This window comes from Pygocentrus nattereri, chromosome 11 (assembly GCF_015220715.1).
Source record: "Pygocentrus nattereri isolate fPygNat1 chromosome 11, fPygNat1.pri, whole genome shotgun sequence".
Lineage (NCBI taxonomy): Eukaryota > Metazoa > Chordata > Actinopteri > Characiformes > Serrasalmidae > Pygocentrus > Pygocentrus nattereri.
This window is the reverse complement of record NC_051221.1, coordinates 33,906,538-33,978,626: the sequence shown is the minus strand read 5'-3', so window position 1 is coordinate 33,978,626 and position 72,089 is coordinate 33,906,538. Positions and strand designations below refer to the sequence as shown.

Sequence of the window (72,089 nt, the reverse complement as noted above, 5' to 3'; positions counted from 1 at the left end):
GAAGAAAATAATTCTATATAGAACCATGAACACCCAAAGAACCCTTTGCATGATTGAAGGGTTTACATGCATCATGAAGGGGTTCTTCAGACTGATGGAGAATGTGCTGTAGAGCACCAAAAAGGGTTCTGCTATTGTGATGACATCAATCTTGTAACAATAGCAGAACCCTTTGTGCACCATCTACAGTACATTCTCCATCAATTTGAAGAACCCTTTCAAGCTGCAAAGAATGCTTTTATCATGCCAAGGGTTCTTTGGGTGTTCATGGTTCTATATAGAACTATTTTCTTCATTAAAGAACCCTTGAAGAACTGTCTTTTTAAAGAATGTAGTTCGTGATACATGTTCTTGCTGTGCCACGGTGTATTAAATGTATTTGTATCCATATTTGGTGTTCTTCCATTTTCGTGGGCACTCTGTGAGCTGGCTTCAGTCACAGGTTGAATTCAGCATAGTCTTTAATTGTGTTAGTTGCATAAGTTCAAGTGAACCCAAAAATGCTTGGTTACACAAGAGAGAATGAAAGGAAGATGTCTGATTTTGGGATGCATAGCAGCCTATGGGCATTCTTTCCTACAGTGTGTGGAATCATTTTACATAAACACACATACTCACAGAGGAATGTTTCAATTTCTAACCCATTTAGCCTCTTTCTCTCTGTCCCCCCCTCCCTGTTTGCAGTCATGCCATTCTTGTTGCCCATTTTTAGCTCTTTGCTTGAAAACCTGAATTCCAGAGCTCATTGATTTTGGCAGATTCATCACGCGACTGTGCTGCTTTGAATTCCAACTCAGGCCTTAATCTAACTCTCTGTGTTTGTGTGTGCTTCACTGACACTAGCCATACAATTGCAAGCTAGTGGGATGACGGCAATAACACATAACTACCCCCACACATGTTCATCATAATGCTGAGGCTCAGTGCCCCAGCCATTGCACTGTTAATGCCAGGGTCTCCTGCCAAACCTTTGATTAGCTGAGGCCCAACATGTCAATCCCACCCGACAAGAACCCTTTGATTTATTGTTCCGTGACCAATATTCACAGGTTTAAAAAAAATTCCCAAACACAGCTGTGTAGATGAAATGTCAGACGAGATTCCAAATGAATTGCTGGTAATTGTGAGATCTATATTTCTGCCTAAGCCTTGACAATCTGGCTCTCATTACAGTCTCCTGCAGAGAGAGGAAGAAAGAAGAAAGGGAGAGCGCATGTGAGAGAGAGAGAGAGAGAGAGAGAGGGGAATGACTGTTTTTCATACCTACATGTTACCTCTCTGTAAAATGTGAAAAGTGAGTCTTTAATCTTACACACACATACATAAATCCAGACTTCCTCAGATGTTTTTTTTTTTCCATATTTATATACACTGACCAGCCACTTCATTAAGTACACCTCCTTGTATACAGGAATGGCGGAGTAGCTAAGTAGTGCATTACTTTTTGTACCTAACTACAATTTTTTGTAGCTAGTAGATGTGGCTGCTACAGTTTTCTGAAATAGCTGTAGCACCAACACATTTCTGTATAGCTGTAGTGATAATTTTTCACTACAATTTCACTACACACTTCAGTCAATCCAGGAAAAATCTGAACCACAGAAGGCGGTCGTTAACAGGAAAATTCAAATAAGCTGATGAATGAGAAGTGACTTCAGCCGCACAAGTTGTTGCAGATTAAATGGATCAGGAAACCAGCTGAGCGCTTTTAAATGCAAATAAGTCCTTTCATCTCCAAATTATCAAGGTTCGTCTTAAATCTCTCTCTTTGTCTGTGTCCAGCAGTCTGTGTGTCAGCCTTCAGCATTAAAGGTTACTGAATTAGCAGTTATACAGTAACTCTAGCATTTAAGACCGTTTATTGTGAAAACTGTGTTAGAACTGTGAGTTTTACAGCAAAGGAGGATTATTGTTATATTTTACCTAGAAATCTAGTTCAGTACAGAGCCCCTAAAAAAAAAAGTTAATGACATTGCGTTCCCTCGCAAATGTTTTGCATTCCTTTACAATATGTATGCTAGTCAGACAGCAAGCAAATGTAGGACCCGACATTGGCCTACATTAAAGCTTTGTTTTTAACATAGCTAATGTTGAGAACTGTTTTCCTAGTTTCACCAGTTTATGCTGAGTTTATTTAACAATTATTCTCTGCTCTGTCTGTAAATGTAGCTTTTACTGTATGAGGACACATCTCAGTTTCAGTTTGTGCTCACTGACAGCATAATCATTTTTGATTTTGAGAAGCGATACCGCCTTTATATTTCAATCCAAGATGAACGTAAATTCAAGCTGCTCCATCTTTGAGCCTAAGCAAAGCAATTGCAAGCAATTGCAAACCATTCACATCATAATGCAAAATACTTTTGCGAGGGAATGCATTTTATTTGCAGGGGAACTCAATGTTAATAACTTGTTTTTTCTTTTTTTTTTTTTTTAACCAAGCCCCTTAGGGGCTCTGTACAACAGCTCTGCAGCAGTGGAGAGATTATTCAGCAGCACAGGCCTGATTCTTACTCCAAACAGAACCAGTGTCACTCATGAGGATTTGAGGCTGAAGTGTTGCTGAAGTTTTAACAAAGGACAGATCTTGCAGAAATGCTTAAATTGGAGCAGCTTAATAATAATAATTAATAATTCTTTATTTTTATATAGCACTTTATCAAGGACCCAAAGATGCTTACAATTCAAAGTACATAGATAACACACTTAACACAGACAACAAGAGCACAATAATACAAACAAAAGACAAGGCAGTATATGGGAGGTCACATGAAGGAGCATAGCAGACTGAAGGCAGGTTATGAGTGTGGTGAGGCAGACCAGTTTACATGAGAAATACTGTATAATGGTAGGCTCAGACATTGAAGACGTGAGGGAGGTTATAGGCAAGTGCGAAAAGATAAGATTTCAGATTAGAATTGGATTGTCTGACCAGTAGTGGAAGAGAGTTCCCGAGTCTAGGGGCAGATCTGGAGAAGGCTCGGTCACCAAAGCCTTGGAGGTTAGATGGAGGGATGGTAAGTAGTCCAGCTGAAGACGGCCTGATAGAGCGAGAGGGTTTATAGAGAAGAAGATGATCAGACAGGTAAGAATGTGTAAAATTGTTAAGAGCTTTATAGATGAGCAGAAGAATTTTGAACTGTACACGATATTTCACAGCAAGCCAATGGAGACGTTGGAGAACAGGGGTAATGTGATGATGTGTGCGAGTGTGAGGGAGGAGATGGGCGGTAGAGTTCTGAACCATTTGAAGTTTGTGAATGGAGGAAGAGCTGATTCCCGCTAGAAGTGAGTTACAGTAAGTGTAAAGTGCTTGGAGCAGCTCAACAGTTGACATATCTTTGCACAAAGTTGTTTGGTTTGTATTTGGTTATTTTTGTCGATCTTTTTGTATATTTGCAGCTTTTCATTTTTATGTTTCTTTTTGGCACAGGATTAAATGCACTGCCTTGTTCACACTGTCAGTTGGGCTTGTTTGGTGTGTCATGTGGATATTCACAAACATTCTGACAGTCACGCTTTGAAAGTAGCAAAAAGTGCAGTAATTTTTGAAAAGTACCCAAAAAGTAGCTGATACTTTTTCTGAAAAAGTAGCTAAATTTTAACTAGCTACACATTTTGGGAAAGTAGCTACAAAATAACTAATTACAAATTTTTCTGTAACTATCCCAACCCTGCTTGTATGTACACTCATTGTCAATTTTACCAGCTCAGCTTACCACATAATGGCAATGATTTGTTTCAAAAAGCTAAATAAGAAATTAGCAATTGGTGTGATGCACACATTCAGCAATAAGTTTAGTCACTGTGGGTCACTTTTCTACTAAATGGACCTCACCAAAATTTTATTCCTAATCACCACAGCATTAAAAACCCTAGCAGTAAAATGAAGATAATGCATTTAAAGCTGCACCATATAAATTTTGGGGATTTGGAGACCTCTCTGGTGGAAATGTCTAATTGAATGCCACATGCAAAAGAACTTAACGCTGGTTGTGCTTCAGACCTCCAATGCAGATGAATCTGATGACTACGAGCACATTGAAAGAGAACTTAAAAGTCATTGTAGGATGTGTTTTCCAAGGAAGTGAATTATCCAGTTTTGTCATCATATCTTCATCATATAATGTTGATTTTGCATTCGCATGAACATTGATCCGGATGTTGTTTTTGAGCCTGTGCGTGTGACGTATAAAGGCGTGTGGTGTGGTCTGAAAAACTCCTGTGAAATTGACACCTCTGACTTTAAAATGATTATTTCAGATTTACAGAGTGACTCAGCAGTGAAAACATAAATATTGTAGTGTTTTTTTCTCCTGACTTTTTTCAGTTTAATAAAAACTTACATAGTGCAGCTTTAAGAAATCATCACATCCTATAATGTTATGTTTAAAAATAACCAAACATAATGCTACACAAAGTTTTCATCATTGTAAAAAACAGATTGATAGTGAGCTCTACACAGTGACTAAATTGATGAGTAATTTGCAGTTTGCATAGACATTAACAGTAATATTTTGTGGTCTTTGGAAAAACTCAATGTTTGGTTTTATCTGAAAGGGTGATTGCAATAATACATTATTATTAAATGAATGAAGTTAATGTTTAGTCCCTGCCTCAGAAAATGACTGTACACAGGTGCATCTTACTGTCAGATTTGTGAAGTTTTAGGCAGTAAGGCACGAGCACAGTTCAGATTGGCAAACGCTCATTGTCGATTTATTTAATCAGAGTAATGATCAAATGTGACTGATGCATGACTTATATTCCTATTCATTCATTTTGCTGATCAAAAAGATCTGTGTGGCATAGTAATCATTATTTGTCATTTTTGTCCTTATTGCAGTATCGTGTAGCACTGATCTAGAGTGAGTTCTGTGGAATGCTTAATGAACCTGAGATTAGAAGGTGTGCTCAGTGTGAGGGTTAGTGGGTCACATTCAGGGCAATATAAACTGAACCTGACCCATTACTTACACACTGAGTGATCCCAGCAGGAGAATCGGAGCCTTTAATTGAGTTTAACTGGCTTTAATTGGGTTTAATTGGTGCTGTGTTTGGGCCCAACGAGCCGTGCCTTTAGGCCACTCCCCAGTTGAATGATCTGGAACCGAGTCAAACTTCATTCATGTCCAATTGCATCTCTCTCTGCATTTAACACATGACGGCACAGGCTGCTATGTTTTCTTGGGATGGGAAACAGGGGAAATGGTCCATTTGTGTGACTGGTAATGGGTTAACTTGCTGTGATTATGGTGGAGAATGTTTTCGGGTCAGCGACGTTAAGAATGGGTCAATGAAATGGGGACAACTAATAGCACAGATTGTCATTCCCATTTGGAAAGTATATGGGAGATTATGGTTAAAAATGAATTTTAATTTTGTTATGTCAACATTTGGTGTTAATGATTTCTTTTCCAGATCCTTCATAGTATAAACATGGGTTATTAGTCCAAATGCCAACGCTACTTCTCAGGGCTGTGAACCAGTTTGAGGAACAAAAAAAAGTGTAAATCAGAAACAAACAGTATTTTGCTAGGAACAAAAAATGCAACAATTTAAGTGCATTTATCAAATACATTTAAAAATGGCCTTTTTTCCTTTTCTTTTCATGAACTTTAGTGTTTGTAACAAATTTTGTGTTCAGAAAATATTTCTTTCTTTTCCACATGCATAATTTCCACTGAAAAAAGACAAGTTATTTGTGTTTAGGAGACATTTCTGAGTTTATATATAAATAAGCCACTTGAATAATGAAGGGGAAAGTCAAAGAAAATGTAACAAAGTCACAGCCAAAGTCAGCTTTATTGTCCTTTCTTCTTACCACAGATGTGTTGAGAGAGGAACAAAATGTTTTTACAGGACACAGTGCTATATTCATCACAGAACAGCAGCATACAACAATGCAGGCAGGCAATAAATGCAAATACAATGCAACAAATACCAATACAGACAAGCTATACAATAAATAATACAATAAATAAGTTCTTCTCTAAATATATAATACAAACAACCAAAAAATAGACCAGTTGTTGGTCCACAGCAACTATAATAATTATGCTTGTATTGAACAGACATTTTCCAAAATTGGAGGTCAAAAAATGGGAGAAAGAAGATGCAACTCCTAACAACCCCACAAGACCTAATCAAGCACTAAAACGGTCACTCTCAGATTAACAGATTTACTTAAAGTTTTCATCTTTGAGAGAGGAGAAAATCAAGTTCCACTCTTTTTTCAAAAAAAAAAAATCCCAGGTGTTTCTGAGCTCAGTGCTATGAAGTGCTATGAAGCTGCTGGTATTCTCAGACCAATGGATTGACCACCCCAGAGTCAACATCACAGAATGTGTTTGGGATTATTTGGATTGTGAGAAGCAGAAAATACCACCAACTTCTAAGACTGAACTTTGGAGGTTTGGAAAAACATCTGCTTTCTTTGAAACAAATGAGAGCAGGTCTCCCAAAAATAATGAAAGCTGTAATAAAGGCAAATATTGGACACATTAAATACTGAAAAAAAAATATTTAATTTAAAAAAGGTTTCCATTTTTTCTATAACAGCAGCTGTGCAAAAAATGGGCCAAACTCACAGTATAATGGTTTTCACTGGTGCTTTTGGGCTGGTCAGGGTCCAGATTTAAACCCTACTGAGAATATTGGGTCTTACATTAAACACAAACTAGCTTGGCAGTGTTTTTAACTGTTTTAAGCCATCAGTGCTGAGTGGTACAATGTTGACTCTTCTTTCTGTAAAAGTCTGTCTACTGGTTTACACACTTCAGCGTTAAAAGAAAGATAAAAGCTATCCCATAATATGTTACTTTATCTATTTGTTTAATGACCATTAAAAACAATGTTCAGTCATTCTGAGCTTGGCCCATTTTTTGGCACAGGAATGTATTAGAGGTTTTGGCCTTCTCTTGTTAAACTGCCATTTTTGAGATACTTGGGTTCTTTTGGACAGCGACAGTATATTTAGGCTTCTTTGTAATTTTCTGTTAAACATTAGGTTTCTAATTTTTTTCCCTGATGCTGAAAAATACGCCTGTGTACAAAAGTAACTTAATAACCAGTTTGAGTGGAAATTAATTGAATAAGTGGAGGTCTCTGACTTCTGACAGTACTGTACATGGCATTTTTGTGTTTAGCCTATAGATTTATTTGATAATCATGAACATTTCACTATCAGTTTGTCTTTTGAATGAAAATCTTAAATGTTAAGGTTAATGAGGAATCACTAAAATAATGAAATTGTGGGTTCATGAAGGATAACTATGTGTCCAATAAGCAAAACACCTGTAACATACTGATCTAACATCTAGTGCTGAATTAACCTAAACCACACAGTCAGCAATTATTCTGCTGACAGCTGGACTCCTCCCTATCTCTTAACTGCTCAGCTATCAGTCAGCATAGGCAAGTTTTGGTAGCCACCATCCGTATGCATGCACACCACTTCACTGACTTTATTGAAGTGCTGGAATGATAGGTATGTCTGAGGGCCCACCCATTGGTTTATGAGAGAGGGGAGAAGGGGAGAAGCAGCATGCTACAGCTCGCAGGTCCTTTTATCTCTAGCAAGTGCCTGTGCATGTGTGTACGTGTGTCTCCGCTCATCTCCGCTCTACTGCTGGCATTCACACAGGCGGCCACGGTCAGATTGGATTTTACCAAAACCCTGATGGGCCACAAAGCTCACTGGCAGCTAATAGCAGCAGCTGGGACTGGCAGGTCGCAACAGGGAGATTATTTTTTTTCCCCACTGCTTTCACCCCAGATAAATGTTTCCCTATGTGGATAGTGGCAGATCAGAACCTGAGCTGTGCCTTCAAATATTCATTCCACCCCATCCAACCATGAGGCTGCGTGCCATTCCCAAACGTTCCCCTAAGGCCAGAAGAGGAGAGTAGGGAACAGAAAGAAGATGCTATGCTTCCTTGGGGATGATGAATCTTCCAGCGCCGCAAGGTCTTCTGGTCACTTGCATATTACTCCCCACGGGAACCATGAAGGCTTTGTTTGCTCTCATTTTGGCCGGCGCTTCAATGCACAAACATGTGGCTGGCATTCCAGCGTGTCTTGGAAGTTTACTATCCTAGTAAATGGATTTCTAAGCTAAACAACCTCCATGAAAAATGAAACAAACCGATGGTCCACTTAAAGCCAAACCTCTTCATCCTCTCAATGCCGCTGAAATGGGAGCACAGCTGCTGACCTAGTAAGGGTACACTCACAAAAGCTAAAAAGTCATAATTGCCTCTTAGCTTGAAGGCATGGTTCTACAATGGTTCTGTAAATATCCACTGAAAAGTTCTTCACGGAACTAAAAGTAGTTTTTTTACAGCATCACGTTAAAGAACCTTTTTTGGCACCTTTGTTTTTAACAGCACAGAACAAAATCAAGATTTCAAGATTTCTGTTCTTCCAGTGACATTCCTATCTCTAGTGTGTATGAGGTATTCTGGCATAGCTTGGTCTCTTTTTATGTTATATTTAGATAATCTCTTTGACTACTTACATATCCACAGAAGAGCGAAGAACAGTACAAACACAAGATTCAACCAACAAAGACTGTATTCATGAACATTTTGCCTGATGAAATAGTGGAGAAAATATGGTGTTTAGTAAATTTCTGTAATACAGATACACTGTTACACAAAATTATTGGGACACCTACACAAGCTTTCATGACATCTAATTCATAGGTATTATATGGAGTTGGTCGCCCTTTGCAGTTATAACAGCTTCTACTCTTCTGGGAAGCTTTCTACAAGATTTTGGAGTGTGTCTGTGTGAATTTTTGCCCTTTCATCCAGAAGAGCATTTGTGAGGTCAGATACTGATGTTGAACAAAACGGCCTGGTTTGTAATCTCCGTTTTAATTCATCCCGAACATGTTTGATGGGGTTGAGATCTGGACTGTGCGGGCCAGTCAAGTTCTTCCACACCAAACTTACCCAACCATGCCTTTATGGACCTTGCTTTGTGTGCTGGGGCTCAGTCATGCTGGAACAAAAAAGGTTCTTCCCCAAACTGTTCCCACAAAGTTAGAATCATACAATTGTCCAAAATGTCTTGGTCTTCTGAAGCATTAAGATTTCCCTTCACTGGAATTAAAAGTCCTAGGCCAACCCCTGAAACACAACCCTTTAGCATTATCCCTCCTCCACCAAACTTTACACTTGGCACAATGCAGTCAGGCAGGTAGTGTTCCCTTTACATTCACCAGACCCAGACTCATCCATCAGACTGCCAGATAGAGAAGTGTGATTCGTCACTCTACAGAATCTTTCCTCATGGCAGTGTGCTTTACAACACTCTCCCCGATACTATCGATCTATCGATCTATCTATCTATCTATCTATCTATCTATCTATCTATCTATCTATCTATCTATCTAGTGTATGGGTTGACTTATTTTCACTTAGAAAATCAAAAACCACTACATTTGATGAAGGGTACCAAAATTTTGACTGTAGCTGTTTTCTTAATAAAAATAAAAATAAAAATAATTGCATTATGCATTGATTTCTGGTCAGTTCTTTAACATTTACTGTATTATTCATAGTGAGTTAATTTGAACATTAACCATTTCAGAATTCCTTTAAATCTCTACAAAAGTGTAATATTCCTATTGTGCAAAACACGACCACAAAACATGTCAAATTTTTTGAAAAAAAGAAAGAATGAAAGTTTAAGCGTATCGACATAATGGAAAAATAAGATACTAACTATGAAGTACATCAATATGGCTCTGATGGTGTGTATGTACGAGGTGGAGAACTAAAGTTACAGTATGTATAGAGTGTTGCCTCCATGAATTGAGGTCAGTGTTGCATGGGCTCTCTAGACATCAGGCCCTGATGGAAGTTCACTGGTCACACTTTGGCAGCTCACTCCAGTGAGTAAACATCACCTGTAATTGTTGTGTACAGTAAACTACTGGCTACTAAATTGATCTTCTCAGCAATTCCTATAATTGTTGTGATTATATGTCTAGCACATTCTGTTTACTCTTTAGCTGTAAATCCAGTATTACTGTAGATATAGAGGAACATACTGTGTGACTAAGTGTGTTTTCACATCTACCTTGTTTGGTCCAAAAGTTTAGACCATTTAGTTTGGTTTGTACCAAAACAGCAGGTGTGAAACTTGCCTCGGACTATGGTCCAGAACAAAGGACCAAAATTCTTTGGGGAGTCTTGGGGAGAGGAGGTAATTTGGTCCACAGATCAAGTCAAATATCTAGTGAAAAAAGCATAAAAAATCAGAAACTTGTACTTTACTGAGAGGATGAGAAAGAGGAACATAATTATGTTTCTCCATTCAAATGGAGAAGGCTGCCTGCCAAATTGACAACACACTGATGTTAGATGCACGCTCCTCTACAAACCAATCAATGTAGGTGATGATGACAGGACTTCTTTAGTGCATTCACTAGTGCACTCACTAAATTGCAATGTAAGTCCAAAACTAACAGGATTAAATGCATGCAATGTAACAAAACATGAACCTTGGTTCAGAACTTGGTCCAAACTTTCAAGTATAAAAAAGGCCCTAAGCTGCCAGTAACAGTAAAAATTTACAATATCCAAAAAGTGTCCAAAATATGTGTTTGAACTTTGAGGTTGTGTACGTGAGCATGAGAGCGAAAGTAAGAGCGAGCGTCAGAGGCTGAGAGAGTGTACATGTTTGCATGCACATTAGTGTCTGAGTGCAGTCCATGTCCTTCTGGGGAATGCGTGTCTGCTCACCCTTATTCTGCACTGTGGGAACTGATTCGTTGGGATTTTTCTCCAACCTATCATTATTGAAACTGAAGCATAGCATGATCACACTCCCAGACTCAAAGCCTTGCTGCCAAATCTTCCACAAAGACACACTCCAATACACACACATGCAGAGAGAGAAAGAGAGAGAGCAGGCTCTGTTTATGATGAGCTGAGAATGTACAGGTTAAGGCAACCTGCTACAATTACACAAATACAAAGCCTTACAGTGATCGGTTTGCAGTGAAGACACAACAGTGGTACCTTGCAAGTGGCCTATATGTGGACCCACATTTCAGCTTCTCCCATAACTTGCATTTTAGCATCTTAGCAGTAGCTGAATAAATCATAGTGCTGTATGCTGCCAAATAGGTCTTGAGATTAATAACAGAGGAATAAACCTAAAATTGAAATTGTTCCAAACCTTAGAAAGTGGTCCTCCTGGATGAAGACCACAAGTGACTGGATGGACATGGGCTGTGACGTTAGAGGATGTGTGGCAGCAGAATTGCAGGTTTGCTAACGCTAGCAGAGACACTCGCACCCATTAGAGGCAGCGGCTGACTGCACCTCCCCGGCATTTCCCTCTCACACGTACATCGAAGCCACACTTACCACACTCATTTACTGTGTGGAGAAAGAAAGAGCACAGGCCATATTCTCACACACACACATGTTCATTTGCTGTGCAGACAGTGCTGTTCAAGCACAATGGCTATCAAACATTTTCTCATGAGCTATGGTTCATAAATGCACACACATACATTTGCAGAACAATAAACTCTATAGAACTTTGTCTTCTTAGGGAAAATGGATGTCTTGCCGTCTTCTGACAAGGGTGACTCCCGTAAGAAATCCAGAGAAGTAGTTGTTTTGTCTTGAGAAGTAAGCAAAGTTGACATAAGAATCTCATGCAAATAATTCTAGGCCAGTGGACATGTCTCAACAGAAGCAAATAAGCTCTAATGTTAATTTTCGTGGTATCTTTGCTTGCTGTGATTTGCTTCTTGCATTGAGCAACCCTATGATACATGAATCCAATGATGCTGCACAAGCAGAATTTCAGTGCATCCAGCAATGCAGATGTTTCCTACTTGGTGTACAAATGCATATATTAATATTGTAAGAATGTTTCTTTCTTTCCTACATCTACAGAATGGCTTTAGTCAAAGACTTTCCCAATTCAGGCAATGTTGACTCAGGCAATGTGTCTCTCTCATTGCTGGAGAGGGCTGTTTTTCTTTCCATACCAAGAGAGAGAGCAAGAGAGAGAGAGTCTTTGTATTTGAGTATGAGTGCATAGAGCAAACTCAGTGTGCATGTGAAACGGAATAAGTGAGTTTGTAATTGGAAGAAAACATGAGACCAGTTTTGACTCTGAGCCCTTCCAGAGTACTGTATCTGACCAGCAAGCACAGGCATATTTATCCTTTCATATTTCTCTTGGCAGATCAAGCAGATAGAGAGCAAGGCTCCTGAACAATCCTCAAAACCATCATACAACACTGTAAAATGCACGCTCTGAGAACAATGTACCGGATACTCACTTTGGGCTTGTTTCCCAGGCATAGATTAAGCCTAAGTCTGGACTACAAAAGCTTTTCAATAGTAAATCATCAGTGATGTTACAGTTTTGTCCTAGAGTAAGCTTAATCCATGTCTGTCAAACCCACCCTATATGTTCAAAAGCTTGTAGACACCAGCTTATCAACATTTTTTATGAAATCAAGGGAATTAATAGGGAGCTTGTCCTCCCTTTGCTGCAATTAAAGCTTCTACTCTTCTAGTAGGGCTTAACACTAGATGTTGGAACACTGATTTGCGGATTTAACCGTCTTCAGCCACAAGAGCATAAATAAGATCCGGTACTGATGTTGATTAGTTCTGGGTTATAAATGTCACTCTAACTCATCCCAAAGGTACTGGATGGAGCTCCATCACTCCAGAGAACACAGTTTCACTGCTCCATAGCCCAGGGCCTTTATACCCTTCTAGCTGGGTATGGTGACCTTAGGCTTATGTGCAGCTCCTCCCAAGCATCATATTGTAGCAATGCTTTACTGTGGAGGTCTATGGTGATCATCCAAGCTGTGTGTATGCAACTGAATGTGTGTATCAGCAGTGTATATCTGTGTGTGTGTGAGAGTATTGTTTGCATAGCCTGTACATTTTCATTTCTTTACATACATAATTTGCTAATAAGCAAGAACATAACTCACAATTCAAAACACAATAATTGAATCCAGTGGACCGAAGCTGAAAGGATGTCCCACTGGCTTCCATGGTCATATTTCAAATCAACAGGTTTTCTGTAGTACAAGGAAATGCATGAAAATGTTTAGTGGTAAATAACCATGTTGATACACTTACTGAAAATCTAAAGCCTTTGACCAGTAAGAGGCCAACTCAAGTCAAAGCAGATGTCCTGATGAATAAACTCTGTCTGATGTCAAATTATCCGATTTTTTTCATCTTAGAAGATTGCATTTGTACTTTTCATAGAAGTCATTCATACAAATTTTGTCCATTTAAAAAAACGTATTGTTTTGCCTTTGTTTTAGTGCAGTTACACTTGGTTTGACAGTTGGGGTATGTTTTGGTCCAAGTCGGTGAGGTGTTCTTTTCTTCAAATGCTGCTTTTGTCCCTAAACATACCTTTGGTGTTTGTGGCCAAAGAGTTGAATTTTTACATTATCATTCCACAACAGTTAAGGTTTTCCTCTGAGGACTCTTCCATGCAGATCATGGAATGCTGCATATGGCATGACACTTCTGTGCTATCTAATCCTTCCTAAAGGCCCTTTGCTGTCATATGGGGGTTTTACTTTGCCTTTCTAGCCTGAATACAAGCAGTTCTATCTGAGAGTCACTTCTACACTTACTGTCAACTGCCTTTTCTAAATGTTATTTCAGACAGTGGAAACAGAAAGCACTTATATCATTTTATTATAGTCTTCCATGCTTTGTTGGCATTGATCAGCTTCATTGTCTGTTCCAGAGCCAGCTGCCTAAAGGAGCTTATGGATGTTGAGTGTCAGCACAAAGTTTGAAGAGCCAGAAAATATATTGTGCTGTAGAAGTGTCATCAGCTGGATATTCCTAATGACAATTTTTGACATGCAGAATCAGACCTCAATTAAGGTCAATTAAGTTAATAAAATTCTGAAATTTTACAATTGGAAGGGTTTACAAAAGTTTGCACATGCCAAAGTTAATACTGTTTCTACTTTTAATGTTAATTCAATATAAAATAACTAAAGTTGAAAGAAAATGTTATGTTTTTAATGTTTTTAAAACAGTTTGTGCAGAGGTTGTTTTTACTCCATTTCACTTCACAAACCTAAATGTAATTTGGCCAGGGTGCTCAAACCTTGTCCAATACATATTATATCTATATGTAAGTACCTATATTCATTGTAATTCTATGTTATACAATCATAACAATTTAAGTCAAAAAGAAGAATTTTTAAATAAAAATATTTTGCAAAAGCCTAAACCAGCTATTAGGAGTGTACTTTGTGTACTTCTGGTGCCGGTCCCAAGCCCAGATAAATGGTGAGGGTTGCGTCAGGAAGGGCATCCAGCGTAAAACTTGTGCCAAAACTATCATGTGGATCACAAATATGTTTGCCATACCGGATCGGTCGAGGCCGCCTCCGGTGCTGTTGACCAGTAGGGTCCCGGTGGAAATACTACTGGACTACTGTAGGTCGAAGACCATCAAAGAGGAGAGGAGGAAGGCGGGTTAGAAGGCAGCGAGAGAGAAGGAAAGGCAGGAGTGTGGAGGTTAGAGTAGGGACTCTGAACATAGGGACAATGACTGGTAAAGAGGCAGAGAGCTTGCAGACATGATGGAGAGAAGGAAGGTAGATATTCTGTGTGTCCAGGAGACCAGACGGAAAGGAAGCAAGGCCAGGAACATTGGAGGTGGATTCAAACTGTTCTATCATGGTGTAGAGAGGAAGAGAAATGGAGTAGGGATAATCCTAAAGGAACAGCTTGTGAAAAGTGTTCTGGATGTAAAGACAGTGTGAGGCAGGATCATGAGCCTGAAGTTGGAGGTTGATGGTGTAATTTTGAATGTGGTCAGTTCATATGCACCACAGGTTGGTTGACAGTTAGAGGAGAAAGAGGAATTTTGGAGTAAGATGAATGAAGTGGTAGATGGTGTCCCTAGAGAGGAGAGATTAGTGATTGGTGCAGACTTCAATGGACATGTTAGTGAAGGGAACAGAGGGGATGAAGAGGTGCTGGGTATGTATGGTGTGAAAGACAGAAATGCGGAGGGTCAGATGGTTGTAGATTTTGCAAAGAGAATGGAAATGGCTGTGGTGAACATGTATTTTCAGAAGAGGGAAGAACAGAGGGGGGCGGCACGGTGGCGTGGTGGGTAGCGCTGTCGACTCACAGCAAGGAGGGCCTGGGTTCGGTTCCCCGGCCGGGTGACCAGGGTCTTCTCTGTGTGGAGTTTGCATGTTCTCTCCGTGTCTGCGTGGGTTTCCTCCGGGTTCTCTGGTTTCCTCCCACAGTCCAAACACGTGCAGTCAGGCCAATTGGACGTGCTAAATTACCCCTAGGTGTGAGTGTGTGAGTGACTGTCTGTGTCTGTCTCTGTGCCCTGCGATGGGCTGGCGACCTGTCCAGGGTGTATCCTGCCTTCCGCCCGAAGACTGCTGGGATAGTCTCCAGTGAGAGGATGCCTGATGAGTGGAGAAGCAGTGTACTGGTCCCCATTTTTAAGAACAAGGGTGATGTGCAGAGCTGCAGTAACTACAGAGGTATAAAGTTGATGAGCCACACCATGAAGGTATGGGAAAGAGTTGTTGAAGCAAGGCTAAGGCGAGAGGTTCAGATCAGTGAGCAGCAGTTTAGTTTCATGCCCAGAAAGAGTACCACAGTTGCAATTTTTGCATTGAGAGTGTTGGTAGAGAAGTACAGAGAAGGTCAGAAGGAGCTACATTGTGTCTTTGTGGATCTAGAGAAGGCATATGATAGGGTGCCAAGACAGGAACTGTGGTACTGTATGAGGAAGTCAGGTGTAGCTGAAAAGTATGGTAGGGTGGTGCAGGACATGTATGAGGATAGTGAGACAGTGGTGAGGTGTGCAGTTGGAGTGACAAATGGTTTCAAGGTGAAGGTAGGGTTACATCAGGGATCAGTTTGAGCCCCTTCTTGTTTGCAATGGTGATGGAAAGGTTGACAGATGAGGTCAGGCAGGAGGCTCCATGGACCATGATGTTTGCAGATTACATTGTAATCTGTGGTGAGAGTAAAGAGCCAGTGGAAGAGAATCTGGAGAGGTGGAGGTTTGCACTGGAGAGGAGAGGAATGAAGGTCAGTAGAGACAAGACAGAATACATGTGTGTGAATGAGAGGGAGGCAGATGGAAAGGTGAAGATGCAAGGAGTAGAGGTCGTAAAGGTGGATAACTTCAAATATCTTGAGTCAACCATCCAGAGCAATGGACAGAAGTGAAGAAGAAGTGGAAGAAGTAGAAAAGAAGTGAAGAAGAGGGTGCAGGCAGGATGGAGTGGGTGGAGACGGGTGTCAGGGGTGATGTGTGACAGAAGGATAGCAGCAAGAGTGAAAGGGAAGGTTTACAAGACAGTAGTGCGTCCTGCTATGATGTAGGATTTAGAGACTGTGGCTCTGTCTAAAAGACAGGAGGCTGAGCTGGAGGTGGCGGAGATGAAGATGCTGAGATTTTCGTTGGGAGTGACAAGGATGGACAAGATTAGAAATGAGCAGATCAGAGGGACAGTGAAGATGGAGCAGTTTGGAGATAAAGCCAGAGAGGCCAGGTTGAGATGGTTTGGACATGTGTTGAGGAGGAATAGTGGATATATTGGTCAAAGAATGTTGGAGATGGAGCTGCTGGGTAGAAGGAGAAGAGGTAGACCTCATAGAAGGTTTATGGATGTAGTGAAGGTGGACATGGAGATGATTGGTGTAGAAGTAGAGGAGGCAGTGGATAGGGCAAGATGGATGCAGATGATCCGTTGTGGCGACCCCTAAAGGGAGCAGCCAAAAGAAGAAGAAGAAGATTTTGCAAAAGCCTCTAATGAGTAGATCACATTCACCTGAGAGTTGTATGAACTGTGAAAACCTGACCCTTTTAGGCAAAGGCACTGACATAGTCAATTTTCTTATAATAACTTTTCTTTGTTCTAAACTTTTCAAAATTCTAAACCTTTCATTTTCAGATTTTCAATGTTTTAAATGTGTTCAATGTTTTCTGACTATACCATAAACTTTATCTCAGGTTTGTTTACACTTGTAAAAATATAATGATAACAATAAAAAACTTTTTACAAAGTTATGCCAATTTTGAAGCTCCTCACTTTTCTCTGGTTTCCCTACAATTTCTGCACAGTTTTGTCCCGAAAATCAACAAAAACAAGCACACACATATACACACTCACTGTCGTGAGAAGTTAAATGTCTGGACAAAACAGCTGATGAGTGTGTCTGGCCCAAGTGCTCCAGCACTGCCCCTCCAGCCCGGAGGAAACAGCCCATAAATCTGAGCGGCGGGCTGAGCAGGCAACTCCCGTTTACTCAGGTGGCCTCCTCCATCACCCGCCGCCACACACTCACGCTCAGCTATTGTCTCCAAAATGCTATACAACTCTGAAGACAAAGAGGGAGCGGAGGAGAATGCTGGACTTATAGAGCTCCCATTGTGTTCACACTCACTGACACACACTTGGGAAAAGTGACAGGCACTCCATAATGTTCAGCAACTCTGTGTAAACAGCAGTGATGTGTTTGTGCTTATCTGTGTGTCTTCAGCCGGCCTCAGACTGAGGGTTACATTACTGAGGTCAACTAGGACATGATACTGTCTGGATTTCAGTGATTTATGCCTGTCATGTGTAGACACTTCTATACTGGGTACAGGAAGAGAAGAAAAAGAGAAAGTGGGATTGAAATTAGGGTGTGATTGAGAGAAATTAAAAAATGACTTACAAAAAAGCTGGTAATAAAAACAGACAGTTTAAACAGAAACAATATGCATGAGAACACGCCATGGTGTATACTTATGAAATCCATACGCCATGTTTATCACTAAAGAGTGATAAACTCAGTTTACTTCTAATATGTACAACATTTCCACATAAAACTCATTAAACACTATTTTCAAAGTAAATATACACAATTATTACATTAACATAGTTTTGTATTTATTTACATATTTAAATCAATGCATCACTGTAAAAGAACATCTTTAAAACTCTGCACTTCTTTTTACTTGCAGCTTATATACTAAACTGTGATTATACTGATGGTAAACCTAAAGCTGCATGAACATGCAGAACCTTTATGACTAGTGTTGGAATGTTCATAAATCTACAGCCGGCACGTGATACAATCGTCTCAAGAATTTATCCACCTAGATCTCAAACTCAAACTTCTTCCAGATATTTGTGTACATACTGTAACTTGCCTATTGCATTTAATTTAGTCTGGCTGGATTTATGAGAAATTACTCAGTCTGTGCTGTTTCACCTAAGGGGTCATTGTATTGAATCAATAGAGTATTGTACTAAGGTGCTGCTGTGGTTGTTACTCATAGGATTTTATCTACAGAGGAGATTTATGACACACCTGTTTAATTAAATAATGTCAGTGTTGTTTTGCCATGAATAATGTCTTAAAGGAATAGGCAAAAAAAGTAAAAGTACAAAAACACTCACTTTCAAACACATCCAAACATTTTAAAGATAAGCAGACTTTCCTATTTATTAAAAATTGTATTGGTCAGTTAAGCAGATTAGAAGTTGTAAGAATAAAGAAAATATGTAAGAAAATGTAAGTAAAAAGAGAAACACACCCACACTACAGGCAGTGCAGTGTTATAGCCGTCCAGCACCAAATCTTGTAGTCATGTAGTGCTATAGATACCCTTCTAGAGTCTTTATGAGGCTGACAGGTCAAACCAACTAACCCTTCAATAAATCTCTCCGCTTTGGTTACTGTTGCTGTCTGACAAGTTACTAACTGCAACATATCATGCCAGTTTCAGAAAGAAGCATCTGAAGGCTATATAAAGCAGCCTAATAGTGCTAAGAAGAAAAAGAGGCTGAATTCTTCACATCATATTCACAACAGGGAGAGTAAATGTATGATTATAATGCATCTGGATTTGTGTTTTCAGGAGTAGGTGCACAGACACATTAACATTCACAGTGCTGCGGTTAGCAAACATAGCCATGTACCTTCATACAGATGTGCCTGTTCTGTGTGATTTTTGACAGTTTTAATTGGTAATGCAGTCGCCCACACTGTCCAGATCCCACACATCTCTTATGTTTTTAGTTTAGTAAATGGGTTCGTGTTCTTTGTCATTGCCCACCACTGCTTGGTTTTGTGATTTCTGACATGGTGTGACATTTTCTAAAAAGATAAAAGCAGGTCTGTACAAAGGAGTAGCAGCTTAAGGAAATGGCAGCCTGATTGAAAATGAAACTGAATTTCATTTACTACATGAAGCAGATAGATTAATTCAGAGACACAGAGCAAGGCAAACATATTATTAGCCATGTAACAGCCATGCTAAAATCACATTTCTGTCAGAGCAAGGGACTGAACTGCAAACTCAAAATCAGGTGAAGATGTCATCCATTATATTATATTACTGGCATAAATTAATTCATTATAATCCTCTTTGAGCTGGGGGCTCTTTGAGAGCTCCACAGTGTGTCACACATACACAATAAGAAAATCTTGGTTTAAACAAATTATCAGCACCTCTGGCATTATGTGTGATTATTGTTGTTCAAAATAGCACTTTCTTTTTTTCTCCTCAGTTTAGTCATATCCAATTTCAATCACTAGTTAGGACTTCCGCAATCACATAATATAGCACTAGGAGATCAAAGGCAAACACAAGCTTCTGCCTAGTCATGTGAATCCAGCGACTGCATCTTTCGAATATTATGCATGCTGATCAACTGGTGCAGTTGGAGGGCAGAAGAGCCTTTTTGGGCTTTATCTGTGCACATCTTGTAGCTAAATAAATAGCACCAATCCTGAAGCCTGAATTCTGTCCTTACTTTAAACAGATTTTGCTGAACTATTCCAAATATTTGTGAACTTAAAACTACATTGTACAGCTTTTCTGCGCAACAAAACCTAGCACTGTCTTTCTGACCTTACTTGAGAGGCCTGCTAAGGTCTTGTCAGGCTCACCCACAGAAACAGAATCCATTTGATCTCAGCTCTTTTAAGAAATGTGCCCATGCCCCTCCTGATTGCAGCCAGTCAGTCAGGGCCATGCTTGCAGCCTCGCCTCACGTTGGCCAAGAGTGCTCATTTTTCATTTTCCTTCACTCGTTTAACAGAGTGACTGGGGATTTGTTTTTGAAAAGCCTCAGGAGGGGGGTTGCCGGTTTGCCGAATTTGAACCATTTGAAGCACTGGGGCTGGTTCTGGTCTGGATTAAAGAAATGGCCCATTCATTTAGGTCTGTCAGAGTGGAATGGTTTGCAGACTCGCTCTGCTCAGCCTGCTCCTTCGCTCGAAAACTGGTCACTCACTAACGTTAGCCTTCTGATCTCATTATGTAATTTACCTCAACTAACAGGCAGAGTCGCAGAGAAAGCCGGTTGCCCTGTCCCACCATCACCAGCTCCATCACATCTCACTAATGCAGTCTCATTAATGTGAACTCTTTAAACATTCCCAGTAACCACCTGACTGCTATTTAAAAGCTTAAGCATCATTCTCTGTATTACAACCCAAATTCCAATGAAGTTGGGACGTTGTGTAAAACATAAATAAAAACAATATGATGATTTGCAAATCCTTTTCAACCTCTATTCAATTGAACGCACTACAAAGACAAGATATTTAATGTTCAAACGGATAAACTTTATTGTTTTTTGCAAATATTCATTCATTTTGAATTTGATGCTGATGGGTTGTACAGGAAATACTTCAAAAACATGCTATTTAGCAATCATCTGTAATCTCCAAGCTAAATACTCTGGAAAAAATGAATGACTAGACAGAGTAAGAAATTCTTGTTTAATGTATTACATCTAAACATCGTGATTAATCTTTACTGAGCTCATTTTGCAGATCTAGATGTGCTAAACTGTTTTAGTTGATCCAACTTTAAATTTTTTACTGATCATGGCTGAGTTTCCCAAAAGCATAACAGCAGAAAGATGAATCATAAATGATAGAACAAACATCACAGTGAACACCCAAAGATGATCTTAGCACTAAGATGCATTTGGGAAACTGGCCCAAACTCTTAACATTCAGCCATAGAGATGGTGAGGTAGAATCTTGGTTAATGTTAATGAGTTTGAAGTGGTACACTAACATGAGAAATATGTGGGGCAACATCATGTGTTTTCAGTATTTCTAGTAATGGCCCAAATAATTCAAACACTAGAGTATTTGTTTGTAACAGTGGCATTCAATTCTCTGTTTAGTATTCAGAACTTTTTTTTCAGACAAAAATTGCAGCCTAAACTACAAAACATTTCATTAAAAAACAATTTAATCCAGATGAATGTTACCTAAAACTTTAAAGTTTCAAACCTGTTTGGTAAGGTGAGCTCAGGTAGTAGACAAGAGTAACACTGGTGCTGCTGCTGCCGCCAATTCCAAGGTGGTTCCTCCTGTGTTCCGACAGGCCACTAGTTCCAAAAGGTCCTCAGTCCTCATGCCCACTCTCTGTAGCTCAGCTGTGACTGAGCTCAACATGGCTTGCATCTCGTCCACACTGATTCAAGATTCAAGACTTTATTGTTAGTTGTAAAGAGAAATAGTTGCACTGTACAATAAAATTCTTACTCAGCACTTCCCCCTGGCCTTGAATACTTTCACATACACTATATAAATACGAATTACTAAGTGAAAGAAAGCACAAAAAATAGAAGCAAAATAGAAGAAGTTTTCTGTATGTGCAAAATTACTATTTATATAGGGAGCCTCCCTTTACTCTCAAAACTGCTTAATTTCCTCATGGCATGGATTTCACAAGATATTGGAAACATTCCTTTGAGATTTTGGTCCATGTTAGCATGATTGCATCATATAGTTCCTGCAGATTTTTCATCTGCACTTTCATCTCCTGTTCTACCACATCCCATTGATGGTCTTTTGGATTCAGATCTGGTGACTGGGAAGGCCACTGAAGAACAATGAAGTCATTGTCACGTTTATGAAACCAGTTTGAGACAAATTTTGCTTTGTGATATGGTACATTATCATGCTGGAAGTAGGCATTAGAAAATGGGTAACTTGCAGGGATGGGGGAGTAGCTAAGTAGTGCGCTACTTTTTGTAGCCAACTAAAAAAAATTAGCTAATAGCTGTAGTGCCTACAATTTTGTGTAGCTATAGTGATAATTATTGCTACAATTTTGCTACAGGCTTCAGTCAATCTGTGCAAAATGTGAACCACAGAATGTGGTCGTTGACTGGGCTAGTGGTCACTGTGCAATCCTGAATGAGCTGCAGACAATTTAAGCAAACGGGCACACACTGGTCACACATGCTGATCACCCTTTACTAGCAGGCTTAGCCCAGTGGTCACCACCAAAATGTTAAGAAGAGCCATTTTGTCCTTTTAACAAAAGTCAATCCACTTTGGGAGCCACAACATTTAATGTCCATTTTACCATCACGGCTGTAATTATGTTTCAGTGTGTGCTGATGTGCTAATACAGACTAAAAATATAATACAAACCCAAACTCGGACTCACTTTGCTCTGCTTTAACCTTTAGCTAAGCTGTAGATGTCTTTCTCGCAAACCCGGCAGGAAACTTTTCTGCAAAAGCAGAATTTCTTGTAAAATGTCTCTCAGCGTTTGAGGCTGAAGTCACTTCTCCTTCACCAGCTTCTTGTTCGAATTCTCCCATTCCACCTTAAAAGGCGCAGCAGCAATGTACATTCTGACGCCTCGTGCACCATTGAACATTGATGGAACAGGAGAATATGAATGAGCAGCTGACTTCATGACTTAGTGTTTGACGGTTTCACATTGAAGACGTATCAGGAACCCAGATGGATTGATTATAAATGTAAATTTATCATTTATAAATAAAGTCCATTCATCTCCAAATTATCAAAGTTCAGATGAAATCTTTCTTTGAAATGTTTAAATTGGAGCAATTTTGTTTGATTTATATTTGGTTATTTTTTTTTATTTTTCTTAGGAAAAACCTGGAATGATTGACGTTGCTTTTACTTACAACTTTTTGTTGGATATCATGTCTTTGGTTTTGTAAGTTTGATTGTTGGCTACACTTTTTGGTGGTCTTTTTGTATATTTACAGCTTTTTATTTGTGTGTTTCTTTCTGACACATCATTAAATGCAGTGTCTTGTTCACACTATCAGTTGGGCTTGTTTGGTGTGTCCAGTGGTGATTCACAAACATTCTGACAATCACGCTTTGAAAGTAGCTGCACATGGTCAGCAACAATATTCGAATAGGCTGTGGCATTCAAGCAATAATTTGTCAGTACTAACAGTCTTACAATTTGTCAGGAAATATTCCTCACACCAATACACCACCTCCATCAGCCTGGACTGTAGACATGAAGCAGGCTGTGTCCATGGATTTACATTGTTTGAGATGCTTTTCTGCTCACTGCAATTGTACAGAGTGGTTACCATTCATTCATAAGACTTAGTCTGACCATTCTCCATTGACCTCTCTCATCAACAAGGCATGTCCATTTACAGAACTGTCACTCACTAGATGTGTTTTCTTTAGTGCACAGTTCTGAGTGAACTCTAGAGACTAGTCAAATAGTGACACAAAATAGATATGTACCTTGTGCTATGGCAACTTTCAGCACTATGGCAATTTCTCTTCGGAATGTTTACTGGAAGGATCGGATTCATGGATGTGTTTCTCCTCTTCCATTTTGAGGTGGAACAACACACCAGTGTGACGTGTTGAAAATAGAAACAAGGCCTGTCAAAAATTTCTCACTGCATCACACTCTGCCATTCACAGCTGATGTAGGTATTTTGTTGATTGTAATGGAAGCGTTCTGGTCACTGACTGTTTTGAGTACTTGTTCAGAAAAAAACATGTTTTTTGAAGATTGTAAAATGCTGTTAGGCCTAGCTCTCAATCCATTAGTGTGGATTCTGTCATGTTTCACATAAAGTCAAGTGCACAATGATTTCAGCATTTCATGTGCAGTGTTTTTTACTGAAAGTGACGAGGAAAAACCATTACCTCAGCACCATATTAGCTGCACAGTTAATAATTGCAGTCGCATTTATGTAGTTAACGCTAATTGTCGCAATCAGGCCTAACTAAGCCAACGCGTATGGCGCTGATGGAAGTGTTGGGCTAAGGTCACATTAGCTTTTAGTGCTTTTGAGTTAGTGTGCAACTAAGAACAGACTACATTAAGTAGTCTGGCTACTCTTTCTGTCTGCTCCAATTGGGATAATTGAATGTGACTCCAGCTCCATTTTCTACTGCCTTTCTTCTCTGAGAGCATTAACACAGGGAAACTAACACACGTGTATACCTCTGCGTGCACGCACACACACACACACACACACACACACACACACACACACACACACACACACACACACACAAACATCCACTTAAACAGTCAAGACAAAAACATTATCACTTTTTAAATCACTTCTAGGTTTATGAAACAATCGCTGGAAAAAAATCAAAAAGACTTTCTACAGTTTGTCCTAGACAACAATAACATCAGATGGAAAGACAATGGAGATTCTTGCTTAATGGGCTGATATCCTACATTTTTCTTGCATTTAATTTTTTCCATCTGTGATCCACATATGATGTTTGTGTGATTCCATGCTTCAAAAATGTCTTAATTCATTTTTCCAAACCAAATTCATCTTTGTGCATCATTGTAAAAGCAGTCCAGGCTGAAACATTCATTATAACTCCAGTCTGAATGGTGGGGCTAAACTGTTGTAGGCTGAATTGATGGATGACTTCACAAAAATGTTGATTTCAAAACAGGCTGTTTTTGCAGATTAGATTCCATAAATGGACTGTAATGACTGTAATGAGCGGGGAATGAATAGTACATTTTGAAACTTTGAAGGAAAATTTGGATTTGTATGAGATGGGTCTACTACCGAGTCTCCTCCAAGGAGACAACATTCATGTTTATCTGCAACTCTTCTTTCCTTTATCCCACTGGTATCTTGTATATCCTTTTTGTCTAAGCTATTTCTGTTAAAGAATTTCAGGAGAATTGCCATGACATCTCCTTACCTACACTTGATGTTTTCATGATGGCAATATAATGGTAAATTTGAAAAAAAAAATGTCTACATTGTCTAAAAAACTTTTTTTAATTCAATCATGGCAGATAGGTATATGCAGGGCAAAACAGACAAAACAGCCTTCAAAAAACTTAAAAACTTTCTCTCAACACCAACATGTCTCTGGCATTGATTAATGTATTAGTTACCTTTTTGTGCTGTAGTTATTAGAGGCAGCACTGTAAAGAGATCAACACGTTTCTCTAGAAGGAAGCATATCACACTACTCTGAATGATTTCATTTGCATTTTAAAATTCGAATTATAGAGAAATCTAGAAATATTGGTGGAATTCTTCTTTGAAGGACTGTGTGAGACTGACATGTTTTGAGCCCATTCAGTAATCACCCTGATCCACTGCAGCAGTGTTTTTCCAGGTGGCCATTTCACACCTGGCGCATTTAACACTCATTACCACCATGTGAAACCCTCCTTTGACGGATGACACGCCTGTTTTCATGTGCCCCATATAAACACAAGTATGAGAGGAAAGCTGTTTTAAAGTGAGCCATGTTCTCAGTGGAGCCCTGCCCAGTCGTCCACCCTGCTCCATTTAACACCTCACCTCAGATTGAGCATAAAGCTACACTGAGCATGAGCCATTTAATTTTGAACAGCTTTGGCTGGGGCCTTTCTGATGTGGGCACAGCGACAAAAGACACATGTTATGGGAATGTGGGCTTGATTAGTTGTGAAAGCAAGCTTACAGGCTGTTGAAAAGCCCCAGTACGGTGATCTGCCTTAAAGGGAGTGGTTCCGTCCCAAAGACAGGTGTGCAGGTTAAAGGGGAAGCCGTCTGGCTCAGGCTGCCAGAAAGTAAGCACGAGATGAGCGGGAACAGTAAATCACAAACACACTCAGACCCTCTCCATCAGCACTGATCAAGGGATGCCGACCAGTCGGCCAAAAGGCCCACATCAAAGTGGGGTGGTTCCGCTTGTGCGAGCACTGGGGGCCATACAGTGGCTGCACTGGACTGGCCTGCATTAGGTGTAGATGAGGGAACAAAGCTCTGAGAGCCGAACAGGAAGCTATTTAGGATAATTTGGAATGATTGAGATCTTGCAGTGATTTTTAGCATCTACAAACCAGGCTTCCTCCTATTAATGTACTGTTTTTAACCAACAGGAATTAAAAGAGTAGTTTTCAAAACTAGAGACTTATGATGTTTTTGTAGATAACAGGCATTTTTAATGATTACTTCTAAATAAAATGAAATATATTATATATATATATATATATATATATATATATATATATATATATATATATATATATATTCCAAAATATAAATAAACTATTCAGAAATAGATTTTCAACGTATTGCATTTTTGAATGGCCAATCAACCGTTAGTAAAAGATATTGTAAAAACATTTAACAAAACCTTCTGCAAATTTTTTTTTATTTGAACTATAAAGGATAAAGCAAACTTTGTGTTGGTTTTGTAGAGACAGGACAATAAATGGCAAAAAAAGTAAATCACCAAAGTGTGCCAGAATTCAGCCCTCCAGAACTGAAGCTCTTCACCTCTCATTTAAAGAGAGTTGGGTGACTGGGTCTAAAACCAGAGAATGAGAATATGCATTTCTGCCACAAAGTCTACTCCACTTCTTCAATATACACTATATGGCCGAAAGTATGTGGACATCTCACCATCACATCTATATGAGCTTGTTGGATATCCCATTCCAAAACCAAGGCCATTGGGAAAAGACAAGGAGTATGTCTGTGGGAATTTGTGCCCATTTAGTCAAAAGAGCTTTTGTGAGGTCAGGCACTGATGTTGGATGAGAAGGCCTGACTCACAATGAAATGTTCCAATTCATCTCAAAGGTGTTACTAGGCTTGAGGTCAGGGTTCTGTGTAAGCCACTTGTCAGAACATGTAGTTATGGACCTAGTTCTGTGCATAGGAGCACAGTCATATCGGAACAGTAGGTGGCTTTCTATAGGCATCTGCCAAACTCAGATTTGTCCACCAGACTGCCAGATCCATTAGAGTCCAGGAAACACATTTACACTGCTCTAAAGTCTTGGGCAGCTTAGGCTTGTGTGCAGCTGCTCAGCCATGGAAACCCATTTCTTGTGTTGATGTTGCTTGCAGAGGCAGATTAAAAGCTCTGCAGTGACTGATACAACAGATGAGGGCTTCAGCAGTCAGTGGGGAAATTTCTGGAACTAACTGAAACTGGCAAAGGTGGCAGTCTATGACAGTGCTGCATTTAAAGTCACTGAGCTCTTCGGTACGATCCATTCTACTGCCAGTATTCTCTATGGAGAACACATGGCTATGTGGTTGATGTCGTACGCCCGTTAGCAATTAATGTGTCTGAAACACCTAAACTCAATTATTAGGTGGGGTGTCCACATACTGTACTTTTGGTAAACAACACTAGACACTGTGGCTGATTAAATTACTTAGGAAGTGAATTTTACAGTATTAGAAAGTTAACATTTCAGTTACTCTGTCTCTGTCTTACTCTTCGCTACTTGTGAATTTTGGTCAGTGATGTTTGCCTGAGGCCTAAATTAACAAGCCTATTTTCCTATCACACAATAAGGCCTTTGGTTGGGCTGCAGTTCAACATAATCACCTTATTGTGATTAATCTTATTGGCTCTCAGAAATGTCTGCACCTCTTAAATGTTGTTTTCAGCATGTTTCACATGCCTTACTGTTCTCAGTCCCTTTTATTTCTTTCAATTTGTGGTTTGATTGTTAGGAAGTGATGACTGCAATATATGGGGAACAGTGGTCCGGCTTCCAAGCTTAGCCTTATTTGATTGAATGGCTGATATGTTTGGACTATTACACCCAAATTAACGCTTGTGCATTCAGCCAATGTCAGTGAGATGCCAGCGGAAAGCAGACAAAGAGCTTTTTGCAGTGAGAGACTAGTGAACTTCTGTGTTTTTAGCAAAGCAGAGTGACGGAAGCGTAATGTGTTCCAGGGGCTCCTCAGTGCTGCTCTGCCACCAACCAGCTTTAGCCTTCTCCATTTCTAACAACAATAAACAGCTGCCACTTGGTGCTAAGTCTTCTCAGCCTGTTTCCCAACCCCAAACAAAAGCTCCTCCACTGCAGGTCTTTTCTCAGCCCACCCAAACGTTTAGAGACAGTGGGCTTGACCCTGATGGAGGATGAGGTCTCTACAGCAGGCCCACACTGACTTAGAGGTGCTATTGTTTGACTAAGTTGCATAACTGAGATATTACACCTCTTTTTGACCAATGAAGTCCAGATGAAGGTGAAGTGTGTGTCTATGAATGTGATGAGGAACGTGCCAGAAGGATTCAGCCCTTGCTTGTGACATGCCATCTGTCTGGTTCATGTTCATGGGATGCTTTAAAGACACAACTAGTATTCAAGAAAACATGGGAAGATAAAGTCTGTGATAAATAAAACAACATTGGAAATCTAAGCTATTCAACTATAATTAAGTAATACTTGGAACATATATGTTAAACACTCATTATCCATTTGATCACTTACCACATAGGTGACCAATGTAGCTCTAAAATGATAAACTATAGTCCATCTGTTTCTCTGTAAACCTTTTTAGCCTTTCTTTGCCTTGCCAGCTCAACAATAGTCAGAACCCCCACAGGACCACCTCTGAGCAATTAAAGTGAACCTCAGTGGATTCTCAACAGTGACACTAAAAAAATATTGCCATTTTAGTGGGTGTTGTGCTGGTATGAGAAACACTTACGTTTTTGGTCCAGCCAAGTCTGAATTAAGTCATATGCACACACACATACACATTATTAACATCCACTGCAGCTGGCACATTATAATAAATCAGGTATTTTAGGAAAATGAGGAATTGAAGTAAAAAAAAGACTAAACATTCAGGTCAAGTCTATCACAATTAACATAATCTAACTGATGAATGCAGTATCACATTTACAAGAAATTAAATATGACAAATATGACAAACTAACATGACAGATGGAACTTTGCTTGATTTAACTGCCAAATACATATTTAGTCATCTTATCTATGTCAGTGTAAGGCAATGACATAATTGAGCATTCTTGTGTCACATACAGTATGTATAACATAAAAACTAGAGGTGATTCTGAGAAGCAAAACAATAGCAAGACCAGTCTCCCTCAAAGCCAACCAGCACGTTCTCCTCTAAAGCATGTAACTATTTATGACAGCTTTTATATGGGAGGCAAATCCAGCCAAAAAGGAAATGAAAATGAAAACAATAAAATGTAAATGCAAACCTCTTTTTGCCATTTGCGCAAACATCTGCGCAAATATATTGCCAAAATTGAAAATGAAATGAAATGCCTTGATTTGCAATTTAATTTTTCACATGAGCACAAGCCGTTTGTGACAAAAATAAAAATAAATTGAAAACGCCTATTTGTCATTTAATTTTAGTCGTTATTATTTAGTCGCCTAGTGCTAATTAACATATATTTGCATGTTGGTCAGTTAGAAAAAGAAATAGAAAACTGGAAAATGAAAAGTGAATCTCCAGCAGGCGGCGCTGATGTTCCTTTTCATTTTCCTTTTCATTCTGACAGTTAAAGTTTCGTCCACGACGAAATTTAAATTTTTGTCACGAACAGCTCGTGCTCATGTGAAAAATGAAATTGCAAATGAAGGCATTTCATTTCATTTTCAATTTTGGCAGGATATTTGCGCAGATGTTTGGAAAAAGAAATGGCAAAAAGATGTTTGCATTTACATTTTATTGTTTTCATTTTCATTTCCTTCTTGGCAGGATTTGCCTCCGATACTTTTACCCCGCCTGCTCAATGAAAATGACATAGGCAAGTCCAAATGTGACAACTGTACACAAAGTAGAGAAAAAAACAATACCAACAATCATAGAAGGTAACCAGGTGTTTATGAACTTTTATCTTACCTTTGATGGCTTTATCTGCAGAACAAAGTTAGGCATTTGCTTAGTGATTGTAGTAAAAGAGCATCGTTAAATTCCAAATCCACAAACTGCTGAAGACAATGGTGCAGCAATGTCTTTGACATTTTGAAAACTTGATTTTGGTTTTGGAAATGGGTAGAAAGCAACATTCTACTCTGTCAGTGTCTGAAGTGATAGTGTGCTGCTAAAGTTTAAACATTTTATGTGACCTATCACTATGTGACCTATGTGGTGGAGTTGCTGTCATTCCCAATCAACTTGTTATAATACCACTGACTGTGGAATATTTAATAGCGAGGTAATTTCATTACTGGGCTCCTGAGAGTGATCCATTCTTTCACAAATGTCTGTAGAAGCAGTCCACATGCCTAGGTGCTTGGTCTTATACACCTGTGGCCATGGAATTGATTGGAACACCTGAATTCAATTATTTTCATGGTTGAGTGAATACTTTTGGAAATATAGTGTACAAAAGAATGTTGTTGTGAATCCTTGTCAGTAAAATGGTCCCGCAGCATGCAACGCTCCTGGGTGCTCACGCAAGTCATCCTGACGGGAGTTCTGGCCATGGATCCACCTTGTAGATGTTTGTAGTTTGTTTTGGCTACCATCTAGTCCTTCATCAGACCAGTTTCTGGTTACAGGTCACTGTTGGCTGGATATTTTTAGTTGGTTGATTAATCTCAGTCCAGCAGTGACAATGAAGTATTTAAAAACTCCAGAAACACTGCTGTGAGTGATGCACTGCAGCACATACTAACATGCCATTTCCCTGTTAGTGTCACTGCAGTGCTGAGAATGATCCATGACAATACTTGTCCTGTTGGGGTGATGACCTTGAAGATGAATGGGGTAAAAGACGGCCAACAGAGAAACAGATGGACTGCAGTCTGTAATTGTAGAACTGTGAAGATACAAGATACAAGGTAGTTGAACCTAATAAAGTAGCCATGTAACTCTTCTGCCAAAAAAAGATGAGAAAAATATGATTAAAAAAAAGAAAAGTCTCTGTTGGTCCATTCATCAATTAATAAGATTATGAAATGGAGTCACTTAGGATATTGATGATATACAGATATAATATAGTGCTTTTAAATTTATCAGGGTATTACCTGTTCTTACTACAAACAGATCTTAAAGAATGGAATGTGGAGACATAGTTCTCTCCTCCCTCATGAAAATCTTTCTTTCCAAGATAGATTTTCATGCTAAAATTAGGTTTATTTTAGGGCTCCAGAACTTGGCCCAGTGTCTTCTGATGTTCTGACAGTAATTCACAACAGTCATTAATCCTTTCTTTCTTTCCCTGGTGCAGAGGGAAAGAAAAGGAGGCGAGGGGGGTAGTTCCATAAATAAGAGCCGCTCCGTCTTTATCATGTTCAAGGTGCTTTTGGAAGCTTTCAGATTGACATCCCTCCCTGCTCAGATCTGCTGCTCCTGCTTGACTTCATTAAAGAGGAATGCTATGTTCTCTATCGCCCTCCCTCTCATTCGGTTCTACCCCCCTTTCATTCCCTCCATTTTTTGTTTTAATTCCTCACTGTTCCGAGGCATCTGATCCTACCGTGTGAGAGGCGAGTGCATTCCTGACTCGCTGACAGCCTCTGAGCGCCCCAACCTCAGGTCCACTCTCTGAGGAGAGGAGCATGAAGCCCCCTCCCCACTCCACACACACACACACACACACACACCCACACACACACTCAGGAAACATGGGCTGTTTTTGGCTCCTCGCGAGCGGCAGACTCTGTAGCAGTAAGGGTTTTCATACTTGTTTTATTGACCTACTTTCCGCCATGGCGCACATATGGTATATTACAGGGGCCCGGAGAAAGCAACTTGGGGGCTGCATATTTCACAGCGTATGCACGGCCAGCTTTTCACCTCTCGCACTCAGGGCCACCTTTGTCTCAGCAGAGCAGGACATAAAGCACTCAGCGACTCAGGAAGTTCAGTGATAGTGATTTTTTTAAGGGGGTCCAATGCTAGAGTGTACTGTCCTCCCTGTGCTGCTAAACTGAGAGATTTTACTGTGTTCTCTTTATAGGCTGGAATACTGTTTTCCTCCTCACAGCAAAGTGATCTTTTATTTGTGACAGGCAAAAGGAAAAAGCTGTCACTAGTAGTTAGAGATTTGGTTATGTTTTTAATGCTCTGCGATATATAATACAGGTCTATACATGCAGTGGGTCTGTTATCTTGCATGGTCTGGGTTGCTGCTGGAAACACATTTATCTCAGGTTTGAGCTTCTTTGGAAAGTGGAAATCCTAAGAGCTGAAAATGAACAGATACAAAAGACAAAGTGTCCATTTCATGGAAAACCAAATTTTCCTAGATTTTATAAAATAAAAGAATTTGATTTAGTTAGTAAACATAAAGTTTCAAAACATTGCTGTTCACTCCACAGTCCATATATGAAAACTAAACTTCAAAAACAATGTTTTGAATTAATCGGGCCTAATTCATTTACCATTCTTAAGAAGAAATTTCTTCTTAAAAACCACTTGCACAATTTTCACAAAGATTCTGACGTTCGCCGATGTTTTCTTATTTGGGAATTCTACACACATTCAAGAGCACAACGTGTGAACAATTTTGTGGTTTAAGAACACGTCATGAATCTGACAGACTTTTTCTTAATATTTTTCTCAAGAACATACTTTTTTTTTCTCAAGAAAAAATTAGGAAGATATTTGTGAATGAGGCCGATTGTTTTTGTGATGTCACAAAAACCAACCCGTACATATTTCCACCTATACAGCTTGGTTTAGCCCTTTTTATTATGGTTGAAATGATAATGAGTGTTTCCACCTGGACTGCATGTAGAATAAGACACAATACAGGACAATCAATCATAAAAGAGATTATTAACATATAATATTCTTAAAGGCATTGTAAAAGGCACTGTAACAACAACAGCCCTTTTGGTTCTAAAGGCTAATAAGAACGTGTAAAATGGTGATGTAAAAATGAAGAGGTTAGGTGCATATAACCACACAATCAGAGAGAGCTGTGTTGGAGTTCTGTGGTTGGTCTCTTTCTTGGTATCAGATAGTGTGCTTTCAAAGAAGTTCTCCAAGGAGCCATGACGGAATGCATGTACTACAACAAACTCTTGTTGAATCTTGAAGTTTTCATAAATCATTCCTAAAAGAGCTCAAGCTTCCAGGACAGGTTGTGAACTACTGCTGTCATGTTAGTGCCCATTAGTTGGTGCCCATCAAACCAAGACACATACACATATATGTCCAAAAGTATCCAGACATCCCTCTAATTAGTAAATTAATTAAGCTAATGTAAGATGCACTAATTGCTGATACATGTTAAATTGTGCACATAAAACTTGTATTATCTCCATATAAAGCCCTGCTAAAAGAATGGAACTCTCTGGAGCAGCTGCTCATGAGCTAAGGTCACCATGACCAGTGCAGCCATCAGCTACAGGGGTATAAAGCCCCCCAACCCCCACAACCCAGTAATGGGATGTAGAGAAGAACTGTTTTCTTTGGAGTGATAGAGCTCCATCCAGTACAATTTGTATGAGGACAAACTCCCTATTAAAAATCCTGATTTCAGTTGTTGTTAATACACTAAATCAGCAGGTGCCAACAAACTTCTAGACATACAGTCATGCAAAAGTTTGAATATCTAAACACAGCCTGAATATGTAAACCTGTATTAATCATAGCCTGAGCATCTAAACCTGGATTAATCATAGCCTGAGTATCTAAACCTGGATTAATTACAGTCTGCATATCTAAACCTGGATTAATCACAGCCTGATTATCTAAATCTAGATGAATTACAGTCTGTGTATCTAAACCTGGATTAATCACAGCCTGAGTGTCTAAACCTAGATTAATTACAGTCGGTGTATCTAAACCTGGATTAATCACAGCCTGAGTATCTAAATCTAGATGAATTACAGTCTGTGTATCTAAACCTGGATTAATCACAGCCTGAGTATCTAAATCTAGATGAATTACAGTCTGTGTATATAAACCTGGATTAATCACAGCCTAAGTATCTAAATCTAGATTAATTACAGTTGGTGTATATAAACCTGGATTAATCACAGCCTGAGTATGTAAATCTAGATGAATTATAGTCTGTGTATCTAAACCTGGATTAATCACAGCCTCAGTGTCTAAGCCTAGATTAATTATAGTCTGTGTATCTAAACCTGGATTAATCACAGCCTGCTTATCTAAACCTGGATTAATTACAGTCTGCATATCTAAACCTGGATTAATCACAGCCTGAGTATCTAAACCTGGATTAATTACAGTCTGCATATCTAAACGTGGATTAATCACAGCCTGAGTTTCTAAACCTGGATTGATTACAACAAAAAAACAAAACATATCTTTATCTTGAAGCATTTTCTTTTCATATTTTCTTTTTTTTCCCCATTTATGGCTTCAGATGCATCCCTTCTAGTCTGAGACATGATTACCCAGTTGCTCTGCCCCCTCACTCAAGCATCTTACAACAAGGCAAGTTTATTTATATAGCATATTTCGCACACAGTGGTCTTTCAAAGTGCTTTACAAATGATGAAAGGCAACGATCATTTAAATTATAATTTTAAAAGTAACAAAGGAGAATAGAATTGAAAATGTGATTAAAGCATGGTTAAAACAATAGATTTTAAAAGAAAAGATTAAAATCAAAATTAGATGAAATTAGAAAAATAAAGTGCAGTTACAGGAGAGAAGTGCAGTTCAACTAACAGTGTTTAGAGCTAAAAGTGTTTAACAGTGTCTTAGATAGCATAAAAGTACAGTATATAACCCAGAAGATGTTAGAGGGGGCCCTGGTTCTTGTGGGGCCCTAAGCAGCTGCTTATGTTGCCTTTTAGGTAGAGCCAGCACTGCTTAGGTTGCTAAAACTCACAGTCTCCACTGAGGCTGTGCTAACTCTGTTTTTACACTCATGTTTACTTTTCTCATCTCGACAGCCCCCAACAACTAAGTATTTTACACCATGTTGTCTCAGAAGGGAAGACTGCCTGTTAAACGAATTTGTCATAACGTGTGCATATGTGTGCTGTGAAGTAAAGGGGGTTGCATAACTCTGCACACAGACTGCACTCACGCTAAAGTGTTTTATCCTGACACGTCTGTCAGAGCAGGGTCAGGGATTAAGAGTGACGATAGCTATCAGTTTGCATTGAGGAGACAGAGACAAAGATGTGATGCAGGCCCAGACTAGCACGCAAGCCTCCTGTACTGTCTCTGATATGTTTCCATGGGTTAACTATGTTGCATAAGTGTTCACAGAGCCATTACAAAGCATTCTTACATTCTGATTCACCTGTGAATGTTGTAAAACATGAAGATTAACAACCGTTTCAAATGGAGCGTGTGGTCAGTGAGAGGGCAGAGAATAGCTGAAGCCGAAACAGGTGTGAGTGAGAATAGACTGCGTTAGTGTGGAACAGGTGTGAATACCCAGGTGTAGTGCTGGAGGCTGCATTGCCATAGTGATCGGTGATGAGTTGTAGCAGAAGACATAATAACAGGATAGGAGATGATAAGGGATACTCAGTCAAAGGTACACGCAGCATTTTGTAAAGACGCTCATCCGAACACATATGCACTCAATTCTTGTCACTGTTGTATTGAAACTTCGTAACTTTGCATGAAGACGTCATGATGAATTGACAATAGAAATGGTGCAAATTAGTCAGAAACTCAATAAATCAGTGTGTACATTAGTGTTGTCTGGTCTTGGTCTTGCCTATACAATTGATATAATTTGTGCTGGGTCTCAGGCTAAAGTGGACTCGGAAACTGTTTTCGAGATGCACTGATGCCTCTGCCTGAGGAAACTGGAATCTGAACTTTTTTGGTCATTATTAATATCAACAAAACTGTCCAACAGAATAAAACAGCTATTTCTCTACATGTTTAAGTATAATCTGTTTACTGCTGGTTGAGGTCCTAATTGATCCTTTGCATGATGGCTGTGTTATTTGTTTTTTGATGGCAGATCAGAAAAACATCGGTGGGCTGATCAGAAGGTTATGTTTTCATTTATTAATAAAAATGTGTGTTGTTTGGCTCAGATCTTTAATTTTATGATGTTCTCTTTTAAGTCTATTACTGTAATCAGGTTTTAATAACGTTTTAATTTCTGTTCTGGTTTACTTACATTTTTTTAAACAACTCTGTATTTTCTACACTTTAAATGACAGCAGTGTATGAAAGGTGCTATTTAAATAAACTTGCCTTGCCTATATTCACTTGACTTTAAATGATGATTCTGAGTAAAGTTTAGAGAAGAAAGGACAAAGAATAACCTCACTATCATTTCCCTCCTACATTTACAATGCTAATTTATATTAAGCCGATAGTATAATTATAATTTTTAGGCGACATTATTTATTGTTACCCTTTCCCAAAATATATTCTAAAATATAATATTGTCAAATAATATATGCCACATGTAATGAATGATAATTAATTAATGTATAATTAACAACAAAAGTTTTTTTCAGTGTGTTCTTTTTATTTTAACAATATAAAAAAAATCTTAATCTGTTTACAGTCTTGACTCTGACTTTACTACGACAAAGTCTTGATCTTGACTCGATGTGTCCAAGTTTCAGTGTCGACTCTGACTCACCTCTAATGGTCTTGACTACAGCACTTGTTATGGCAGATGTCATAGTAACAGTGTCATGTTAGAACTGTCTCAGCAAATGTCAATATTTTTGAAAGTTAGCTGCTGTAAGCTATCATGACATCAAATATTATGGCATCTGTCATGATGATAACCAGTAACAGTAGCATGACACTGATTGAAATCTGTCATGACAGTATATGACATAAGCCCTGACATGTTTATGGCACAGTAATGTCAATGTCGTGTACTAAGGTTCAAGTGTTACCATTCCTCTCCATAAACTTACCATTTTGAAGATGCGGTGTTTACTTACAACAGGAATGTTATGCATAACCATACTTGTAAAGATATATAAAGACTTCAGTGTTACTGTGACAAAATATTCTTAACCCTGACTGAATAGTTGAATCGTTTTAAGAATTTAGGTGAAAAAGTATCAAGTATAGCAATACAAGTACATACATGCACAGACCTAGTCATGCATACAGACTAAGAGCAGCATGACCATAGGCGAGGGTGGAGACAGCATCATTACACTTCCTGTATGTCTCAGATTCTCATAAACTCTTCAGAATTTATCACCTGTGCACAACCCGAGGGCACATTTTATAGCATATATTTTCCACCTACTGCACGTTCCACCTTTTTAACCTTAATGATAAAACAACTAAAAACATGCAGGTCGTGACTGCAACATCTCCAGGTCTTAGCTTTAGGGTTTGTCTAGCAGCACTCAGTCTGACCAGAAATAGCTGATGCGGATGCTATGAAACTCCCACTAAACATGATAGAAGTTGTAGGTCATAACTTTTACAATTAGAGGGCAATATTCATTTCATGCCATTTTTATTTTGTATGCTTGCGAAAGTAGTGTTGTAGTCAAGACCATTAGTGACAAGACCAAGACAAGACAAGACAAGACATTTTTAAAGTCTAATCTTAAAATAAAAATAAGAAAATGTAAAACTTTACTTGTAGTTTATTGCATATCATTATCATGATATATCTCAACAAATAATATTCAACAATTCAATATAATTGCAAAAATGTTATAATAATGTCATCATCTTAGTCTAACTTTATAATGTAATGTACCTTCTTCTCTAAAAACTATTCAGAATCACCACATAAAGTCAAGCGAATAAGAACCAACAACATATATGCATTTTTAATATTAATGTAAAAACATAGTAATAATAACATTGTAACGCTGTCACAGAATTCAGACGCTGGCAGACTTCGTAAAAATCAGAAGTTTTAATGTGAACATCCACAACCACAATCGTAATCCAGAAACATGCAGAATGGTCAAAACACAGAAAGGGAACAGCAGAGGCAAACACACCAAATGGGCAATCCAGCGTCGTATCACACGCGTGAGGGTCAGAATACCAAGGCAGGGTCACAAGAATAAACAAGTCCAAGGTGTAAATCCAAAAAGTCGAAGAACTTTCGAAGGGAGGGCAGTCGGGAGGACAGGCCGGAGGACAGGCCGGAGGACAGTCGGGAGGGCAGTCGGGGGCACGCTCAAGTAATCGCCATAGAACAAACAATACCTCGCAATGAAGCTAACTAGAGGCCGGGCTTTTAAACTAACTAAGAAGACCACATGATCAATACACAGACGGCACCAGTCAATAATCAGGAGATCGCGAACGTTGATAGGATCGTGGGGGAGAATCAGGGGTCAGCTGATCTCCGAATGGATCATGGGAAATCGAGTCCATTTCCTCAGCAGACATGACAAACATTCCGATCTGCCCTCGCACTTTATTTGGATGGTACCCTGTAGATGATCTACAGATACTTACGTTATTAACACATTTCTGGTGATGTACGGTTGATTATCAGCAACATTAAGATTAGGATTAGGTCTAGGAGTAGGTGTAGGTTTTGCTTTGAGGTTAGGGTTTGTATAAGGTTTAGGATGAGGGACAGATTTAATAGAATCTTTCACATACAACGTCAAGTTGCATTTAATAGATATTTTGTTGAATGTTAGTTAGAAATAAACCGAATATCTACCAAGCATCTACAAAGGACCATCCAAATAAATGTTACCAGGACTGTTTTATTCTGTTTGAAGGTTTTGTTCATATTTAATAACAATAGAAAAAGTTTAGTTTAGTTATGTTTACTTGTTGACTTTTCTAATATGCATTTTTAATGCAGGACAGAACTGTAACCTACATGTGTTTTGCGCCATTAAGAATAATTTCCAACAGGAGCTGCATTGGAGCAAATGCTACCCATTTTCATGACTGCTGTGCTACTGCTACTGCCGGAGCCAAACTCTTGTCTCTTGAGGGCAGATGGGTTAGTCTTTCCCATTTCCACCACGGCCATGTCAGATGTGCGTAGACAGTGGCTAGATCCTGTTTCAGGCCTGTCCCGGTCACAGTTATGAAATACCAACCCCACCGCAGACTATTTTAAGGCCAGCCACAGCCATGCCCGGCCCATGCCCAGATCCTGCTCTCATCTGGAGACGCTGTCTGAGGCATGTTCCCCCCACAACCCCACAATTGCAGAGCACAGAGCCAAAGCCATCAGTAGCATCAGTCAAGAAGCGGAGATAAAGTTCAGTCTCTGGGGAGGCAGCAGGGTGATGAGGGGGTTTGGAGCGGAGTCAGACACCTCTGACGTCCGCTCTGACAGCGCAACCCAAGCGAACCTTTCCGCTTCGCTCTGGAGGTTGACCATACCCATTCCATCAGTTTCATAGTAAATCAAGCAGCAGATTGTTTTTGAATTAAGATATTTAGGGCATTTTTGTGATATTCATGGGCAAGCATGGAGAATCACTTTGACTTGGTTGGATTCAAAATAGTATGTTGTGGTACACATTTTATTTTTTTTAGATGCAAACCTTATGGACCTGGTTTGTAACTCACTTAGTTACTCACTCATTCATTCAAGTATTCTCTTGTGTTTAGGAGCAATAGTAGACTAGAGATTCTCCACAAGGGGGCGCTTTTAGAACTACAGTAGCTTTGTGTGCATCACTGAAAGGAGGGAAACTGGCATGAAGCCACAACATTTCATAAATGCAGGTGTGGGAAAAATAAACTATAATCATTTAAATTAGTGAAAGTCTAAATATAAGTACTCAAGTACAAAGTTTGTGTACTAAAATATATAAATATTTTAGTACACAAAATTGAGAGTCAGAATATACTTTTTTCTTTTGTTTTTTACATTCAAGTGACTTTAAAACAGCACTATGTATTTTTTCTGTCAAATCTGAAAGAAGTAGCATGAGTCAGGAGAAAAAAAGAATATTCTAAAATATGGTGTGCGCACGCTGCGGCAAGTCACTGTGAAAGCGTAAAGTAATCATTTAAAAATGAGCGGCGTCGGGTCTGACTTTATGAGGGTTTTTGGTCCAGATCAAATGTCTTTATGTATTATCGTCACACGCAGGCTCAAAAAATGTTTAGGATTTTTATTTTCAGACTGCACCAGGGGGTTAATTGCACCAGGGGTTTAAACTACACCACAAGGCTTAAGATTGTACCAGGGTTTTTACAAAGCACCAGGGGTTTAAGACTGAACTAGAGGTTTTAGAGTTTACCAGGGGTTTTAGACTAAACTAGGAGTTTTAGACTGTACCAGGGGTTTAAGACTGAACTAGGGGTTTTAGACTGTACCAGGGTTTAGGACTGGACTAGGTATTTTAGACTGTACCAGAGATTTAAGACTGAACTATCAGTTTTAGACTGTACCAGGGGATTAAGCCTGAACAAGGGGTTTTAGACTGTACCAGGGGTTTAAGACTCAACTAGGAGTTTTAGACTGTGCCAGGGGTTTATGACTGAGCTAGGGGTTTTAGACTGTACCAGGGGTTAAGACTGCACCATGAGTTTAAGACTACATTAGAGGTTTTAGATCACATGATTACACAAGCGGTTTTTAGATTGCACCATAATTATAACTAAATACTGAATAAATATGGTTTAAAATAGGCTCCTCTATACAACTGGAGCATGACATAAAGCTAAAACCTGTCAGAGGAACTAACTTTAATGGTCAAATAAGTGATCCCTGTATAATTTACTGTTTGCTCTGGGTTGGTAAGCATATTGTTCCACATGCTCTTCAGGGAAAGCAATGAAATCCTGCCCCTCATTGCCCGTACTGCCTCAGGCAGGGGGCATTATAGGTGGGCGCCAGGCTGGCATCCCTGCTCTTGCATAAGCCTTTAATCTCATCACCCATCACTTCTCTTGCTAAGTTTTGGGAAGGGGGGGGTCTTTTGTCCCAAAACAAAGGCAGGTCCTCACACTGTCCGCTATGGCTTTTTGTTTTGGATTTTTGCCCTCATCCATTCACTACCAGTAAGCAGAACACAAGGAGGAGTTACAGGAATAAGCAGAAAGGAATGAGGGTGTTTATAGGGGTTGATAACGGTGGATCTAGGCTAGGTGGGGTACCTGAGGTTTATCTAAGATATTTGAGGTGTTTTTCAATGTAAAATCTTATTTACTGAAGCTCTGAACAGAGGTGTTAAATTAACTTAGCTACAGAGCAACAACATCTAGGTTTATTTTTGGCTTTTTGGCCCTCTTATTTTTTTGTTTACTTGTTTACCTCTTCATGAAAAGCAAACAAGTAAAAACACAGGTAGAGTACTTAATCACTTCCATTAAGTAACATTATTTTTTTTCTCCCTAGGCTATAAGAAGGAATAATGTGCTTAGGGTTGAAAGGGAAAACCACACCATGCATTTCCAAGATTAAGCTTGTTTTTGAATCTGCTGTGCATTATATTAACATATTGTGCATGATGAAAGGACCACTTTGACTGGAATTAGAAACACAGGAAGAAACTGGCAGTTATTTTGCTCATTTTGTTGACATTTCAATATGAGACCAAAGGGTCTGTGTTCACCAATCACTCATGACTACAAGAGTTCTGGTTCTTTTGTAAATCATACTTAGTCCTGTTCATGGTGCCTTCCACAGATCTAAGTAGGAAATTAAATACAGAGTATGTGAGGACAAGAAGACATTTCAGCCCATGAGTTGCATTCACTAACATAAAGTTAATCACTGAGCTCAAAAGGTTTTTTCAAGCCTCGTTTCCACCAAGACCACAAGAAAGGAATGCAGTCTCTTTATTCTCCAAAAGGCTTCCTCTCCTTCTCGGTGCAGTTTACATGAAAATGGGTGCGACAAATTGATTGATTAGGTTATTCCATGTCAAATGTAAGCACTAAACGGAAGAAAATAATTAAAGTTCAACTTCTTAAGAAAAAAAAAAGAAAAGTCAAAGCAGTCAACAAGCTTCATATTCCAAAGGAATATTCCAATATATTTTTTCTTCCAAATACCTTTTTAATCCAATTTTCAGAGTTATTTTATTACTTCTTTAAAAGGAAAATAAAAGTACACAAAGAATCTGAAGTGTTCATAACATAGAAGACTACAATCTTATCAGAACCTTTTCAAGAGCCTGTAAGCCATAAACTGACATAACCAACAATGGCTTTACAAGTCGCATGTGGTTTGCACGAGCCATCTCATTAAGTGCACATGTATTACATGTTAATGATACTGGAGGCCTGCGGAGTGTCAGGCATTAATCAACACCTACCACAAGTGGTGAATTCAAAGGGTTAAAGTAGAAGCGCAAACAGCATGATAAATGGTCGTGGTTAACTCTTTACATCTAGGGACCACAAACATTGTTTCTAAATGCAGATACCTGCAATCTCTCCTGAACGATGCAGTTCATTAGTTCCTTAATTGGGTTTACCCAGTGAAAGCATGTCCTGCCAAACCACAGCAGACCTGGCAATGTCCCAAGCCTCCCTGCTAGTTAGGGTACAAGGAGAGGCAGATTTAGGGTAAATGGACTGCAGGCTTAGCTCTCTGACTACTCTACAAACTTTGGTGAATAGACTTAACCCCTTAAAATCCCAGGCTTTTTTCATACTTAGGCTCATTGTTCAGTAACTATAGGGATTTCAGTGCAACCTGGCTGAGCTGTATGTAATGTAATGTAATGTAATGTAATGGAACTTTGGGTCTGCTGGTGGGCCCTGGCCATTTACATGGTTAACTAATTCAGAACAACAGGAGATTGTAAGCTAGCACAAGCTGATTATTTCCTGTTAGTGCCTGTGATGAAATCATTGATGAAATCATTGTCAAACTTGAGTGGCTTATTACCTTTATAAAATACCCATAACAATATGATGATTAGAATTCAGAACCACTAACCAATTGTGCTTGCACACAGAGGAATTTGTCCTCAACATTTAACCCATCCATGTAGTGAAACACACACTCCCACACACACTAGGGGGCGGTGAGCACACTTGCCCAGAGCAGTGAGCAGCCCCATCCACAGTACCCGCAGAGCTGTTGGAGGTTGGGTACCTTGCTCAAGGGCACTTCAGTCATGGACTGTCAGCCAAGGGGATCGAACCAGCAACCTTCCAATCACAGTGCAGGTTCCCTAACCTCCAGCCCACGACTGCCCCTACAACTATAGAGGTATCACTCCATTTAAATCAACATTAAGAAACACATGAAGCCTCCTTTACTCTTGAATATTGGGCTAATCTGTGTATTGCATTAGACATTTAGAGATTCCACTAAGTAGGTGGCAATGCTTCAACCATGTATGTATAAGGACATCGTCCATCCTTGTCAAGAGGAGTACTAGCCTTTTCTCCTTTCACACAACACAAACACATAAATAAAATACTCTGTAATGATTTTACTGTAAAATTACAGTAAATGACTGGCTACTACTAGTATTATCATGTGCTCAAAATCTCAGCACATAGAAGCATTGGAACCTTCTGTGTGTTACCTTGTTTCCTATCACAGGATAAAAGATGCACAAGATTTATGTTATTGTTGGATTACTCATACAGAGCAATTTAGATGAGTAAATGCTTATAACAAATCAAATTTAAGACTTCTACTTCTATCACATATTTTCCTATTCAAGTATTTACTTGTCCAAAAATCTACATATTTTTGATGTTGTTAGATCATATACTGCAAAAAATGATATTTTGTCAAGTAACATGATTTTAAACTGGTCAATAAAAGTAAATTCAAAGTAATTTGCTTTACCATTTTAAATAAAATAGCAACGATATACTGTTATTGTCACTTGGATTACAAGATTACAGTGAGGTAGCTGTCTTCTTCTGTACGCTTAGTGTCATAATTAAAATATAGTAATCTCCTGTATTGTCACATAACAACTGGAAAAATAGTGCTTCTCAGCCAGTAATTTACTGGAAATTTACATTGGAAAAAAGGCTCTTCATTTGACTATACCTATTCTTCTTCTTCTTCTTCTTCTTCTTCTTCTTTCGGCTGCTCCCTTTAGGGGTCGCCACAGCGGATCATCTGCCTCCTCTACTTTTACACCAACCATCTCCAGAGTTTCTCCACCCTTGCCGAATACAGCTTGGGTGCAGCTACCCTGACCGTTTTAGACCTTTTAGTTCTAAGGAAAATGAGCATGAACAAAGATCAGAGGTTCCACCCTGTTACCGGAGACCTATGGTATAGCAGACTTTAGCCACCCTGCAAGTTACAGAAGACATCAAGGTTTATTTCACTGAAGCTGTAACTAAACTCTGCAGGACACTATATTTCAAGGAGTCAGGTTGGGCACCTCTGGTGTAGATGATGATATAGCCAGCCGCATATTTTATTTGACTTGCCTGCTATGCAGTGAAGCATGGCACTGAGGCAAAAAAGATGGCATTGAGACAGAGAGAGAGAGAGAAAGAGAGAGAGAGAGAGAGAGAGATGGATGACTGTATAATAGTGTGGCGTGCTCATATGGGTAATCAGTCGTGGAACACAAGCCTAATGGCCTGTAATGTTCTGTTTCCTGATATTAAGTCCAATCAGCAATCAAAGTGCCCAGCTATTCATGATCTTATAAAAACACATTTTGGAACACTACATCCAACACACTCCTTATTCTTTACCCTTCGTCTCTCACTAATGAAATGAAAAAGTAAAAGAAAGCAGCCAGTTTAAGAGAGCCAGTAAGAATGGACCTTGGATTTTTTTGGAGGGAAACAGGGCACATTCCTTGTGTTCATTAGCTTAAAGAGAAAATAGACTGCAGAACAAATTAACGTTAACTTTAATTTCTGGTTTTACATGAGTATAAAAACCTGGAGTGGACCACGGAATGTGAGGGGAGGGGGAGCACGCCTTGAGAGGCCACTGAAAATGGAGTGGCTGCATTTTTAACAGGGAGACTCGGGTTGGTTTTGGCAGCATGGCTTGCTATATGACTCTGGAGTACCTTTGTGTTTCTCATTATGCTATTTGGAGCATATGAAAAAGGTTAGTTGCTATAACTGTGGCTAGCAATGTGCTAATCACCCCTGCAGCCAAGTCTGTTTAGACTCCTGGACAAGGTAGCAGGCCTTCAGGTAGCGTAATCAGGTAATGGATACACATACCAATAGGAACAGCTAGCAAATAATCATCAATGATTAAGCCAAAAACAGGGTGTATTTTATTGTTATGCCTGCATGTTTTAGACTGTTCTAGGGCTGTTTTCAACCTGTGGGCTGCAGCTCCCCAGTGGGTGTGTTGCTAAACCTGTTCTCACAGCAAAAAATGCTTTACTACAATATACACATATTTAACCTAATGAACAGTTCTTCAAATGACAAATATTGCAATCTAAATACCTAAATATTGAAGTTGAGCTCAGTGGTTGTTCTGACAAAATGCATGACCAATATAGCTTCCATAGCTAGCTAGATATGTTTATATTTTCAGTGCTAGTCAATGTAAACCTGTTCTGATTTTGATCATATGGCATTCATCCACTGTGGATAAATGGCTAAAAACAAAAAATGTAAAAGAAAGTTTTAATGTGTGTTTATTGTGTTGTATGACCATACATTCAAGTGAAATTTGATATCACTAGCTATAACAGCTATAGCTATAAATGTTTAGTTACTGTGTTTATCACCAGCCTTCATTCTTTTTCAGTCTTAAGACTTATTAGCTGTAAAATAAAGACATCAAATATGTACCAAAGATGCCCTGTCTCTGAGATGGAAATCTTAATAGTTTTGCGTCATTCTTCAAAACACTATAATGAATTCAAAATCAGTAAACATGAAACATGGATGATATAATAAATATTCAGGAGATGGCAGAAAAATGAAAGCACCTGCAAGCAACTTGAGTCTCACAGCACCAACTTCTTATTAGATCAAACTCAGTAGTTTAGTAAATATTAAAAATTAAAAATTTGGCTATTTAACCTGTTCAGTCTGCTCTTTCATTTAATAAAGCGAATTCTGAATGCTGTTGCTGCTTTTATTTGACTGTGTAAAGAACACACTGCAAAAAATAGCATCTTGCCAAGTGATCTTAATTCTAGTCAATAAACCAAATTTTTACATGTCTTTATCATGTTACTTGACAAAATATCATTTTTTGCAGTATATGATCTAACAACATCAAAAATATGTAGATTTTTGGACAAGTAAACACTTGAATAGGAAAATATGTGATTGAAGTAGAAGTCTTAAATTTGATTTGTTATAAGCATTTACTCATCTAAATTGCTCTGTATGAGTAATCCAACAATAACATAAATCTTGTGCATCTTTTATCCTGTGATAGGAAACAAGGTAACACACAGAAGGTTCCAATGCTTCTATGTGCTGAGATTTTGAGCGCATTATATTTTAAATCAATTGTGAATAATATCTCAGCTCTCAGGTATTTTGACATGACACAATCTGGCCCATTTTTGATAAAAAAGTTTGGACACCCCTGGTTTTAGTGAAGACCTAGATGCTATTAAGACTCAGTACTGTGGGAAACATTGAAGCTACAGGCTGAGGTTTAAAAAAAAAGCAACTTTCCCTCCTACCCCAAATCAAATTAGATACTTCCTAAGATGTTTTGAAGAGAAACACCTGGGCGGTCCGGCCCAGGGGGTCAGGATCGGAATGAGCTGTAGGTTCCCAGGCTTCAAGCATAACAGAAATTCCATCAGCATCGTGTCGCACAATAAATAAATAAGTAAATTCTATGATGATGATGATAACAAAATCATGGATCATGAGGCTCAAAGTGCCATCAGGCTCCTGCAGAGCTCTGAAGTGCTATACCCACTGAAGTCAACATGGTCTCCTGTTGGCCCTCCTCTCCTCTTTCCCAACCTTTCTAGGATTAGTCTGCTATGATTTAATGCTGCTCTCTCCTGACCTCTGGAATGCAACGAATGACGGATCTATTTTCCTACATTGTTTCACCTGCTCTAAATGGAACCACATGTTGCGAGGGACCGCCTCGCTACTTTTGTCCGTAATTGGAAGCATACTGATTGTGGTGTAGGGCTATAGGCCACTGAAGGGCTCTGCATGGGTCTGGGCCATGACATGTTGGATGGAAAGAACACAGGGACAGTGTAATGACACTGGAATGAGGCAAAGCTGGAGAGGTATTTCACTGGTTGTGAATAAAGCTTTAGCATAAGGGTGACCCATCAAATGTGCTCTTGAATTTGAATGTGTGCCTACAGTGAATGGCTGTTTGAGGCAATTGTAACCTGGAAAATACTGAACACTCAGGAAACTTAATTGCAATGAAGTGATAAGGAGAATTTTGATAGCCTGTGGATAAACTGTCCTGTGCTGAGGAACTCTCGGGTGTCTTCACACACATCTTCAATGTCTCGCTGGCCCAGGCAGCTGTCCCATCCATCTTCAAGTCTGCCACCATTGTGCCAGTGCCAAAGCACTCAACTGCTTCAGCCCTGAATGACTTCCGACCTGTTGCACTCACCCCAATCATCTCCAAGTGCTTTGAAAGACTAGTTCTTTCCCACCTGAAGTTCTGCCTACCTGCTACGCTGGACCCACACCAGTTCGCATATCGGAGCAATAGATCCACTGAGGACGCCATCTCCACAGCACTACACACTGCACTGACCCACCTGGACTGTCAGAACTCATATGTGAGAATGCTCTTCATTGATTTCAGTTCAGCATTTAACACAGTGATCCCGTCCATGCTGATATCCAAGCTCAACCATCTGGGCATCAGCACATCACTTTGCAACTGGATTTTGGACGTCCTGACTAACAGACCCCAGTCTGTTAAATTAGGCAATCTCCATTCATCACACATCACCCTGAACACTGGCGTTCCAAAAGGCTGTGTTTTGAGTCCGATACTGTACTCCCTCTTCACCCATGACTGTGTACCTGTTTATGGCTCAAACACCATAGTCAAGTTCGCAGACGACACCACGGTGATAGGCCTGATCACAGATAATGATGAGACGGCCTACAGGGACGAAGTACAGCATCTCTCCTCATGGTGCCATAACAACAACCTGGCACTCAACACGCACAAAACAAAGGAGATCATCATGGACTTCAGACGGACTAGGAACCAGGCTCACACCCCCATCTCCATCAGTGGAGTTGCAGTGGACCAGGTGTCCAGCTTCAAGTTCCTTGGTCTCCACATCTCCAAGGATCTCACCTGGTCCTTGAACTCCTCCGTCCTCATCAAAAAGACGCAGCAGCGCCTTTATTTTCTACGGAGCCTCAAGAAAGCTCACCTGTCTCCCAGGATCCTGGTGAACTTTTACCGCTGTACCATTGAGAGCATACTCACCAACTGCATCTCTGTATGGTACGGCAGTTGCTGCGCTGCTGACCGCAAAGCACTCCAGCGGGTAGTAAAAACGGCGCAGCGCATCACAGGCACCGATTTACCCACCATCGAGGACATATACCACAAACGCTGCATGGGCAGGGCAAGAAACATCATCAAAGATGTTACCCACCCAAATCATAGACTTTTCAGCCTCTTACCATCTGGCAGGCGTTACAGGAGCCTCCGCTCCCGCACCAGCAGGCTTAGGAAAAGCTTTTTTCCTGAGGCGGTTATCCTGACGAACGCTACACAGTCACTTTAAAAAACTGCACTTCCAACACCTTCTGCACTGATGATATACTTCATTCATACAACTTTCATTTGTATTGCTGCTCCCTGATCTGTACAGTATCTATTACATCTACATGTCTATATTTGTATACGCATGTGTATATAATAACCTACATTCATATTACTGCATATCTCACTTTATGTATGTGTTATGTATATATGTATATTATATACTATATATTCAATATGTACATTCCTGTATATAAACATAATACACAGATAGATAGATACATATAACACTGCATATATAACACTATATTTTATATTGTATGTCTCATATTTTATATTACATATTTCACATTTCACTTATACACACATGTATATAACAGTTATATTTATGCACTGGTCACTGTTACCACCGCACTTTATGTAAATAATGTTATATATTGCACTTCTGGTTAGATGCTAACTACATTTCATTGGCCCTGTACTTGTACTCTGCACAATGACAATAAAGTTGAATCTAATCTAATCTAAATCTAATCTAAACAAATCCACAAATTAGCCATGACAAAACACGAAAACGTGTCTGATAGCTTTATAATTTGTGTAGCAAACAATCTTACAAACATAACAATTATTTTGCAAGTCATGTTGCATATTAGAAAAGTTCCCAATGTATCAAATCCCAGCTAGGAAAAACCAACATAGACTAGAATGCCTGGCCACCAGCAAAACCAGCATATGTTGTGTTTTGGATGATGGTATGCTGGTTAACCAGTAGGATCGTGCTTGTTGAGCACTAGTACCAGCATAAACCAGCATAGACCATTTTAGACCGGCATGGAAATCTTAATCCTAATCTGATTTTTATTCTCAAGTCACACCAAGGTAGGTAACATACAATTGATGCAATGCACAAAGACAAACAAATGGGTGGCTAAAACAAGCAAACAATGATAGCATACATACAACATAGCATACACTTACTTTTAGCTGACACTTTTGCTCAAAGTGACTTACATCCACCATCTGCAGGGACAAGTCCTCTGGGGTTAAGTGCTTTGCTAAAGCGTACAATGACAGTAAACATCAGCTGGGGCTGAATCCATGACCTTTTGAATTATAGCCAAGTTCAACTGCTGCAATCATGCAAACATAGGCCAGGTTCACCAGAGGTTACGCCACAGAGGATCTAATCAGAATGTATGTAGAATGCTAATCCAGCATCAGATTTTGCACATTTTATAAACTATATTATACTTTATAAACTACAGTAACTAAATGGAAAAGGATTGTATACTTGCTTGGAAGCACAGTCATACAAGGAGCTCTGGAGCAGCAGCAGAAAGTATAATCATTGTTTTTTTAATTGTGGCACATTGTGGTAAGAATCTGGTGCTATGGACTGGCTTCCACAATGGCCATGTATAGTCTGCAAAGACCACCGCAGAAGATTTCACACCATTTTATAAACTCTAACAGATTATTGGATGACAGTCAATGTTTGATAACCCATTTTAAGGCCTCACCACTTATACTTGTAGTAGTCATATATAAAACATGCAATATATTTAAAATTTCCCTCAGCATCGCAGCTCAGCCAAATCCAAGAAGGAAGTGCAGTCAAGCAAATTTAACTCTAATTTCCCCCACTGCTGTTTCTCTTCTTTCAGTCAGACTGGCATCCGTATGGAGCTCTGTGGTCTAATCTTACAAACACAGTGCTAATAAGGAGCTTGATTAGTGTATAATGCTGCCTGGCTGGGTTTGTGTTGTGATTAACGCTGCTGCAAAGGCCTGTTTAGCTAGATTAGTGAAAGCCAGCCATTACTGCCAATCAGAATGCATTTAACTACACGCCACTCTGCTGCATCTGTCTGTTTCAATGGGGTTTGGCTCAAAGAACCATTTCCAATTTGTAATTGAACTCAACAAGAATATCTGGTGCCATTGCTTCTTCTGAGAGAAAGTAAAGATGGGCAGATCGATACTAAAGTATCTTTGCATAAAAGGTAAACTGAATGCTATTTAAATGAAAATGTGTCTATAGAAAACAGGAAAAAAGTAAATAAATGTATAGATATTTTGTTATATTTATAATATAGATTGATATTTCTCATACGTGTAAAGCTTTTGATGATAGGTGTACTATCAAAACAAAAAAATTCTTGGATGTGTTCAACAATGCACAACAACTGTTTCGCATTGTTAAAATTTCTTAATGTACTTATAGCAAACAAAATTACTTTAACTCCTATTAGTTAGGGGTGTTTTTTTCTTCTCCTGTGAATTTGCATTAGGGAAAAAAGTATTTGGAGACCCCTATTAATTAGTGAGTTCAGGTGTATAAAATCAAACACACTTCCATGCAATCTTATGATAAACGTTGGCAGTAGAATGGGTCATAGGATGCCACCTTTGCCACAAATCAGTCTGGGAAATATTTGCCCTGATAGATATGCAAGTGCTATATTGTGAAATGGAAGCATCTTAGAGCAACAACATCTTAGCAGCAAAGTTCTAGTACTACCACTAGCAGTAGTGTTACTGTGTGCAAAAATCACCTGTTTCCTTGCTCACTACCAGCTCCTGCTTCTGGAAGCAACATCAGCACATAAACTGTGCATCAGGAGCTTCATGAAATTGGTTTCAATGACCAAGCAGCTGCACACAAGCCTAAGAGCACTATGTGTAATTCCAAGTGTCTGGAGTGATATGTGCTATAAAGCAAGTGGCCACTGGACAGTGGAAATGTGTTCTCAGATGAATCACACTTCACCATCTGGCAATCTCATGGATGAATCTGGGCTGAACGCTACCTTCCAGAATGCATAGTGCCAACAGTAAAGTTTGGTGGAGGAGGGATAATAGTCTGGAGGTGTTTTTCAAAGTTTGAGACCCTTAGTTCCAGTGAAGGGTAATGTTCCTGTTCCAGCATGTCAGTGCCTCTGTGCTCAAAGTGAGATCCATAAAGACATAGCTTGACAAGTGTGATGTAGTGTAACACTTGCAAAGAGCCCTGATCACAACATTACTGAACACCTTCGGAAGAATTGTAGCATTAAGACATTAAGACCTTCTTGTCCATGATCGATAGTCATATATAGTATATGGATATATTTACACATATATAGATACATACATATATATTCAGACAAATATATATATATATATATATATACACAAACACACACACACACACACACACACACATACATATATACACACACACACATACATATATATATATATATATATATATATATATATATATACATACACTGCTCAAAAAAATAAAGGGAACACTTAAACAACACAATATAACCAAGTAAATCAAACTACTGTGAAACAAATCAAATTGTCCACATAGGAGACAGCACTGATTGACAATCAATTGCACATGCAAATGGAATAGACACCAGGTGGAAATTATTGACAATTAGCAAGACACACTCAATAAAGGAGTGGTTCTGCAGGTGGGGACCACAGACCACTTCTCAGTACCTTTCTGCTTTCTGGCTGATGTTTTGGTCACTTTTGAATGTTGGTGGTGCTTTCACACTCGTGGTAGCATGAGACGGACTCTACAACCCACACAAGTGGCTCAGGTAGTGCAGCTCATCCAGGATGGCACATCAATGCGAGCTGTGGCAAGAAGGTTTGCTGTGTCTGTCAGTGTAGTGTCCAGAGGCTGGAGGCACTACCAGGAGACAGGCCAGTACACCAGGAGATGTGGAGGAGGCCGTAGGAGGGCAACAACCCAGCAGCAGGACCGCTACCTCTGCCTTTGTGCAAGGAGGAACAGGAGGAGCACTGCCCTGCAAAATGACCTCCAGCAGGCCACAAATGTGCATGTGTCTGCACAAACGGTTAGAAAACGACTCCATGAGGATGGTATGAGGGCCCGACGTCCACAGATAGGGGTTGTGCTCACAGCCCAACACCGTGCAGGACGCTTGGCATTTGCCAGACAACACCAGGCTTGGCAAATTCACCACTGGCGCCCTGTGCTCTTCACAGATGAAAGCAGGTTCACACTGAGCACATGTGACTGACGTGACAGAGTCTGGAGACGCCGTGGAGAGCGATCTGCTGCCTGCAACATCCTTCAGCATGGAAGCCGGTTCAGCACCCAAACCCTTTTACTATGGAACCATGCTATTGTAATACATGCAGACAGTGATTTGTCATCATCTTGCTGAAATACACAAGGCCTTCCCTGAAAGAGACATTGCCTCGATGGCAGCATATGTTGCCAAAATATGTATCTAACGTTCAGCATTAATGGCACCTTCACAGATGTCCACGTCACCCATGCCATGTGCACTAATGCACCTCTATAGCATCATGAATACTGGCTTTTAAACTGTGCGCTGATAACAAACTGAGTGTTTTTTTTGCCCAGAGGACACAGGGTCCATGAGTTCCAAAAACAATTTCAAATTTTCTTGGACCACAGGACACTGTACCACTTCACCTCAGTCCATCAGGTGGTGTTTCTAGATCTTGTTTACAAATGGTTTTGTCTTTGCATGGCAGAGTTTTATTATTAAATTGTTGCACTATTTTCCCACAGTCTTTCACTGAGTGGTGAATCCATCCCCATCTTTGCTTCTAAAAGACTCTTTTTTTTTTTTGGTTGACAAAGCACTTCTTGTAAGTCGCTCTGGATAAGAGCGTCTGCTAAATGCTGTAAATGTAAATGTAAATTTTTATGCCCAGTCATGTTAACCTAATTAGATGTGAGATGTTCCACCAGGTGTGTTTTTTTTTAAGCATTACAAAACTTTACCAGTCTATTTTCGCCCCATTTCATGCCGTTTGGATCAACATGTGCTGGATTTTGCTGAATTCAGAAAGAATGATATCCTTCTTACATGCACAAAAACAGTTTTGGTGTTGATATGTTAGTCTGGGTAATCAATTATTTAATATGAGATCTAAAAGGAAATTTGTGCTTTGACCTGCACCTAAGAGAAAGTCCTACAAGAAGGAAGCGTTTTTCACAGACTTTTTCTTGGGCAATGCTGACACCTGCTGCACAACATTGAAAAAGCTACAAGTTTAAACGACTAAACATACGTAAAGTGGAAAACATATTATATATGTTCTTTCAGCTATGTACTACTCAGCGCTTACATATGGAAAGGCTTACATTGTATTACTATTACCTTTCTGCACAATGCAGTCTTTATCCCTCAGCTCGCTTATCAGCACCACTGATCTCTCTCAGTAGCAGCAGAAGCAGAGCATGGGAAGGGATAAATGCCACTCTTGATTGATGACTGCAGTGAAAAGCAGAGCAGGCAAAACGGCTGCAGGAGATGATTGTGTTATGAGAGGGTGTGTTTGGTCATGTACACCACACACCATAAACACACTCACAGACACCACAAACCTCACCCACCTGTCTTCATCTCAGTGTGTTTTCCACTGGTCATGTATACATGCCTGTGTGTGTGTGTTTGTAATCTCCTCATATCAGCCTCAGTTCTCAGCGATCCAGTTTCACCATGGTGCAGATATTTTCCCAGCTGCTCCCATACTGCGTGGGTATATTCATCCCTGTCCCTGGACATCTCGTTACTGAGCTTTGATCAGAGCCCTGAAGTCCCTCTATTACCCAGAGGAACACCCTGATGAGCCCACTGGAGACTGCAAAAGGTGTTCTGACCTTTGCAAGGAAAAGACGTTTATCTCTTACTCTTTAGAAAAACAGCCTAGTTATTGATCACTTGGTCAAATATATCAGCCTTCAGAGGAAATTGGTTTACTGGGGGAAAAGCTTCTGGGAGAATGATTGTCTTAGTGTTCATAATTAAATGTGCTGCTAGAGGATGCTCTTAACTACAGTGAAAAAAAATGGTGCATTGAATTTACTTCAGAAGGGTATTTCAGTTGAACATGAATCTAAAATCTTTCAGTTTCACAATTTGTTAATAATTGTGTGAATATACATGTCAGCTTATATTTCATTCCTGGGGAAAATATGTTTTTAAATCAAGCAAATTCTCTATATTTACTTTTTACTGCTAATATACACAAATAAACACACTAAAGTAATCCTTGCCCATACATTTATCTCCTTTACCTTTTTATTTATTTATTTATTTTATGTTTCTACACATTGTTATATTTTAAGTACAGTACTGTGAAAAAGTCAGAGACCACCCTTCATTTATTGAATTTTAAGTTATAGGAAAATCCTGCAATTTCAAAAAACTTCAATTTCCCCCTGGGATCAATAAAGGAATCTGAATCTGAATCTGAATCTGAAAAAAAAATCCAGGCATGAGGAAGTAAAAAAAGTCAAAAGTCTGTTGCCACATCTGTCATTAAACTTTCATCTTTCATCAAGGAAGGATTGCAGATTAAACAAGCTGCTGGTGTTCTCCGAACAACGGACTGACCAGCCCAGAGTCCCGAACAACATCACTGAATGTGTTTGAATTTGTGATTGGGACTTGGATTGTAAGAAATGGAAATTGCAACAAATGTCTAAGACTGAGCTTTGTAGGAGTTGAAAAATATCCCTGCAGATTTATTTGAAAAACAGAAAGTAAGTCTCCTGAAAAGAATGGACACTGTAAAATGGGAAAAATGAACACACTTAAACTAAACTAATAAAATTAGATGTAGCTGTTGGAGATTTTATGTACAACCCCAATTCCAATGAAGTTGGGATGTTGTGAAAAACATAAATAAAAACAGAATACGATGATTTGCAAATCCTTTTCAACCTATATTCAATTGAATACACTACAAAGACAATATATTTAATGTTCAAACTGATAAACTTTGTTGGTTTTTGCTAATATTCACTCATTTTGAATTTGATGCCTGCAACACGTTCCAAAGAAGCTGGGACAGGGGCAACAAAAGACTTGAAAAGTTGAGGAATGCTCAAAAAAATGCCTGTTTGGAACATTCCACAGGTGAACAGGTTAATTGGAAACAGGTGAGTGCCATGATTGGGTATAAAGGGAGCATCCCTGAAAGGCTCTGTCGTTCCTGCTTATTTCAGCAAGACCATGCCAAGCCACATTCTGCACGTGTTATGACAGCGTGGCTTCGTAGTAAAAGAGTGTGGGTATTAGACTGGCCTGCCTGCAGTCCAGACCTGTGTCCCATTGAAAACCTGTGGCGCATTATGAAGTGCAAAATACGACAACAGAGACCCCGGACTGTTGAGCAACTGAAGTTGTACATCAAGCAAGAATGAGAAAGAATTCCACCTACAGAGCTTCAAAAATTAGTGTCCTCAGTTCCCAAACGCTTATTGAGTGTTGTTAAAAGGAAAGGTGATGTAACACAGTGGTAAACATGCCCCTGTCCCAACTTCTTTGGAACGTGTTGCAGGCATCAAATTCAAAATGAGTGAATATTTGCAAAAAACAATAAAGTTGATCTGTTTGAACATTAAATATCTTGTCTTTGTAGTGTATTCAATTGAATATAGGCATATATTCCTATATGATCATCGTATTCTGTTTTTATTTCTGTTGTACACAACGTCCCAACTTCATTGGAATTGGGGTTGTACTACTCTGTTCAATTTTTTTCTGTTATTTCTGATGATGTAAAACATCACTTTTGGGTGTTTTAACTGGAAATTAAATTAAGGGTGGTCTCTGACTCTTACACGGAGAATTGTGAACTCTTATCTTCCACAGCCCTCTCTGTAGGCCCATTCCACTCTCCTTTTTTCCCCTAGGTAATAATAAGCCATAGGATGTGGACACACATAAGAGCTTAAGGAGTTGATATATTTAACATTTGAAATTTCACTTATATTTCATTGTATCACTTTCAGAAAGGATGATTCTATACCTGATGGACCATCAAAATGTTTGTCTTCATGTAGTGCCTGCTTGTGGTTTCGTGCTACGGCCGGCGCACCCAAGAATAGTTTCAGGGAACAGAAGGTGTAAACTGTGCCAAAGTAGAGCAGTATGTCCTCATAAGACTAGACTAGCTAACTTCCCTTTAGAGACTGATCACACTTCATCATGCATAAATTACAGCAGTATTCAAATCATAGAAAAAAGATGCAACCACTACAGATTTCCATCATCTCTTTCCTTCAAAATCATCTGTGATTACAAACAGTAAGTACATTATTAATTCTGTTCATTCAGCTAGCAGTGAATACACAATCCAGGCCTGTGTGGGTCTGAGCTCCAGGTTTTACTGAGTTACAGTAATGCTCTCATCAGTGCACAGAAGCAGTTTTTCCTTCTAAATCAGGCTGAAAGTCTGCCATTCGTCCTTTTACTCTGTACAGTAATGTATACTGCATTACATTCCTATGTTAGAACTTAGTGTGCTGCACTAAATATGGTCATAGTCGGTCTAGTAGTTTGAGACACTTGATGTACATTTGATGAAGTAATCTATTCCATTCTGAGGTAGAGTGATACCTCTTGAATTGTTAAATCTTTGCCTTATATAAACTGAAGATCTGCAGCCCATTTACTGCAACACTATAAACATGTTCCCACCTAACACTGTGCAAAAGTCAGAGACCACCCTTTATTTATTTTATTTCCTTCATTAAATTAAGACAAATACAGACAAAAAGGGACTCCTAAACAACATGCAAGAGCTGGTAGACCAACAAAATTAAAACAAAACAAAACAGTAGTTAAATCGTTCATATGTGAGAGAGAGGAGAAAATCAAGCTCCACTCTCAATTCAGATCTGACAAAAAGTGTCAAGAAGCTGTTACTGAGAAAAGAAAACAGACAAAAAAAGAAGAACATCTGCAAATCAACTAAAGAAGCTGCTGGTGTTCTAAGTACAACGGACTGACCACCCTAGAGTCCAAACTTCAACATCACTGAATGTGTTTGGGATTATTTGGATCTGAAGCAGAAAATACAACCAATTTCCAAACTGAACTTTAGAAAAGTAGAAACACATCCCTGCAGATTTCCATGAAAAACTGAATGCAAGTCTCCTGAAAAGAATGGAAGCTGTAATAAAGGCAAAGAGTGGACCCAGTTAATACCTTGTTGTTGAGGTTTCTGTGTGAATTTCTCTTCAATATATTTTTTCCGCTTGTTTCCTTTTATCTTTCCCTCACACTGAAAAAGAAAAACCTTACATTTACACAATAGTCATTTTGCCTGGAAAGAAACAAATGAAAGTTGGTCTCTGACTTTATTTCTGTGTTTATATACACCTTTCTGAATTAAACACATCAGACATTGTTACTGACTGCTATAATGACAGGAAATAACAGAGATCCTGTGTTTTGAGTTATAAACAGTCAAATGTGTACCTTCTCAAAAAGAACCATCTGCTGATTGCTGCCTTTGCTATTTCAGAATAAAAGTGCCATCCAGCTGTTCTAATCGTTAGCAGTCTCGAATGTGTTCATAGGGTTGCAAAGCATGAACTGCACATTTTCCGTCTATGAAAGTCGAAGACTGAATTAAGATAACTAGAATAGAATTTACAACCATTTGTCACTGTGTTTGCACACTATGAAATTAGACCTTTGCATTTAACCCATCTGTGCAGTGAAACACCCACATACATGCACACTAGTGAACAAACACACTAGGGGGCAGTGAGCCCACTTGCCCGGAGCAGTGGGCAGCCCTATCCATGGTGCCCGGGGAGCAATTGGGGGTTAGGTGCCTTGCTCAAAGGAACTTCAGTCATGGACTGTCAGACAAGGGGATCGAACCGGGAACCTTCCAATCACAGGGCTGGTTCACTAACCTCCAGCCCACAACTGCCCCTACAACTATAGAGGTATATCTCCATTTAAATCAACATTAAGAAACACATGAAGCCACCTTTACTCTTGAATAGTGGACTAATCTGTGTATTGCATTAGGCATTTCAAAAAATGTGGTTCTCTCTTTTCAAACTATTCTCTGTGTTCTCATTTTTAGCACACTTTAATGGCTGTATTCCTGAGGCTATAAAAACATGAAAATACAATTGCATCATTCCTTATAACACATGCTTAAAGAGTCCATACTGAAACTTCAGCTTATAGGTCTTATAGGAGAGCAATCAGACATATATTTAGCTTCTATATGTTGAGACATATATTTAGCTTGTCTTATAAACTAGTCAGACACGTGCTTAGCCACTATATGTTAAGACACATAATAAGCTTACATGTCTTATAGCAAACTAATCAGACACATATATAGCTACTATGTGTTAAGACATATATTTCACTTATATGTCTAATGGTAAGTTAATTATACATATTTTTAGTTACTACATAGATTTGTGTATTATGGGAAACTCTTCTAGACTTGCATTTTTTCCAGGAAACCTTTCCTAAATTCTCTTTCTCTGTATCAAGAATGTGTACATAAACAGACAAAATGAAGCATAGAGCTATTCAAATCTCAGATCTTCATTATACATAGTCTGTGGTGGACACAAACAATTTAACTTACAATCGCAAGTCATGTATTTGAAATGGTATAAATACAGCAAGAAAGTGGTACATATATGTCTATAAAATTTCTTACAATATTATCTATTTCAAAATAGCTCATTTGTACTAATGAGGTGATGTGGTGTATATTAATGTTTGATCATGAATGCTGATGAAAACCACTTCGCTTGACAGCTTCTGTGAAGACATACATAAAGCTGGACTAATGTTTCACTTCATACAGTGATAGTAACCATCACTAAAAGCCGCATACAGCTGTAATCCTCTGAGCTAAATGTCTGTGTCCTTAGATGGCTTTGCTATAGAGCTATTGTCCTACAATAGAGATGCAGGTAAGTCTTTTATTGCAGAGACCCGGAGCTGTTTGGGTGCTGACGTGCCTTCATCGCGGTCAAGGTTCAGGAGTGTTCCTGAGTTGTGAATGCCCTGCCATGTTGACTCCACTGCCATTTAAATGCCAGGATCTCCTCTAGGGCTGCTGTTTCCATTCCTAGAAACCTCTCTGAGCCCGATAGAAAACACAGTCAGAGAGAGATGGTTCACTCACAGACAAGCTCTCTGAAGATCCACACAGAACCCCACTCCATATAGGCCCATCCGGAGGAGTCATTTTCAGTGATCGTCTGAGTGGATATCAACTCTCAACCTGTCACTAGTCCATAAAAAGCTCCTGTGTTTACATAGTTAACTGTACATGGGAGAGAAAAAAACACATGCTAATGAGTGCACAGTCACTGTAATTCCTCCAGGCCATTTGCATTATGGAAATGCACATAAAGTGGCCTACCTGTATTACGCTTTCCTGCTGTTCCGTTTTACAGTTTGCTAGTCTGAAAGAGAAGGAAAGGCTCATCAGTGCTTATGTGAGTTGATGAAGAATATGAGATCTGATTGAGTCTGATTTGAGATTTAGCAGATGCCACTAATTGGTAGGCTCATGCACCACGGGGACTGTCAGAAAGCTTGTGTGTGTGTGTGTGTGTGTGTGTGTGTGTGTGTGTGTGTGTGTGTGTGTGTGTGTGTGGAGAGACTGTGTGGAGAGACTTCCATGTTCTCTGGAAACCTTTTAAAAAGTCATTAAAGAGATGGTGACAGGCCATGTGATGTGGTCAGGGCACACACACACACACACAAGCACACACATACTCATCCACTTCCACACCCTGCAGTGTTTTAAAACACTAATTAGCTCCATCTGGTTCAGTGAGATCTTTTATGGGCTGCGCTTCACTACTATCAAATAAAACTGCGCCCTCAGTAAGTTAAGCACGTAATTTACATCCAAAGGTATGGACCCTGTTCATCCCGTACTGTGCAAAACTCAGAGACCCCATTCATATATTTAATCAAAACAGCCATTAAGGATAAGTTTCATTTTCAGCACCAGACAAAAGCAGAAAACACACCTTAATATTTAAATTATACAGAAGCATAAACAATTAATTATAATATCATATTGTTCAGTATCTAATGTGTCCACTCTTTGCCTGCCTTTATTACAGCTCATGTTATTTTCAGAAGTTTGTTGAGTCTGTTCAGTTTTTCAATGAGAAGTCTGCAGGGATATTTTTCTACTTTTCTAAAATTGTATTTTCTGTTTCTTCTCACATTCCAAGTAATCCCAAACAGTGATGTTGAGGTCTGGAATTTGGGGTGGTCAGTCCATTGCTCTTGAAACACCAGCCGTGGTGGCTTCATTTCAGACATAGTGTTGGATTTTCTTCTTACAGTGGAAGGATGGACAGAAAGACATGTGGAGTTTTTTTAGATCTGAAGCAGAAGTGAGCTTGATCTTTCTCAAAGATGAAAGCTTTAAGTGCTGTTTATCCGATAGTGACAATTTTGCTGGTTTATCACCTCTAGCATGTTTGTTAGGAGTCCCATTTCTCTCTGTATAATGGCCATTTTTACTTGAAATATGGTGTTTTGCACAGTATTACATGTCTAGCAAACCCCTAGTGTAGGCCACTTTGACTCTTTGAAGCTTTAATTGCTTCATTCCAGTCCCATTGACCAGATAAACGGTGTGGCACATTGTCTTTCTGATCATCTTGTTTCTGCAAAATATGAGAAGTTCCCTCTTACTACAGCCTTAGCATTTAAAATATACAGTTTTTACAATCTACTCATAGGTTAGACAAAGACAGGTGGTTTCGAACTGCGTGCAGCACCAATTCTTTGATAATTGCTGTGAAATCTCATTATTAATGCATATGAGAAGTGTAAACTATCAAAAACAAAGATCTTATTATTTGAGGGTGTCATATACATGCAGAAGATTGTTCCTCTCTAAAGTGTCTAAATGTAGTTTTATACCTATTTGCATTTGACTACACTATTGTCTACAATGTCCTTGTATGACGCAAGGCCTCAAATGTGTAAAGTAATAGTGAAGGTACATTAAATGTTGACTCAATCAGCGCTGTGTCTGTGTTGTGTAATCGAGTGGTAATGGCATACAGAGCAATACCACTCTATTTTTCCATTTCACTGAATTATTATGGATATTCAATTAAGCCATGCTTTGGCCCTGTTCACACAATTAATGCTGAGAACATCATTTTAAACAACAAAGAGAAAATGTAAAAGTGTTTAAGTGCTGAGTCTTATACAGTTCTGCAGTTTGATACACTAATATCATGTTTTCTTGCATTAGGCTTCATGTATGTTTTTTCTTGCTGAAAGGCTACACTGTCACTGAATAATCACATTTCTCTTATGGTGTCTGGATTCAGAATTATGATCTGGCATTCAGGCTTACCTTTCCGCGTGGATTTAGACTGGCTTGCTGCTACTGTGGTCAGATCTGTCGGTAGTCCAACATACACTCCTCCATAGTTCCTAAAGGAGACACACAAAGTCAAACACACTCCCTCTCCTCTGAGACTACAGCAGCTTTACTAATGTCTCTATTAGAGGAACCTCTCACTGACCTTCTTTTCTCATCATCTGTTGAGGGCTCTTCAGTCCTGTTTCAAGAGAAGAGCTTGTATTAGTTTTTAATCCATCCCTTTATCCATCCATCCATTCCTAAAGTTAATCATTCATCCTTCCATTTGTCAATTCACCCACCCATTCATTCACTCATCCATTTATATGTTCATCCATCTGTTCCTCTGTCCATCTGTCCAGCTACATAACCATCTAGGCATCCATTCATTTATTCCTCCAACCATCCATGTGTCCATCTGTCTCTATAGCCACCCATTCAGCCATCCATTCATGCATTCATTAATTCTTTGATTAATCCATTTATTCATCCATGTGTCCTTCTATCCATCCATCCATTCATCTATCCAGTCTTCCATTTAAGCATTCATCCTTCCATTTGCTAATTGATCTGTTCATCCATACATCTATCAATACATCCAGTTAACCATCCATCCATTCATCTATCCAGTCTTCCATTTAAGCATTCATCCTTCCATTTGCTAATTGATCTGTTCATCCATACACCTATCAATACATCCAGTTAACCATTCATCCTTCCATCTGTCAATCCATCCATCCATTCATCTATCCATTCTTCCATTTAAGCATTCATCCTTCCATCTGCTAATTCATCTGTTCATCCATACATCCATTCATCCATTCCTCTAGTTAACCATCCATCCATTCATCCATCCATCCATCCATCCATTCATCTATCCATCCATCCATTCCAGTTAGCCATTCATCCCTCCAGCTGTCATTTAATCTACCCATCCATTAACACATCCATTTCTTTATTCATCCGTCCATCCATTTGTCCCTCTGTCCATTCATTCATCCAACCGTCCACATTTCCATCAATCCATCCATTCATTAATTCATCCATTCATCCATGTGTCTATCCATTCTGACATTTAAGCATTCATCCTTCCATCAATTCATCTATCCATCTATTCAGTCATCCATTTATTCATACATCCTTGATCTTTTCCTCCATCCATCTATCTAGCTGTATATCCATCCATCCAGGCATCCATCAATTCATCCATTTGTCCCTCTGTCAATCCATCCATCCATTAATTTATCTATCCATCTGTCCCACCCATGTTCATCCATGTGTCCATTCCCTCACCTCTCAGTGAGCCATTCATCCATCTATCCATTCATCCAACTGTCCCTACATCCATCTGTCCTTCCATTCATTCATCCATTCCTCTGTCTTTCTCTCCATCCACCAATCAATTCCCAGATTCATCCATTCATCCATTAATTTGGGTAAATTCAAATTGGTCCATCTATCCATCCATTTATCCATCTATACATTCATGCATCTTATCATTCGTCTATTCACCCATATGTCTTTCAATTCATCCATCCATCCAACAATTCACCCATCAGAAATGAATCTGCTATTGCAGTGGCATTAAGAAGCCCATCCTGGGGTAAAATATGATTGAGGAAAATTCACTCATGCACAGAATAGAACACAGTGTTGTGGTACAGGCTCAGTGTGCTGGTGTACCAGCAACATTATGAAAAATCAAAACTGCATCCTGCTTGTGACAAAATATTACATTTGTAGAGACTTTCAGTCATCATGCGCTCATTGGCTACTCTGAGTGATTTGCCATTAGGCGAGACATGTTTCATGTCCAGTTCAGAGTTAGAATTGGAAGGTCTGTTCCCACAGCAGCATCTATGTGGTGGTGTCAGGGGCCTCTCTGAGATTAAATCCTAGTGCTGATGTGCTGAGTGCTGGATAGTTCAGTAATTAGTGTTGATTGGCCCGGGTGCATTCAGAGCCCTTAGGAGCTATAGTGGAACACACGTAGGAACATCCGTGTTTACCATCGGGGAGAACACAGGCTGGAGCAGGCTGATTAAATCTCTCTTAGGAATTTATTTTAGCAAGCGTCTTGGTGCCTGCAGAGATAATCTGGATATGTTGTGTGTGAATGCATGTGTGTATGAATGAGTGTGTGTGTGTGTGTGTGTGTGTGTGTGTGTGTGTGTGTGTGTGTGTGTGTGTGTGTGTGTGTGTGTGTGTGTGTGTGTGTGCAAAATTAAAACATCACTAAAGAGTCTCTGATAATCATTATATCTAACAGCTCACCCGGTATTTGTCATCTTTTAAAAACAATCTTTTAGTAGTTTGAACTGTGAGCATGAGGACCATTCAACAGCAGATACTGATGTCCTTCAGTTTAATTCTTGTAAGGATAACACAAGGTCATGAAAGAACGACTCTTGTGGAATAAATTTTCAGTATACGTTGAAGTCTCTGCCCTAGATCTCAAGTTACAGTGTGAAATATCACATCTTTTAGTGTCTTATAGAGGTTTCTCCTCATTTGTGATATTTTTATACAGAAACTGGCACTTACACATCCTTAGCAGCCTCTGCAGGACCTGTTAACAGGAAAGAGAGAAAAAGGAAATTCATAATTAATCACTTCTCAGAAAAAAAAAAATCTTTGTCTGGAAATCATATCAGCTGTAGGGAGAGTGGGACACAAACTAACACAGAGTACACTGTAACATGATATTTTATGTAATTAAACAGGCAGAAGTAGAACAATTTTTTGTCAACATCATCCATGAATTTTGTGAGCAATCAGATATTATATCAGATACAGCAATATATATATTAGTACCACTCTAAAATAAGACTATAATTAAAAAGAGTTTATGAACAATTTGAGATTAACTCATTAATGCTTTTTAATGGGATATTATTAGGATATAAATGCTTTAAAACAATAAGAAGTTATAACATAGAAATAAAATGGGCAACAGTAACCTATTAAATATGAATATCTAATGAAGCTGACAGGTGAAAGTAACAAAGACAGACAAAGTAAGTCAAGTATCAACAAGATCTACTGTTTAACAGTTTAAATGAACGTGGGCACACTATAAAAAGGTCACCGTTGCCTGTTTCATGTATGTGTTATAACTGCTTATTAATGATTTTATGGTGTTTGTGATCTAATTAATAACCACAAATAGACCCATTTTAAATAATCCTTAAACCTTTTATAAGGGTGATCTGATTTTAATGTGGTACTAATATTTTATTTTGTACCATAAAAGTACTTTTTCTTCATCAAATGTTTAAACATAGTTATGTGTAAGTCACAGAATTCACATTTATATCGTATTATAATATGTGTATTATCTCTGACCTGGTGTCTATACTATAGCACTATTTTGAAGCATGTAAACAACTCACAGTGAGAGAACATCAGGCTGAGATACAGCCTCCACACAGTGGGGTTAGCTGTAATACAGTGTTACAGCTAAAGGTCTTTACACGGTGAGCGTGATTTATTCATGTGATTTGTACTGTAAATTAATTTGAGCAAATGTACAGCTAACAATATCTGGCACACCCAATACAATTTTTGGAGAGCTTCATTTCATTCAACTTCATTTTAATCACCCTCTGTTTAAATTTTTGTGAACTTTTGTTGGCGACATGAACTCACTGACCAAATATTGTCATCTCTGGCGTTGACATGACAACAACCAGAATGACGGAGCAGCTGTGTTGAGAATCATTTATCACGTTCTTGCCAAAATTTATGTAAATGAGCTGAGTGGTGACCAATCTAATTGTTTATATGTGGTACTGAAACTGGATTATGTCATGCCCACAGTCACACGGTGAAATTGAACACTGAAACTCACACAGAGCAGGAGATATAAAGGCTGACAAAATGTTATTGATTATTACTTTAAATTTGTATTATTTTTAAATTTGCTTTGGGACTCCAAAGTGGCCTGTAACTGTATGGGCTTTCTCTCTTTGCACCTCAACCTACGTGTGTTTGAGGCCAGTTTTATCTCACTGTAATGAAAATAAGGCGATCACTTAACCCTTGTATGGTGTTCATGTCTGTGGGACCCATTTTCAATGTTTATCAAAAAAAAGTGTGATTTATTATTATTTCAATCTTCCTTGGCCTTATAACACATTTGCATTGACTTCACACTGTAAACCTCCTGTGTGAACCCAAGAAGTATAAAAGTGTGGAGGTGCTGTGTCCCTTTACTCTGTTCTCCTCCTACATGGCATGCTGTTAGTGTGTGTGTTTCTCTGTGTGTATGTGTTTGTGTATATATATGTGTGTGTGACTGTGCGGGTGGACAACATGCACAGGCTGCTGGTTGGCTCCAGCTGCTAAAGGAGAACCCTACACTGACCACTTGTGACATTTTAAACATCTGGTATTTTACATAAATTGTTATGGCTGTAGTGATTGATTGAATAATGCAGTGGGTCCACAAGACCACTGAGTAACAAAAACAACAACACCACACAAGGGTTAAACAGTGCAGCTTCTTCAGGTTCAGAAAGTATTATTATTATAATTTTTATCAGATGCAATCCTGAAATCAGGACCCCCAGCATCCTCATTTCCCACGTCTCTGTCGTTCTGTGAGGAATACAGGAAATCTTATTTGCTCTTGAAGACATCCTGTATGATTGTTTTGTGCCTTGTCTCATGTAGACATCTCATGCTGCATCTCAAAAACCAGCTCAAACTGAGAGCTCCAGAGATCCAAGCAGTAAGTGAATGAGATCATGATGTTACAGCTCCCGAATGAGGTGGACAAACTCTCAATGCTCTTTTCACTTTTCCAGAGTGGACAAGTAAACACATTTGATAAGCAAAGGACCTTCTCATAGATATTCTGCCTGTCTTTTTTCTGTGCAAACAACTTGGTGAAATAAAAAAGTTGCGTCATGTTCGGTGTGTTTAGCTTTAATACCAAAAAAAAGTCTGACTAGTCTGCATTTTTATTCAATTTTTTGCGTCACATTCAGTTTGTAACAGCCTTAAGTCTACTGAATTAGACAATGAGAGGATTCCATATCCCTCCATATAAATTCAAAACTGTCAATTTTTGGAAGTTTTAATTCATAGATTCATTAAAAACTGCTACAGCTCTCATGCCAATAATAATAAAAAATGTATTCACTATATTTGCCATATATATTTGCCACTCTCCTTTCACTAATCATATTTATTTGGATGTATATCTTTATGCATTTAGGTTGGAACCTAATCTGGTTCAAACAACATAAATTTTAATTAAATTAACTGTGTTTTATGAAACTTTTTTGTGGCTGTTTAATCAGCCCCTCTTTCTGTTACAGTTAAATCCACCTATGTGGTAAGTTGTAATATTCGCACTCCTGACACTTTTGGCTGAACTGTTTATAGATATCAGGCATTGGAAACAAAGCTTATGTTTTAATTTAATGTGAAGGTTGCTTGCTTAAAAATCTTAATCTTGCTCAAATACCTAAATGTTGTAGGTGCACACTCTCCTTTAAATGGCCAGACTTAGTCTTCAACTTTTGTATGTGTGTGTGTGTGTGTGTGTTTGTGTGTGTGTGTGTGAGAGAGAGAGAGAGAGAGAGAGAGAGAGCGAGAGTGTTGTCTGAGCTATATAGAGGCTGAAGGACTCTTCATGCAGTCCTCTTAGTGCTGCCTCCTGCTTTAATCACAACGTCACTGTGTCTAAGAGCAGAGAGGCTTGACTTTGACTTATGGGGCAGAGCACAGTATAACCAGCATATTCTATGGTCATCATGAATCCAGATCATTTCAGCAATTTCATGCATTCACTAATGGACATATATACATTAGCGTTATAAAGTGAAACCCCAAAGAAAATAATGCCTTGTTCTCTGAAAATGGCCAACTGATGTGTCAGTCAGATAAAACAGCAATTGTATTTTTCAGTATGGTTGCACTGGCCATCAGGTTTTATTGCTTCTGATTCCTTAAAGCCAAATTTATTTATTTGCTCCTTACCTGAAGTGTGGACTTTGTGGGATAAATAAACACACTAATATGAAAAATATGGTTCATATAGTTGCAGTACTATGCCAAGGTCAGAGAGCACAACTCATTTATTTAATTCCCTGCCAAAACAGCCACTAAGTACAAGTTATTCTTTGTTTAGGAGATAGTTTTGGAGAGATTAAATACAGGATAATCCACTCCAACCAACTATTAAGACTGAACTTTGATGATGGGGAAAAATATCCCTGCTGATTTCTGTGAAAACAAAAGGAAAACACCTGAAAAGAATGGAAGTTGTAATAAAAGCAAAAGGTGCACACATTAAATAAATTTTATGTGCTTTATATTTTATATTTAGTTGCTGAGGGATCTGTGTAATTTTCTGTTGAATACACATTTTAAGTTTTTTTCTTGACTCTGAAAAAATAAAGAAATGGAGGTGACATGAAAATCTGTGACTTGAAAACACTGAAATCATTACACAGATCAGACAAATCTAAAATCATCCAGCTGACTGTTGACTGTATGTTGTTGGAGGAAATCGCTCAGTCCCAATCCCTTTTCATTCTAAACAACAAAAGCAAAAGACCCCCTCATGGGTTGCTCCTGCCCAAATGCTGCAAAGGCACTCAGTGGCTCCACCAGGTTTCAGTCACAAATTAAGATGTCCAGTAGTTTTACTGTCGTGGTTACATTTAAAAAATCAGCTAATAGCTCCTCAATTAATCTAAGCCTTGATGCTCTGGGTTCCTACTGCCCTAGTGCTACAAATGTGTGATTGTACAGTGACCCTGTGTGGGACTGGAACAGGAAGCTAAAAACTACAGAGCCTCTTCACACACTGTTCTGCCCTCCACCACAGAGAGCATTCACAGCACCACTGGCAGGACTGGAGCGCTGCAAATGCGCCTCAGAAAGTCACTCTGCCCCAGGCATCCATCATGACCAAGTAGCTTTAAGAGCCTTGACCTGCCTCTCAAACATCTGAAGAGTCTTTGTCTTCACCCATATAAACTCTAGATGGCTTATGAGTACAGTGCTTATACAGTTATCTGACTGGAAGCACAAAGAAATAAGCCACAGTTTTGGAAAAAGTCTGACATCTCCACTGTCCATCTTACAAACTCAACCCAATGTTTATATTCTGAAACAAAGAAGACCAAGACAACAGGAAGAAAGAAGAAGAAACTAGGTCATTTGTAGAGGGTCAGAAAATGTATCTAGGCAGCCTCACATAAGAAAACTAATGGTTTCTGAAGGTGAGAAAGACTGGACACAAGGCTTTCTAGGTAAAATTAATGACAGTGTTTTGAACAGCATAGCCATGGCTGGTCCAGGCTGATAAGGTCATTACACTTCAGCTCCTCTGTGTAGCATGACTAAGAACAATCAACAATTGTGCTGTAGAAAGGTTTTGACTGTTATTACCTCACCAAGACAACACATACCCCAAAGGCTTTAAGACACTGCAACACACTAACAAGTGAAAAGTGCAAGTTGCAACTCTTAAACTCTCAGCTTGTTGTTCAGTTATTTTAGGACTTATTAACTAGTAATTACCTTGAAATACTCAGTACCTACTACACATTACTACAATTATTATGAAACTGAAGGTCAGTCTGCATCTGCTAAAGTTCATTTCAGTTTAAGGTTTCAAGTCATGCAACAGTAAGCTTAATAAGCCCTCAGTGTAATACAATGGAGAAAGATTTTAGCAAACAAAAAAGTGGCTGCTTTGTCAGAACAGTGAAAGAAGTGGGTTGAACCAGTAGACAGAGAGGGGAGATGGAGGTTTGAAGGATGATAGAATTTGATTCTTTCCATTTTAACAAAATACAACATTTACATGGGTTTATATGGAGTCTGTTTGTCTAACATTGTATATTAGCCCTTTTTTCATTCTTGTCCTAAAAGTGTACAAAAACTAACACGCAAACACACGTTTAGATGCAAGTGCATGCACGCGCACACACACTGTCCTCATAAATCAAAGTGTGTGACCGCAAATACCATTGGCTCGCACAGTGGGGCTCGTGCCTGCTGAAAACAGAGCTGAATCTCCCACTGTGCTGTGCTGAAAGAGACGGAGCTCTTTTCTCTAATGGGTAACTCTCGCCTTGGCAACTGTTCTAAACATCTCTGCTCTAAACTAAAAAACTATATAAAGCCTCCTACCAGCATGCACTGCTAGCAGACTTGGTAGCTGAGACCTTATTAATGCCAGACATTGCACTCAACATTAGCTTCTCTATGAGAAAACATTTCATTCAGACACTGTGACTTACTGAAACGATCAGAGATCAACACGGCACCTGATCCACCTGCACCCACACACACACACACACACACACACACACACACACACACACACACACATCAGTGAGTGTCTAGTGTGTGTCCATTCAGAAAAAATGCTATTGAAACATTCACACACTCACCTCCCGCTGTAGTATTAGTGGCAGAAGAATTTCCACAACCCATACTGGCATCCCACTCTGACAGAACAGCAAACTGGAAAGAGTGATTCAGGACACGAGTGGCAAAAAAATGGGATGCAAAGGAAAAAAAAAGGACGACTAGAGATGGCACTTCTCTGCTGCACTGATTCCCTCACTCACTCTCTCTCCAGTGCAGCCTGGGATGGTCTGCAGTGGCACAGTGAGAGAGAGAGAGAGAGAGAGAGAGAGAGAGAGAGAGAGACGGAGAGAGAGGGAGGGAAAGAGAGATGCTCTGCACTCACATGATTTGCTGGTCTCCTCCACCCTGACAGGGTTGCCATGGAAACAGGGGGTGATGGGGAGGGAGATTAGCGAATTGCAAAAGGCCTTCAGCACTACACTGAACAATAAAGAGCAATGCAGGAAAACGTAATGATCAGTTCACATATGTCACACTAATAACCTCTGACCTGAATACAGCACTAGACATGGAAAAAAACAGACAAAACTACATTGTGTCCCACAATATCTGACCCAGCCTGATACACACTCTCACCACACAAACAGCCTTTTCATTGGCAACACTGGCCCACTCTTGGCGTTTGGAACTAGTTCGGCTTGAACACACTGATCTGGGGAAGACCTTTAACTGCTACAGAAGCTTTATATCATGTGAAGGTTCATTAAAAGGGAGTTCCACCTTTTTAAAAGATCATTCTGAGTGTTCTGATGTGAAATCCCACATTCTAGAGAAACTGTGCATCATGGAGATGATAGGAACCAGGTTTGAAGAGTTTAATGCTTCACAAAGTTATTACATGTAATGATTATGAATTTACTCCCTGATGTCTGAGATGATAGTTTTAAGATATGAAAGAATTTTTTTTCAAAATACATTCATGGTAGAAAGATACATGTGGCTTAATGTGAGGCAAAATAGTCCCCAAAAACATTTCTCAGATTGACCACTATTTCACATTATCAGCATTATATTATATAAGATTTGTAGATTCACTTGTGGCTTTTAGATAATAAATAAATTATCTAGATAATTAACAAATTATGTTGTAGACTTTGTGACACCTGATTCTTATCACCACCATTGTAAAGAAATAAGAACCAGGAAGTCTTCACAATGAACTGTTTTGCACCAAACCACTCTTAATAAATTTGTTTGCCTCTAAACAATTGAAAAAAATGTAAAATTCCCATTTAAATGTTTGTGAAATTCAAAAACTGTAACATTCATCACTCTCACATGTCTCATATGCAAATAGCACCATCCACTAAAAACCAGAACTGGTTCTTCTATGTCATCACTACCCTTTTTTGGCACTTTTATTTTGAAGAGTGTACTTACCCTTGGAGAAGATACTGGAAACAACTCCATCAATATTGCAAAGCACAGACTTGTGGATCCTCATTTGTCAACTCTGTCCAGTGAAGAAACATGTGCAGTATGAGTGGTATAGTATATTTTTATATTGTTTACAGTAGCAGCTATCCATAAATGATGACTGCAAAAAGAATAATGTATAGTGGCACTAACAGTTTTACGTGACATTACAAATGCCACATGCAAGAAATACATCATTCATAGCGAGTAGAACACGAAGAGAGGTGATTTCACACTCTTACCCGTTTGGGTCACGCATTATAATAGCAGCATTCAAATGACTTCCTTGGATCAGATCACAAGTAGTGAAGATTCAGGTGTAAACAAAGAACCGCTTGTTGATGCAGTCACACTGAGGACATCTGACATGAAATGGCCAACCTGGAAGTGACCAACATTATAACATTATCTTCAGTCCTGCTGCGCTCACAGAGAGGAGCTAAACTAATAAATGTAAGAGAGAGACAGAGAGGGGGGGCGTGGGGTGCGGGGGTGGGACGTGGGGTGCGTGGGTGGGACGTGTTGTGAGGACTTATGAGAGATTGTGTTTTGAGT

General features: G+C 39.1%; 1 protein-coding gene and 1 non-coding gene across 2 annotated transcripts; both read right to left on the bottom strand.

Annotated features, from left to right (window-relative positions):
• Positions 1–43,181: 43,181 nt before the first annotated feature.
• On the bottom strand, positions 43,182–43,295 carry LOC119264513. The gene has a single exon (XR_005131085.1). It is a non-coding gene; the product is annotated as a U6atac minor spliceosomal RNA (small nuclear RNA).
• A 15,591-nt stretch (positions 43,296–58,886) lies between these two features.
• LOC108432656 (overexpressed in colon carcinoma 1 protein) lies at positions 58,887–70,373 on the bottom strand. Its single transcript, XM_017706643.2, has 6 exons — positions 70,139–70,373; positions 64,266–64,290; positions 61,885–61,920; positions 61,713–61,792; positions 59,739–59,781; positions 58,887–59,639 (listed from the first exon to the last, which is right to left on the bottom strand). The coding sequence occupies exons 1-5, from the start codon at positions 70,179–70,181 to the stop codon at positions 59,777–59,779; spliced, it is 189 nt and encodes a 62-aa protein (XP_017562132.1). The 5' UTR covers positions 70,182–70,373; the 3' UTR covers positions 58,887–59,639; positions 59,739–59,776.
• Positions 70,374–72,089: the final 1,716 nt, after the last annotated feature.

Coding starts and splice junctions, on each gene's coding strand:
- LOC108432656 (XM_017706643.2), bottom strand. CDS start 70,181: ATGGGTTGTGGAAATTCTTCTGCCACTAATACTACAGCGGGAG. Junction 64,291..70,138: donor CACTAATACTACAGCGGGAG/GTGAGTGTGTGA, acceptor TCCTGTTAACAG/GTCCTGCAGAGGCTGCTAAG. Junction 61,921..64,265: donor GCAGAGGCTGCTAAGGATGT/GTAAGTGCCAGT, acceptor CTCTTGAAACAG/GACTGAAGAGCCCTCAACAG.